The sequence below is a fragment of the Lithobates pipiens genome, unplaced genomic scaffold, assembly GCF_037356315.1.
Source record: "Lithobates pipiens isolate NorthernLeopardFrog02 unplaced genomic scaffold, aLitPip1_a1.2 Scaffold_18, whole genome shotgun sequence".
In the NCBI taxonomy this organism is placed as follows: Eukaryota; Metazoa; Chordata; class Amphibia; order Anura; family Ranidae; genus Lithobates; species Lithobates pipiens.
Window position 1 is genome coordinate 136539239 of NW_027507758.1, and position 72089 is coordinate 136611327.

A 72089-nucleotide genomic window follows, 5' to 3' on the forward strand; every position below is an offset into this window, starting at 1 on the left:
GTTTGGGATACCTGTGAAAGCTGAAGTTATCTGTGCATTGTGGTTTGTCTTTATGATAAGTACGTTACTGGTTGCATTTTGGCCTTCCTCCATTTAGGGTTGGAAATTAATTTGGCCTTGTACCATAAAAGGCCAGATATCGGTCTGGGCAGTTTATTTCCAGAGACCAGTTGCTTCTCATTCATAGATATGCATGTCTGTTTAGGGGGTAACACGTATCGTTTCACCTGTTAAGTCTTCTGTGTCCACGGGACTTGAATTTGGTTTTGTCTGTTTTGCAAAAGCGACCATTAACCACCTCGCGCCCGCCCTATAGCCGAATGACGGCCGTAGAGCAGGCGCGTTCGTCCGGGAGGACGTCCTACTGTTTACTTCCGCAATGCGCGCTGCCGCGGGCGCGCATCGCGGAAGTTCTGTGTTCGCGTGTCCCCCGGGGACAGGCAAACACAGATCGCTGTAAACGGCCAATCACAGCGGCCGTTTACAGCGTGATTGGCGTGTCCAATGGGAGATGATCTCATGTGTAAACATATGAGATCATCTCTCAGCACCGCTCTCCCTCCTCACACAGACAGTGTGAGAGGGGAGAGATGAATGGCTGCAGCGACAGCCGTTCTGCCTTGAGTTGAAAAAAAAAAAAAAAGTAAAAAAAAAAAAAGTGCCATCCTCCCCCAGCAGTGCCATCCGCCCCAGTGCCATCCACCCCAGTGCTACCTGCCCCCAGTGCCATCCACCCCAGTGCTACCTGCCCCCAGTGCCACCTGTTGTCAGTGCCATTTGTCCCCAGTGCCATCTGTCATCAGTGCCACGTGTCATCAGTGCCACATAGTGCCATCTGTCATCAGTGCCACGTATTAGTGCCATCTGTCATCAGTGCCACATATCAGTGCCATTTGTCATCAGTGCCACCTGTCAGTGTCACGTGACATCTGTCATCAATGCCACTTATCAGTGCCATCTGTCATCAGTGTCACGCGTCATCGGTGCCATGTATTAGTGCCATCTGTCATCGGTGGCACGTATTAGTGCCATCTGTCATCAGTACCACGTATTAGTGCCACGTGTCATCAGTGCCACGTATAAGTGCCACGTGTCATCAGTGCCACATATTAGTGCCATCTGTCATCAGTGCCACATATTAGTGCCATCTGTCATCAGTGCCACATATAAGTGTCATCATTGCCACGTATCAGTGCCATCTGTCATCAGTGTCACGTGTCATTGTCCTGTTGCTTCAAAAGCGTAATAAATAGTCAACAAGTTAGATGTGTAATTTATGTTCCTAGAACACATGATGGCGTCTACCTGCATGTTGGGCCTCTCTATGTGGCCAGGCTGTGAAAAAGTCCCACACATGTGGTATTGTAATACTCAGGAGGAGTAGCAGAATTTTTTGGGGGGTGTCATTTGTGGTATACACATGCCACGTGAGAGAAATAACCTATTACAATGACAATTTTGTGGAGTAAAAAAAAAAAGAAAAATCTTAATTTTGCAGAATTGTGGGAAAAAAATGACAACATCAAAAAGCTCACCATGCCTCTTACTAAATACCTTGGAATGTCTACTTTCCAAAAAGGGGTCATTTGGGGGGTATTTGTACTTTCCTGGCTTGTTCGGGTCACAAGAAGCGAGATAGGCCACCAGTACATCAGATGTGATCAATTTTGTGCGATTCGCACCACAGCTTGTAGACTCTCTAACTTTCACAAAGACCAAATAATATCCACTAATTTGGGTTATTTTTTACCAAAGATATGTAGCAGTATAAATTGTGGCCAAAATTTATAAAGAAAAATTAATAATTTGCATAATTCTGTCACAGAAACAAAGAAATATGCGTTTTTTTTCAAAATTTTCGGTCTTTTTTCATTTATAGCGCAAAAAATAAAAACCCCAGAGGTGATCAAATACCCCCAAAAGAAAGCTCTATTTGTGGGAAAAAAAGGACAAAAAATTCATTTGGGTACAGTGTTGCATGACTGAGTAATTGTCATTCAAAGTGTGAGAGCACCGAAAGCTGAAAATTGGTCTGGGCAGGAAGGGTGTTTAAGTGCCCAGTAAGCAAGTGGTTAATCACTTGTCAACCAGCCACCGTCATTATACTATGGCAGGTCGGCCAGCTCCCGCAAGCTTTCGTAGCTGTACCGACACGTGCGATCGCGGGCACGAGAGCCAGAACAGGGACGTTTGTGGGTAAACACACAAATCCATTTTCTGTGAGAGACAGATCATGTGTCCCTACTAGCTAGGAACAACTATCTGTCATCTCTAGTTACTCCCATCCCCCTACAGTTAAAACACACACGAGAGAACACTGTTAACCCATTCCCTGCAATTGACATTTACATAGTAATCAGTGCATTTTTATAGCAATGATCGCTGTATAAACGTCCCAAAAATGTGTCAAAAATGCCAGATCTGTCCGCCATAATGTCACAGTCCTGATAAAAATCACAGATCACCACCATTACTAGTAAAAAACAAGAAGAAAAGATAATAAATATGCCATAAATCTTTCCCATAGTTTGTAGACGCTATAACTTTTGTGCAAACCAATCAATATACGCTTATTGCGATTTTTATTACCAAAAATATGCAGAATAGTTGTGGTCCAGACTACCATATAACACCCATGAAACATAGGCACCTCATCCCCTATAAATTTGAAATGTAGAAAAAAGGAGAGAGAAAGGGGGATTTTTGCGGTGCTGTGGTACAAATTGAATACGTTGAAGGTAATAAAAAAGAATTTTATAATTTATTGAAGTACAATTAAAATATTGCATATACTGCAATAACACAAAAATATACATAGACAACTTTTTACATAAGAGGGGTCCTGGAAGCAAGAGATAAAGTATTGACAGCACTTTATCCCAACATGTTTCGCATTGGCTTCATCAGGGGATGTGCGAACTAAAGACAAGTTTAATTGAAAAAAGATAATAATTAATAACAATCAATATAAAAATTAAATACATGCAGTGAAATATATACTATTGGGGAACTTTCCATGTGAAGATTCTAAAAGGAGCGCTTACCATCTGCTACCTGAATCCCCAGAAGCACTGAAAGCCAGCCAATAAGTGAAGAAAAAATGTATGACCCTAAGCCCACAAATGGCCACTCGTCAAAGGAGGGCATAGATGGGGGTAAGCCAAAGCTAAGGGAATAAATAAAAAAGTATAAGAAAAAATGTAAGAAAAAAATAAGCCAGTTATAATACAAAAATAAAATTAGAAATATTTTTGCTATTTAATTAGGGCAATAGCCAAATAGAACAGTTTTGATAATATGTAGTCTCCTCAATAATTGAGGAAAAGGCAAATAGCCTCATTGATTATAGATGCATAGTTTAAGTCAGCAACAAAGTATCGGTTAATAGGACGCTAGGAGCAATATATAGCTAATTAGGGTATAATGAAGAAAAAACTTAAAGCGGTAGTAAACCCGCACATTTTTTTTTTTTTTTTTTAAACCTGCAAAGCAAAAGGCATAATGAGCTAGTATGCACCGCATACTAGCTCATTATGAAATACTTACCTTAGAACGAGGCCCCGACATCTGGCCCGATCCACGCCAAGGGAGCTGACATGCTCCCTCTGCGTTTCTTCCGGGTATCGCGGCTCCGGCGCTGTGAGTGGCCGGAGCCGCGATATCGTCACTCCCGCACATGCGCGCGGGAGATTTCAGTCCGGCCCCTCGGCTGCTGCCAGATTTTGACGGCGAGAAACCCCTTGTACGCATGCGCCGCTGCAGTCAGCGGTGCATACCGAGGGGAATATCTCCTAAACCGTACAGGTTTAGGAGATATTTTTTTTACCTACAGGTAAGCCTTATTATAGGCTTTCCTGTAGGTAAAAGTAAAAAATGTGGATATACAACCACTTTAATAGAAATTAATTATCAAAATTAGGAATGAGTGAAAGCTAAATAGATGAAAATTAATGTTGAAAAGAGGCAATGAATGAATGGCAGTATAGCCGCACTTACTGCCAGAAGTATAATTTGTATCCAAACAAACTGGGCACATCTGTTGATCAGAATATATGTAGCAAATGTGGTCAATTGGACTAGATCTCTCAGTGTGCAAGTCTAAGGATCAGTGTCACACTGGGACGCACGTTCACTTTTTCTCTGAAACCAGAAAGTATCACATTAAAATTAATTAATTAAAATCGTGGATTCATCTAAGAAGAGAAGGACTTAATAGAATGAGAAAGTGTCTAATGAAAATATGGCTTACCAGTGTACAGTGCCTTGCGAAAGTATTCGGCCCCCTTGAACTTTTCGACCTTTTGCCACATTTCAGGCTTCAAACATAAAGATATAACATTTTTATTTTTTGTGAAGAATCACCAACAAGTGGGACACAATTGTGAAGTGGTACAAAATCTATTGGATATTTTAAACTTTTTTAGCAAATAAAAAACTGAAAAGTGGTGCGTGCAAAATTATTCGGCCCCTTTACTTTCAGTGCAGCAAACTCACTCCAGAAGTTCAGCGAGGATCTCTGAATGATCCAATGTTGTCCTAAATGACTGATGGTGATAAATAGAATCCACCTGTGTGTAATCAAGTCTCTGTATAAATGCACCTGCTCTGTGATAGTCTCAGGGTTCTGTTGAAAGCGCAGAGAGCATCATGAAGACCAAGGTACACACCAGGCAGGTCTGTAATACTGTTGTGGAGAAGTTTAAAGCCGGATTTGGATACAAAAAGATTTTCCAAGCTTTAAACATCCCAAGGAGCACTGTGCAAGCAATCATTTTGAAATGGAAGGAGTATCAGACCACTGCAAATCTACCAAGACCTGGCCGTCCCTCTAAACTTTCAATTCAGACAAGGAGAAGACTGATGTGAGATGCAGCCAAGAGGCCCATGATCACTCTGGATGAACTGCAGAGAACTACAGCTGAGGTGGGAGAGTCTGTCCATATGACAACAATCAGTCGTACACTGCACAAATCTGGCCTTTATGGAAGAGTGGCAAGAAGAAAGCCATTTCTCAAAGATATCCATAAAAAGTCTTGTCTAAAGTTTGCCACAAGCCACCTGGGAGACACACCAAACATGTGGAAGAAGGTGCTCTGGTCAGATGAAACCAAAATCGAACTTTTTGCCCACAATGCAAAACGATATGTTTGGCGTAAAAGCAACACAGCTCATCACCCTCAACACACCATCCCCACTGTCAAACATGGTGGTGGCAGCATCATGGTTTGGGCCTGCTTTTCTTCAGCAGGGACAGGGAAGATGGTTAAAATTGAGGGGAAGATGGATGCAGCCAAATACAGGACCATTCTGGATGAAAACCTGTTGGAGTCTGCAAAAGACCTGAAACTGGGACGGAGATTTATCTTCCAACAAGACAATGATCCCAAACATACAGCAAAATCTACAAAGGAATGGTTCACAAATAAACGTATCCAGGTGTTAGAATGGCCAAGTCAAAGTCCAGACCTGAATCCAATCGAGAATCTGTGGAAAGAGCTGAAAACTGCTGTTCACAAACGCTCTCCATCCAACCTCACTGAGCTCGAGCTGTTTTGCAAGGAAGAATGGGCAAAAATTTCAGTCTCTCGATGTGCAAAACTGATAGAGACATACCCCAAGCCACTTGCAGCTGTAAAGTATTAACGCAAGGGGGCCGAATAATTTTGCACGCCCCACTTTTCATTTTTTTATTAGTTAAAAAAGTTTCAAAAATCCAATAGATTTTGTTCCACTTCACAATTGTGTCCCACTTGTTGGTGATTCTTCACAAAAAATAAAAATGTTATATCTTTATGTTTGAAGCCTGAAATGTGGCAAAAGGTTGAAAAGTTCAAGGGGGCCGAATACTTTCGCAAGGCACTGTATGTGCAGCAAGAGTATAAAGTCTAATGCCCTCCGTGCGCTGGTTAAGCTAGGAAGTGCCTGGCTTATGTGTCCTCCGTCCATCGAGCCAGCGTCTGACGTCATCGGCTCGATGCAGATGTGCTAGGAAGCTCTGCGCATGCTCGATGGTGGCGGGAATAGGAGTTCCTAGCTTAACCAGCGCACGGAGGGCATTAGAGTTTATACTCGGTTGCTGCACATTCTATTAAGTCCTTCTCTTAGATGAATCCGCAATATTAATTAATTCATTTTAATGTGATACTTTCTAGTTTCAGAGAAAAGGTGAATGTGCTTCCCAGTGGGAAAAGGGGGGGTAAAGGTGCGCTAAGGACCCTGGATTGCTCTAATGGAACAGTCCAAAAACCGATAGACAAACAATATGTAAACAAACTGTGTGTTATGGTGAAAGGGGCTGCCACTACCTTATATATTCTTCTAAAAGGTGAAAGACATAAATAGATACTAAGGTGGTAGTTGCGGCGCTCGCCTGTTGTTAATTGTATCTGCAGGAGACCCACCTGCTATTACTTGTGCCTAATTCTTTACAGGGGTATGTATCAAATAAAAATAAAAAGTATAACACAAATAAAATTTTGTGCATTAAGTGCTTTAGTGACAATATCTCTCCCAAAGATAAAAAAAAAATTTTATGGAAAAAAACAAATAAATAAATGAATGTGTATCCAGGAATCCACCAATACTGAAGCACACTGTCACTTTCTTTTAGCAGAACTTTCCAATTTGAGCTTTATTGTTCTTCTGCTGTGGGATTTTCTATACCAACTTCAAATGTGCAAAAAATCGCATGCTTCCATTTAGCGATTCTGAAGAAATCGCATGCTTCTATCTAGCGATTTTATAAGCAAAAAAGACTGGATTTATGTATTGTGGCATCTTTAGGAGCACGTGGCACTTTTTGCACAGCTGATATTATAATGGCACTTTTTTGTATGTTTTGCACAATCTTATATAAGCACTTTAACATTCCAATAAGAGGTTTGTAGTTTCTAAAAAAAATGTAAGTCAGGGTCTGTTATAGCATATTTTTGCATATTCCATATAGGTAGAGATTTACACATTAATTTATTTATTTGTTTTTTTCCATAAAATTTTTTTTTTATCTTTGGGAGAGATATTGTCACTAAAGCACTTAAAAAGTATAACACAAATAAAATTTTGTGCATTATTTGATACATACCCCTGTGAGGAATTAGGCACAAGTAATAGCAGGTGGGTCTCCTGCAGATACAATTAACAACAGGCGAGCGCCGTAACTACCACCTTAGTATCTATTTATGTGCGTCCCAGTGTGACACTGATCCTTAGACTTGCACACTGAGAGATCTAGTGCAATTGACCACATTTGCTACATATATTCTGATCAACAGATGTGCCCAGTTTGTTTGGATACAAATTATACTTCTGGCAGTAAGTGCGGCTATGCTGCCATTTATTCATTGCCTCTTTTCAACATTCATTTTCATCTATTTAGCTTTCACTCATTCCTAATTTTGATAATTAATTTTTATTAAGTTTATTCTTCATTGTACCCTACTTCGCTATATATTGCTCCTAGCGTCCTATTAACCGATACTTTGTTGCTGACTTAAACTATGCACCTATAATCAATGAGGCTATTTGCCTTTTCCTCAATTATTGAGGAGAATACATATTATTATCAAAACTGTTCTATTTGGCTATTGTGCTAATTAAATAGCAAAAATATTTCTAATTTTATTTTTGTATTATAACTGTCTTATTTTTTTCTTATACTTTTTCATTTATTCCCTTAGCTTTGGCTTACCCCCATCTATGCCCTCCTTTGACGAGTGGCCATTTGTGGGCTTAGGGTCATACATTTTTTCTTCACTTATTGGCTGGCTTTCAGTGCTTCTGGGGATTCAGGTAGCAGATGGTAAGCGCTCCTTTTAGAATCTTCACATGGAAAGTTCCCCAATAGTATATATTTCACTGCATGTATTTAATTTTTATATTGATTGTTATTAATTATTATCTTTTTTCAATTAAACTTGTCTTTAGTTCGCACATCCCCTGATGAAGCCAATGCGAAACATGTTGGGATAAAGTGCTGTCAATACTTTATCTCTTGCTTCCAGGACCCCTCTTATGTAAAAAGTTGTCTATGTATATTTTTGTGTTATTGCAGTATATGCAATATTTTAATTGTACTTCAATAAATTATAAAATTCTTTTTTATTACCTTCAACGTATTCAATTTGTACCACAGCACCGCAAAAATCCCCCTTTCTCTCTCCTTTTTTCTACATTTCAAATTTATAGGGGATGAGGTGCCTATGTTTCATGGGTGTTATATGGTAGTCTGGACCACAACTATTCTGCATATTTTTGGTAATAAAAATCGCAATAAGCGTATATTGATTGGTTTGCACAAAAGTTATAGCGTCTACAAACTATGGGAAAGATTTATGGCATATTTATTATCTTTTCTTCTTGTTTTTTACTAGTAATGGTGGTGATCTGTGATTTTTATCAGGACTGTGACATTATGGTGGACAGATCTGGCATTTTTGACACATTTTTGGGACGTTTATACAGCGATCATTGCTATAAAAATGCACTGATTACTATGTAAATGTCAATTGCAGGGAATGGGTTAACAGTGTTCTCTCGTGTGTGTTTTAACTGTAGGGGGATGGGAGTAACTAGAGATGACAGATAGTTGTTCCTAGCTAGTAGGGACACATGATCTGTCTCTCACAGAAAATGGATTTGTGTGTTTACCCACAAACGTCCCTGTTCTGGCTCTCGTGCCCGCGATCGCACGTGTCGGTACAGCTACGAAAGCTCGATTTTTATTAATTATCTTTTTTCAATTAAATTTGTCATTAGTTCGCACATCCCCTGATGAAGCCAATGCGAAACAAGTTGGGATAAAGTGCTGTCAATACTTAATCTCTTGCTTCCAGGACCCCTCTTATGTAAAAAGTTGTCTATGTATATTTTTGTGTTATTGCAGTATATGCAATATTTTAATTGTACTTCGCAACACTGAAGTTGTTAAAGCCAATTCATAAGATTCCATTAGTCCTATTGACTCAGAAAATGTTTTTTTTTGGTGGCAATCACTTCGGCAAGGAGAGTTTTGTGAACGGCAGCTTTTTCCTGTAGGGAGCAATTTTTAGTTCTCTACCATGATAAGGTTGTACTGCATCCTCATCCATCATTCTCGCCAAAGGTGGTTTTGAGTTTTCATTTGAAATAAGATATAGGGGGTTATTTACTAAAAGAAAATCCCTTTGCACAAGTGCACTTGGAAGTTCAGTCACTGTAGATCTGAGGGGGACATGCAAGGAAAATAAAAAACAGCATTTTAGCTTGCACATGATTGGATGATAAAATCAGCCGAGCTTCCACTCATTTCAGATCTACCCCTTAGATTTAGAAGGACTGCACATTCAAGTGCACTTGCAGTGCAAAGTGGATTTACCTTTCGTAAATAACCCCCATAGTGTTACTTTTGTTTTTTGCCAGTTCTCAGGCACTAGGAGAGAAAGCCCAGCACACATGCAGATGCGGTTTGGGCTGGCAAGACATGTTTGTAAATGTCTGTGGCAATCAGATTTTTTTTTTTGCAAACTCGGCAGCCTTCACAGGAGAATGTGAAGGCTGCAGAGGATGCTGCTTTTGGCTACAAAGCAGTTTCCTCGGGCCTGATGGTGGTTACGGTCTCTCCCACCCCTCATGTGCATTGCTTTGGGACATCTAAGGTAGTCATAATTTATAGCCTGCTCTGTGACCTGTGATGCACAATAGAGAAAATATGATTTTTGTACTTCTCTGTAAAATCTTTCTTGGAGTACATCACGGGACACAAAACACCCTACTCTCTTTTCTGGAGGTTCATTACTTGCTACAAAATTGAGGAACTTCCTAAGGCACTCCAGTCTGTTATTTTTGCCTGTGTCCATTCACCTATAGGTGGTGCATAAGCTAGGTAGTCATTATTTATCGCCTCCTCTGTGTCCTGTGATTTACTCCAAGAAAAAAGATTTTACAGGTAAGTACAAAAATCCAATGGCCATCTAAATGAATGAACGCTGAAGCAAACGCGCCTAACAGTTAGACACATTTACAGGAATTTAGATGCATCAAATATTTTTCTGCTTAAGCACTCTTATACTGAACACGCAAGTGGTGGGGTTTTTTAAGCCTCTACTCTGTCCTTTTCCAATATGTCTGTAAACGCCTAAGTGTGCATGGCCATATATGCTATCATTTAAGGACATTTAGGGGAAGAAAAATAAAAAGTCAAATGCCCTTAAAAGCAGCAGTTTTACACCCAGTGTGCATGAAGCCTATTTCTTGGAGGCTCATTACAACGGATGCCAGCCCGGCAGACTGCGGCAAAGTCCTAGACACCGTGTCAGTGCAAGGGAGTTCGACGATGGTGGAATCCCAGCCAGCCAATGTTTTTTTTTCTCTCTCCCTAAATTCCTTACATTCCTACATTTTTGTGTTGGATTGGAATTTGATTCCCCCAGAACTTGTAGACATCAATCAAGGAGAGTGGCTTGTCTTATCAAGATACAAGGTACGGTTAAGGCCTAGAATTCCTTTCCTTCCTAAGGTGGGTTCAGCATTTCCTCTTAGCCCGGACACAGTTCTTCCATCACTCTGCTCAGCTCTAGTACATCAGAAGACTTCCCTCCATTGTCTGGATGCAGTTCCTACTATGTAAGTCTACCTTGCAGCCACTGCTTCCATTAGGAATGTCATCCTAGCAAAAAGGAACTAGCTTTTCACTCCATTTCTCAGTGACTCAGGATATTGTTCAAGCCTAGTCTTAAGGATTGGGTTCCATCCTTTCCAGTTAATGCACACTGTACTAGATAAGTGAATGCTTGAGCTTTTCAGCATCTAGCAACATTCCTATATTTGCAAAACTGCCTAGTTTTCTGTTCGCACGTTCCCTAAAGGCTTGTACACACTATAAGAAAATCTGGCGAACATTTTCATCCAAAAATGTTAGTATGATTTTTGTATAGTGTGTACACATCTTTCAAAAGTCGATTCCAAAATTTCATTCATTGGTCCTGATTTGCTGTCAAACTAGGAAAATCAGACGATTGTTTGCCCAAAATTCTTATAGTGTACCATACCTTAGTTTTACCAAATGATTGCTCAGGCCCCAACTTAGGATATGGTACATTCACAGCAGCAATTTAGGCTGATGGAGCAGCAGGAATCGTCTGATTCTTGCTGCTGTTCCGAGCGGCTAGGTGCGGACACTGTCTCCATTCACTATAAAGACAGGTCACCAGTAGCAGCAGGCATTTGTGGCTGTCTGCACAACCAGCGATTACCTGCAGTAATCGATGCTGGATGCACACAAAGTGCATCCAGCAGCAATCACTGCAGGTAATTGCTGGTTTTACAGGGAGCAGCAAAAAGCTGCGGCTGCTGGCAACCTGTCATTATAGTGAATGGGGCTGGTAGCTGCACCTAGCCACTCAGATCCACAACAGGAATCAGAAGATTCCTGCGGCTACAGTTCACACCGGCCTAAATAGCTGGTGTGAATGTAGCCTTATGCTGCATACACACGATCTGAATTCTCGTCGGAAAAAGCTCTGATGGTTTTCCCGACGGAATTCAGCTCAAGCTGTCTTGCCTACACACGGTCACATCAAATTCCGATCATTTATAATCCGGTGACGTACAACATGTACGACGTGACTAGAAAAAGGAAGTTCAATAGCCAGTAGCCAATCGCTTCTGTCTCGTAGTTAAATCTGAGCATGTATGACTTTTGGCGTGTCATTGCATAGACACAATCGGAATTACAGATAGAAAGTTTTTCAGTCGGGGAAAATTGAGAACATGCTATCAACTTTTGGCTGGCGGAAATTCGGACAGCTAAATTCCGATGGAGCATACACACGGTCGCATTTTCCGATGAAAAGCTCATCAGTCTTTTTCTGTGTACGCGGCTTTATGCTGGCCACTGTGTAGCTGAAAGCATCCTCTTTTCTTACTTTTGTGTTTTTGTTTTTTTATGCTATTGCCCTCAAGATTCGGAGTAATCTCAGAAGCCTGAAAATAAAAATGCACCAGCTTAACTTGAAGAACAGTGGTACAACATGCTCCATCATAATTTCAACTAATGCTCTCCAATCAGCTATGCTCACACTCTCCAAGGAAGCAAAAGCATTTCCCTGTCTTACAACCATGTAATAATCATATTTCAGTAAAAAATAAAAAATATATATTATCTTCCACAAAACTAATTGTGATGTAGAAATGTGTTTGATTTTTATTACCTGCCTTAAACATAGAAAATAACCTAAAGAATGAAAGCGTTAATAAGTAACAACTCTTCTAATAACACTTTATTCCCAGTACAAAACATTGGGTGTCTACAGATACCAGCCTGTAAACTGTAATATTTGATTTGTAAAATACAATATAAATTACCAAATTATATTTATTCATTAGGAAAAATATATACACATCTCCTTTAAAATAGTCTATATTACCTTTTTTTTTTTTCTTAGAAAGCAAGAAAAATTACAAATGGTTTCTAGCCAGTATAAGCAAATAAACCAGCAATCCCATAATAGATCTGGCAACCAATACAATATTGTATATTTTAGAAGATGTTGCCTTGGAGTCTTAAAGCACATTACCATCCACAGGAGTAGTAGTAAGAAACCCCATTGTAAAATAACTGGTTGATCCCTTCTGGTTGCCAAGTTCAGTACCGTTAATGTGCCAGTACAGGAAAACATGCCAACTGCTATAAAATGTGTATATCCTAAAACTTATCCTTTATTACTTATGGAAAAATTCCAGTTTTAATTACAAAAACAAATCTCAGTTTTGTTGAACTATATAGAAATATAATAGCACTTAAAAGAGAATCTCTAGGACGATCTTAAGAATCCCTATGAGAATAGTCTGTAGCACAGATTCTTCTTCATGAGATGCATCGAATTGGGGTTGTCGCTGCTTTTTGTGACTTGTCTCCATCTGTTCTGGGTCGTAGGATGCTTCAGAAAAAGGGTCTTCTTCTATTGTTGGGTCATAGTATACTTTAATTTCAAATTCACTCTCTATATAAAAAGGATGGCCATAGATTCCAATCCCCACAGGGCGCTTGAAGTGGTCTGGCACAACTATAACATCCAGGCCACAGGTCATAGATTGTAGGTCATACTCATCAAAACTGGGGTTGAGGGTTGCATCAGAGACATATATATCGGCATCACCTCTCAAGCTCTGCATCTCCAGTATAATCCTTCCTTCATGGTTAAGTCTCAGATAGCTGTAATTTCCTGCTCCTACTTGTCCCTGAACAACATGCAGGAGCATCCATTCTTCTGGAATTTCTTCAATACTGAAGCACTCTATGATGAATAAAGAGAGCAAGGCAAAAAGTGTCAAAATGCTCTTTTTCTGGTAGGACACCATCTCTCTAACCAATTGAATGTGAACATCCTATGGGAGAAAAAGATTAAATATTACAATTAACACAGCATTATAATATGTAGCAACAGTAAAGGTACTATGTAACTTTGAAGTGGTTCTAAAAGGCTCAAGTTTTTTTTTTTTTTTTTTTACCTTAACGCATTCTATGCATTAAAGTTGTATTAAAGGCTTGGTTTAAAAAACAAAACAAAAAAACACAACAACCTTGATCCTCCTCTTCTCAGGTCCCCTGCTGGTGCTCCTAGCCCCACCTTCCTGACGAGTGCCCCCACAGCAAGCAGCTTGCCATGGGGGCAACCAAGCAGGCTTGCTCCTGAGCCTCTGCTCAGCCCAACCCCCCCTCTCTCTCTCCTCACTGGCTGTGATTTCCAATGTTTCAGCAAAGGAAGAGGGAGAGTACCCAGAGAATCAAGGCTCCGTTAAGTAGTTTTGGGAGGGGGACTGCTGCACACAGATTTTTTTTATCCAGCCCCCTTATACTTACCGACCTTAAACTGAGCCCCATCTCAATCCAGCTTTGTGTATGAGAGCAACATCTTTTCTCCCTGCCTTTGTTGACACACAGCAGTGGGAGCCACTGGCTCATGCTGCTGTCACTCACAGCTAGTGAGCCTATGAGGAGAGAGCAGGGAGAAGGGGCCAGGCCGCATTTTGTGTGTGAATGGACATACATGCAGAGTGGCTAGGGAGGCTTGTTATTGGGGGGGCAGCCAGGACTGTCGGCAGGAGACCTAAAAAGAAGAGGATTGTGGGGCTGCTCTGTGCAATGGTTTGCAAACCATTAACAACACTTTAAGAACCCTGGAAGTAAGGCTATATGGGTACAGGCATTATTTTGAGTGAATCCAGATACAAAGCTCCCAATCAGGGGCGTATTTACCATGAGGCAAACAAGGCGTTTGCCTTGGGCGGCGTTTCCCCCAACCCCTCACCATCTATGCAAGTGATCAGAAAGAAAGCTGGAGCTGTGTCACAGAAGAGCAGGGAAGAAAACTGTGGAGCGCGCGCGCACACACACACACACACACACACACACACACACACACTTCACTGACACATACGGTGCACAGGGCTGAGACAAGGGGGTAGATGGGAGTTGCACTTGCCCTGCGTGCAGTCTCTTGAGGTCTGAGGGGAGGACGCCCAATTGCGAGCTGCAGTTACAACTGGGAAACTCAAAATTAGCCAGTGCCCCGACTCTGCTGCTAGAGGCATAGATATTAGCAACACTAGATTTAGTAATTTACAGAGCTGCCCCTCCCCCCCCCCCCCCCCCACTATGGCGCCCTACACAAATACCAGCGTCTCTGTAGCCACGGGCGTGCTGATCGGCAACAGCACGGGATGCAAGCAGAGAGCGATCAGTAAAAATATGCCTGCCCAGCAGACAGCATTTACCCCACCCACTGTCGCTGCCTGTCAGCGATGGTGGTTAGTTGCTAGAACTGCCGACATTCAAGCAACCAATAACATTTTCCTTGCCCACGGGCCCTGAGTTTCAGAGGAGGAGAACACAACTTCTTCCAGACCTGCCCTGTCCTAGTACCTCAGTTTTCATCTGTCAGTTCTGTAAAAAGTATAACGAATCATCATGTAAGTGCAATCTGTGCAGACCGTGATTTAATGTGGAGCCCTGTGCTGTAAGGGGGCACCCTGATGTAACGGGACTTTGGGGACCCTAATTGGGGGGTTGCTTTGGGTACCCTGAAGGTGGGGAAAATGGGACCCCTAATAAAAAGAGTGACTGACAAAAGGAGGGAACTGTGATGTAAGGCATGACTTATGTAAGATGGGGGGGGGGGTGCTCTGATGTGAGGATTATGAGGACCCCAATGTATGGAGACCCTGAGGGGGACTAGTGCAGAGGAATGACACTACTCATGCATTGGTAATGTCTGTACATCTGGACTCTATACAAGTTCTAACACTTTCCGCCTCTCTCTCCCCCCACCTCTTTCCATTCGTACATGTCTCTCCTTTTTCCATGTCCCCCATCTCTCTCCTTCGTAGCTCCTCTTCTAGTGTGTGTAAGCACTGTGGCAGACTACAGAGGGGTTTGGGGGGGAGCACTGTGGCAGGCTAGCGGGCGGGGGGGGGGGGGATCATGTTGCAAGGAGCATTGTGGCAGGCCACAGACCCCAGATAGCCAAACTCTGTGTGTAAATTGTCACGGAGAGCACAGCTCAGAAGTGAGCTGGCACAAGTGCCCCCATAGCAAGTGGCTTGCTATGGTGGATACTTGGCAGGGGAAGAGGACCCTGGAGCTCTGGCAGGGGACCCAAGAAGAGGAGGATCAGGGCTGCTCTGTGCAAAACTATTGCACACAGTAGGTAAGTGTGACATGTTTGTTATTAAAAATAAATATGGGTTTACAATCCCTTTAATTGATATACTGGTTTTAATGTAGTACATATGAGACGATATGCAATTAGTTTATACTCTGACGCATTTTTAGTTTCTTTTTTTTAAATATATTTAATATGCTGAAAGTTTAACGGCTGGAGGAAATGGTTTATCATTATGCCACCAAACACCTTTGGTTATGGTATTTCTTTTCTGCCTTTATTAAACCTGTCAACCTGATAGTTACACTACATAAAAATGCAACATGCTCTGTTTTTCCGTCTACCACATATATACTATACTGCATATATACAGAGGGAGCTAATCAGCAGGACCGCCGGCCACCTGCGATTGCTCCCCACAGAGATAAAACAGCGGTCTGCCGATCTAAACAAGGCAGACTGTCGTGCTGTCAGGCATGGGCACTGATCTTGTGTTCTTCATAAACTGTACAGGACCAGGACCCTTTCTGTGGGTGCTAGACCCTAAACACCCCTTCTGGAGGTATGCCCACCGTAAAAGGCTTTTCCTGCAAATCTACACGGGTTCCTGGCTTTCAATAATCACAGTTCACAGTGCCTAGCACACTATACAGCTTTATAGGCAGAGGATTTGGAAGTTGCTCACTTTATTGCGATAACCCCTGCCATTTTGTCTCAAATGTTTCATGGCATAAGCAACTTACATTTGACAGTTTAACTCCCAACAAAGCTTAGGATCAGGAAAATTAGATAAATGATATCAGGTCTCTCGTATGACACATTCTAAACTGCCTTTCCTATCTTCCTCTCAAATCAACACTTTCTGCATTATGCTGTGGGAGACAAACCCTTTTAGTTTGTAGTACTACAATTCATCTTGAGCATTCACAAAAGGAGCTTTTCTTGCTTCTTGCTCTTCTGCGAACCCATGGCAATGTTACAAGTTACCTGGACGACTGCCTACTAAAAGGCTCTTAAAACCACAACTTTGTCTGCTGATGTCCAAAAAAATAATAATAATTCAAAACTTTGACTTGATAAACAGCTTTTCAAAGTCTGCTCTCCAGCCCTCATACCATCTCGAGTACTTAAATTTAATCTTTGACACAGCGTTCACCCAAGGATGCTCTGGTCAAAATGCCACCCCTCAGTTCTGGGGCAGATCATTACCTTAAATACAGGTGGAACACGTAACATGTTCCAAAAGGTGAATGTATCCTTTAACGTTCCATCAGATGGTTACAAGGTTTAATCCAGTTAGGGAAGGAAAGATGATGCTGCCAAATGGTACCATTTTTTTTTTGTTGTATTCAAGAGGGAGGTTTTTCTCCAGGAATACAATGCAAATTGTACCAAGAAAAGAAATGATGCTCTAATGTCAATGGGTTGGAGATCCCCGATACGTTACTTGGACAATTTTGACTGATGGTAAAGTAAAAATCTTAAATCAGCTGTATGCAGTGGGTGGAAAATCCCATACCAGTTTTCTCAGCCATCCACATCCCTCAAGAAGAGGACTGTATGTTGTCAAGGCCTCTGCACCCAGAGATTTTTCTAAAGCTCTGTCAAAAGGTGGGGAACTAATTAACCACTTAAGCCCCGGACCAATTTGCAGCCAAAAGGACCAAGCCCCTTTTTGCGATTCGGCACTGCGTCGCTTTATCTGACAATTGCGCGGCCTCGCGACGTGGCTCCCAAACAAAATTGGTGTCCTTTTTTTCCCCACAAATAGAGCTTTCTTTTGGTGGTATTTGATCACCTCTGTGGTTTTCATTTTTTGCGCTATAAAACAAAAATAGAGCGACAATTTCGAAAAAAATGCAATATTGCTATAATAAATATCACCAAAAAATATACAAAAAAAAATTTTTTTTCCCTCAGTTTAGGCCGATACGTATTCTTCTACATTTTTACAATTAGCGATTGATTGGTTTGCGCAAAAGCTATAGCGTTTACAAAATAGGGGATAGTTTTATAGCATTTTTATTATTATTTTTTTTACAAATAATGGTGGCGAGCAGCGATTTTTATTGTGACTGCGACATTATGGCAGACACAGCGGACATTTTTGACACATTTTTGGGGCCACTGTCATTTATACAGCAATCAGTGCTATTTAAATGCACTGACTCCTGTGTAAGTGACACTGGCAGTGAAGGAGTTAACCACTAGGGGGCAGCGTAGGTGTTATGTATGACGTTGTGTTTTTTTTATTGTAGGGGGCGTGGCCTGGCATGTGACGTCACTGATAGTCTTTCCCTATAAAAAGGGAACAGACGATCTGTGACAGCCACAGTAGGAAGCACGGGGAGAGGTTTGTTTACACAGACCTCTCCTCATTCTTCAGCTCTGTGACCCGATCACGGGACACCAGCGGCGATTGGGTCCGTTGGTCCTGTGGCCACGGAGCTCAGGACTGGGTCGTGACTGCGCCGCCGCACTCCCGACCCACGGCTGGGCACTTAAAAAGCAACATACAGGTACGTGCTTGTGCCCAGCCGTGGCATTCTGCCGACGTATATGTGCAGGAGGAGGTCCTTAAATGGATAACAGCTAAGACTTATGATCCTCTAGACCTCACAATAAAATTCTCTAGTGATTCCTTGGACTCAATTCATACTGGTTTATGCTTTCCCTCTGATGAAGATACTCTCCCAACTGCTACACAGGATGAAGGAGGAAAGGGTTCTGGCGATACTCATGCCAAATTGTCTCAGAAGAACATGGTACCATAGACTCAAACTTCTGGCAGATGAGTAAGGCGTCTGGTGTGACAACAAAGCCGAGTCCCAGGTTATATTCTGTCTCACATTTTGGCCTTCTTCATTCTGGTCTTCACCAGCATCTGGCCCCGATTACCCTTGCAATCCCTAATTGGGACTTTTCTTCAGGGAGTTGCGCGAGAGATAGAGATATATATATCTCTCCATCTATACACACACGTACACTAAAAAGTTTGCATACCCTGGCAGAAATTGTGAAATGTTGGCATCAATATTGAAAATGTGACTGATCATGCCAAAGAAATGTATTTTGGAGGATAGCAATCACATGAAACCATTTATCATTTTTTTTTTGGATCCTTTTTAAATCATAACAGAAATCACCCAAATGGCCCCGATAAAAAGTTTGCATACCCTGGAATGTTTGGCCTTGGTACAGACACAGAAGGTTTTGCACACAGGTTAAAATGGCAATTAAAAAGGTTAATTTCCCACATTTGTGGCTTTTTAAATCACAATTAGTGTCTGTGTATAATGAACGAGTTTGTTAGCTCTCATAAGGATGTCCTATGCAGGCTAGACACTGTGCCAATGAAGAGGTAGAAAAGAACAGTCAAAAGACCTGCGTAACAAGGCAATGAAACTTTACAAAGATAGAAAAGGATATAAAAAGGATATCCAAAGCCTTGTATATGTCAGTCAGTACTGTTTAATCACTTAAAAGCAGAGTTCCACCCAAAAGTGGAACTTCTGCTGGTTGTACTCCTTCCCCTCTCCAGTGCCACATTTGGCACCTTTTCGGGGAGAAGGGGGAAGACAGGATACCTGTCTTTCACAGGTATCCTGTCTCCACTTACGGGAGCCTCAGCTGTGGATATTTGCGTCAGCCCTGGGGCTCCCTCCTCCTTCCCTGGTCACCAGGCCAGTAGGAGAGAGGGGCGGAGCCTCGCACATGTGCAGTAGGGTTCCTGGCACGAAGCTGTAAGGCTACACTGCTGAGTTCTTAGTCGCAATGGAGGAGGCCCCCCGTCCACCGCTTACCGGAGCCGTCGGTAGCGGCGGAGGTGATCAGGTCTGCTCCCTGACTTGGTATGGAGACGTGTGAGGGGAAGATGGCCCCCACCCGTCTCCATACCATTGCATGGCAGAAGCGACGTCAAAACGTCACTTCCGCTCATAGCTCTTAAAGGGATATTTAATTTAGTTTTAGTGTAAATATAAGATCTAAGGTCTTTTTGACCTCAGATCACATATGTAAGAGGTCCTGTCATGCTTTTTTTTCCTATTACAAGGGATCTTTACATTCCTTGTAATAGGAATAAAAGCGACAATTTTTTTTTTTTTAAAAACAGTGTAAAAATAAAAAAATAAAAGGTTTAAGAATTTTTTTTTTTTTTTAAACGCTCCCCGGCCCGCCGAGCTTGCCCGCAGAAGCGAACGCACACATGAGCAGAACCTGCATATGAAAACTGTTCAAACTACACATGTGAGGCATCGCTGCGATCGGTAGAGTGAGAACAATAATTTTAGCCCTAGACCTCCTCCAACTCAAAACATGCAACCTGTAGAATTTTTTTTAAACCTTGCCTACGGAGATTTTTTTTGTCAGTGGGTGCCAGGCGTTTTTCACATTAATGCATAGGATGCATTAAGGTGAAAAAACAAGAGGGTTTACAACCCCTTTAAGTGGTCAAGGAGCACAATTCAACGATACTGGAACCCAAAAATAAATAAAAAATATATAATATGAATGGTTGAGCTGCTAGAAGGGAGCCTTTACTGCGCCAAAGCCAACAAGGCATGTCAAGGTGTTGAGCAGATTGTAACCAGGCTTTTTTGTGGAACTTACATTAAAGGCTTCTTTCTGGCAACTTGACCATGCAGCTCTTTTTTGTTCCAGTATCTTCGTATTGTGCTCCTTGAAAACAACCACACCATCTTTTTCCAATGCAGACTGCATTTCTCCTGAAGTTATCTGTGGGTTTTTCTTTGTATTCCAAACAGTTTCTGCGGCAGTTGTGGCCGAAATCTTTCTTGATCTACCTGACCTTGGTTGGTATCAAGAGATCTCCACATTTTTCATTTCTTAAGTGATTGAACAGTACTGACTGGCGTATTCAATGCTTTTGATAGCTTTTTTTAATATGCTTTTCCAAGAATTATCAAAAAAAATTCAGTCACTGTATGAAAATGCCACTGGCACTGTTAACATCAGGGGAGAGCAAAGGGTTCTTCTAGGGACCGATTTCTAACCGTGGGGGAATGGATGCATTAGAGGAAACAGAGATCTGTGTTTCTGCTTAGCAGAAAGACGAGATCTCCATTTTCCTTCCTGGCAGAAAGGCAATCTACCTTGGTTACATAGGCAGATCGATGTTCTGCCTCTCCTCGGAACGATTGGCAGGAGTGAGGCTCTGGTGGAACATGCACCCCAGATCTTGTGCACAAAATCTTATACTAGTTACGTTATTTTGTGCAGCCGGGCCGTCCTGCCGCAATATATGTGCAGTGGGCAGTCTGGAAGCGATTATTATCTGCTCTGAGTCTTACAGTCTGAAGTAGTCATTGCTGGTTTTGGGAAAACATGGACTTGAATCTGAAGAAAGTCCAAGGGTCCCCCCAAGCACAAACCTCAAAGACTAGTATTCCCGTAAAAGCAAGGGCCCATAGTCAGCAGCCAAGAGGCTAGCCTGCAGTCACCCCCCCCAAAAGCCCCTGTCCTGGTTGGGTCAGTCACATTCCTTCCTCATCAATAGACCAAAAAGGTCCCAGACCTCTACGTGGTCTGGACCTGCGTTAGTCGGGCAGATTGAACCCACATATGTGGTCACAAGATTTCCCCTCTTGGCCTATGGGAAAGGATGTCATCAGTAGGCGTGGGTCAGAGGTCATCAACCCCATGTTCGGCTGCCAGCACTTCAGCTGGGTGGTCTTTACCATTCCGGGCTTGGTCTGCTGCTGGGGAGTGGTCGACTGCCCCCGCTCCCTGGAGCTGTGGAGACACTATAGGTGCTAGGCAGAGGCCAGCAGTATTCTGCCCTGTTGCCAGCGCTTCAGCTGGAAGTAGGAGCTTCACTACATCACCTTGTCTCTGGGAGAGGGGCCCACTGCCGGCTCCCTGGAACACTATAGTTGATGCCTTTGCTGAGCAGAGGTTGGTAGCACTCTGCTCTGATAACAGCGCTTCTGCTGGGGACCCCACATCATCCACTCTGGCTTTTGGGGAGGGAGGCCAGGTTCTTTCACTCCCTGACTGTGGAGCCGACATTGGGGAAATGAGCCAGCTGCTCCATCTCCTAGACTACCGCTGAGGAGCACAGACGACTTGCTTCGCTCCCGGTTCCCTACACTGGACAGCCACCTCCTCTCCCTTTTCCTCCTGCATCCTGATCTGCTGCTGGGGAGTGACCGCTAACTTCACAGATGCTGCTGGCATGAAATCCCATGTCCCTGGTGTGAGAAAGGCCAGCTGCCTCCCATCTCAGGAAAGCTGAAGCTGCTGTTGGTGCTGGTCAGAGCTCATTGATGTTCAGCCTTGATGCCAGCTCTTCTGCTGGGAAGTAAACTGAAAATGCCAAGGGAGGTGAAAACTTTTGCAAGGCACTGTATATGGTTCCTCCAGTTCCCACAGTCTGTGTGTATTGGGGAAATATGGACTTGAATTTGAAGCAAGACCACACCAAGGTTCCCCCCAAGCACAAACCTCCCAAAAACTAGTATTCCCTTAAAAACAAGGGCCCATAGTAGGTATCAAGAAGCTAGCCTGCAGTCCCCTCCTAAATCCCCTGTCCTGGTTGGGTCTGTCACAGAAATTGCCCTACATTGCCTGCATGTGGTCAGGGTCTACCTGGCAGCCATAGTCAGTTTTTTACACCGAGTCTAGATTTGTTCTGCTTGTGGGCCTCCTGCTTCCTGCTCCATCATTGCCAGGCGAGTTAAGAAAAATAATCTTCAGGACCTATGCCCTTAGGGACTCATTTCCTACTTTTCCTATCACAGCTCATTCAACCAGAGCTGTTGGTACCTATTGGGCTGATCAGCATCAAGCATCTGCTTCTCAGATTTATAAGGCTACCACCTGGTCCTCTATTCACACATTTTCCAAGTTCTACCAGGTGGAATGTGAATTTCAGCACAAAAGGTGCTTCAAGGCCAATAGGCAATGGAAGCTGCCTGCCCCTTCTGGGATCCTATTGATAAAGCAAAAAAGGAGTCTGATCCTTGTATCTAGACAAACCTCGACTGCCCAGACAACACCCAAAGGAATGCAGTCATCTCTCATCCGCCAAATGAGGCTGAGAGAATAAAAAAAAAAAAAAAAAAAAGAAAGAAGAAGAAGGACGGCAAAATAACATCCGGATTTAAAATGAAAGGCTTGACACCACTTTTGGCAAAAGGGATAGAAGGGATGGAACAGGGCATAACACGACCCTGTCATGGTGAAGAATCAAGTATGGTTCCATGCACGAAAGGGCTGCCAACTGACACGCTTCTAGCCGGGTGATGGCCATCAGTAAGGCTAGCTTGCATGACAGCTAGTCTAATGGAATTTCCTTGATAGGCTCACATTTTTTTTTTCTGTAACACAGACAGCACAAAGTTCAAGTCCCAAAGACACATAGGTTACCTAATGTGGAGAAGCAAGCGAGTTGCCCCTTGCATAAAGGTTCGGACCAGTGAATAGGAGGCTAAAAGCCTTTTGAAGAATACCAATAGGGCTGAAACTTGACCTCTGATTGTACTCAAAGCCAATTTGATTTCCACAGCTGACTGTAGAAAAGAGAATTCTTCCAGGCCTGAACCCCCCGCAACTCTAGCTTGTAACCGTGGGATACAATTGTGGTTACCTACTCATCCCGAATTATTCTCCAAATGTCCGCAAAGTGCAGAAGCCACCCCCCCCCCCCCCCACAGGAGTGGGGGCATCCCCTCAAAAGGAGGGCTTGGTGCTGGGCTTGGAACCAGGGCTTTTATTGGCCCTGCAGCTTGCCCCTGGCCCTAGCACCCCGTTGGTGGCAGAACTGCCTTGATGCTGAGACATTTGAGGAAGCAGTCCCTGAAGTTTTAACCACTTAAGGACCGCCGTATTGCCATTGTACGTCATCGCAATGGCACAGGCAGGCACAAGCACGTACATGTACGTGCCTGCCTTCCAGCGGGTGGGGGGTCCCATCGGACCCCCTCCCGCTGGATACGGTGGTCCGGTTCGCTGCAGGAGCGATCCGTGATGAGGGGATGGCCGTTGGTTTCTGGCCACCCCCTCTTGATCGCTCCTGGCCAATGAGAAGCTTCCTCCCACTGTGTATTGTATACACAGGAAGGAGGAAGTGATGTCATTCTCCTCGGGGCGGTCTTTTTGACCGGACTACGAGAAGACAGAAAGTAAGTGTGCACCAACACTACACTGACATGTAGGTACACACTGGCACACAACCCCCCCCCCCCCCCCGATCGCCCCCCCTCCAGTCACAGTGTCACTGATTGCAGTGATCATTTATTTACTGATCACTGCATTCAGTGTCAGTTGTAAAAGTAAAAAAACTGTCAGGGCAGTTAGTGTTAGGTCCAGGGTAGCCCCCTATCACCCCCCAATAAAGATTTAACCCCCTGATTGCCCCTAGAGTTAACCCTTTCACCCACTTTTGCCAGTGTCACTAAGCGATCATTTTTCTGATCGCTGCATTAGTGTCACTGATGTCGCTAGGTAGCTAGTTATTTTTTTAGGTTCACCGCCAGGTTTTTATAGCGCTAGGTACCCCGATATACTACCCAATAATGGCTTTAACCCCCTGATTGCCCCTAGTTAACCCTTTCACCAGCGATCACAGTATAAGTGTCACTGGTGACGATGGTTAGCCAGTTAGTTTAGGTTCCCCGTCAGGTTTTTATATAGCGCCAGGGACCCCCATATACTACCTAATAAAAATTTGAACCCCCTGATTGCCCCTAGTTAACCCTTTTACCAGTGATCACCGTATAAGTGTTACAGGTGACTCTGGTTAGTTTGCTTTTTATAGCATCAGGGCACCCACCATTTATTACCCAATAAAGGTTTAACCCCCTGATCACCAGGCGGGTGATATCAATTCGGTTTTAGGGTCAGGGTCTGCGTCGCCCCAGGCAGCGCTAGGTTAGTGCCAGTACCGCTAACACCCACACGCAAAGCATAAACCTCCCGTAGTGGTATAGAATCTGAACAGATCAATATCTGATCTGATCAGATCTATACTAGCATCCCCAGCAGTTTAGGGTTCCAAAAAAACGCATTGTTAGCGGGATCAGCCCAGATACCTGCTAGCACCTGCGTTTTGCCCCTCTGCCCAGCCCACCCAAGTGCAGTATCGATCACTGTCACTTACAAAACACTAAACACATAACTGCAGCGATCGCAGAGTCAGGCCTGATCCCTGCGATCGCTTACAGTTTTTTTGGTAGCATTTTATATTTAAATCCGGAAGGCAGTGCTTGGTTTTCGGGGTCCCGTACATGGCTAGGCTCCCAAAAAGTCCCCCACATGTGGTATCCCCGTACTCGGGAGAAGCAGCAGAATTTATTTTGGGGTGTAATTTGACTTATGCCCATAGCATGTGTGAGCAATATATCATTTAGTGACAACTTTGTGCAAAAAAATAAATGAATAAATAAATAAAAAAAAATGTAAAATTCCTGCAACTTGTGGCAAAATATAAAATATTTCATGGACTCAACATGCCTCTCAGTAAATAGCTTGGGGTGTCTACTTTCCAAAATGGGGTCATTTTGGGGGGGGGGGGGGTTTTGTGTTATTTTGGCATTTTATGGCCTTCGAAACTGTGATAGGTAGTGAGGAGTGAAATCAAAAATTTGCACCCTTAGAAATCCTGAAGGCAGTGATTGGTTTTCGGGGTACCGTACGCGGCTAGACTCCCAAAAAGTCCCACATATGTGGTATCTCCGTACTCAGGAGAAGCAGCAGAATATATTTTGGGGTTCAATTCCACATATAACTATGGCATGTGTGAGCAATATATCATTTAGTGACAACTTTTTGTAAACTTTTTTTTTTTTTTTTTTTGTGTCATTATTCAATCTTTTGGGACAAAAAAATAAATAAAAAATATTCAATGGGCTCAACATGCCTCTCCACAACTTCCTTGGGGTGTCTAGTTTCCAAAATGGGGTCATTTGGGGGGGGGGGGGTTTGTACTGCCCTGCCATTTTAGCACCTCAAGAAATTAGATAGGCAGTCGTAAATTAAAAGCTGTGTAAATTCCAGAAAATGTACTCTAGTTTGTAGATGCTATAACTATTGCGCAAACCAATAAATATACGCTTATTGACTTTTTTTTTTTTTACTAAAGACATGTGGCTGAATAAATTTTGCCCTAAATGTTTGACTAAAATTGAGTTTATTCGATTTTTCTTATAACAAAAAGTAGAAAATATTTTTTCTCAAAACTTTCGGTCTTTTTCCATTTATATCGCAAAAAAAAAAAAAAAAAAAAAAAAAAACGCAGAGGCAATCAAATACCATCAAAAGAAAGCTCTATTTGTGGGAAGAAAAGGACGCAAATTTAGTTTGGGTACAACATTGCATGACCGCGCAATTACCAGTTAAAGCAGTGCAGTGCGAAATTGTAAAAAGACCTCTGGTCCTTAGGGTGTTTATTGGTCCGGGGCTGAAGTGGTTAAACAAGGTACAACTGGATATATTTGTCCAAATGATCACCAAATAAACATTCCCCATGAAAGATAACTTCTTACAAGAAAGCTTGGCTGACCAGTTCTTAAGCCACAAAAGTCTGCGCATATGTAAAGACAAGAGAGACAAAAACGGGAATCCCGCTGCATTGAATCCTTTAAGGCGCCAACAGCAAAAAACATCGCTCAAGGAATATCTGCCTTATTTTCAGGCAGATCCTCCTCCTGGTTAGGCCTGTCAGGCTGTCTGATCTGATCCTTTACGGAGTGGCAGATACCAATTGCTGCAACAGCTGGCTGAATAGCTGAACTGGCCAAAGAAAAGGAAGCTTTTAAAAATGACTCCAATTTTTTGTCAACAGGGTCTTTCAAGCCCTGTGCGTTATCTACTGGTCAAGTTCAGTTCTTGTTTAGGGAAGACACTGCTGCATCTACGGCTGGCATGCTTGACTTCTTAAACTTTTCATCCATGGGATATAAAAGGAAAAACCTTTTAGAAGGAACAAAAATGCTGTCAGGATGGTCCCAATCAGCATACACAGCCTGTTCCAACAGAGGGTGTAAAGGGAAAACCTGTGTGACCTGAAGAGGCCTCAGGGATCCCAGAGAGGACCAGGGTGGCTCAGTAACCTCTGCAAGAGGTAACTTAAAAGCAGAACAAACCATTTCAGTAAGAGTCAAGATCAAAAGCCTCTGATTGAGAGACAGACACTGTCTGGATATCTTCTTGTCCAGATTGCCCGGGAAGCAGACTCATCCGCCAGGCCATCCCCAGAATCCTGATCTTTTAGCTCTTCCTCATCCTCAACCCATACCTGCTCCAGACTAGGAGTCTCCAGGGGAGGGGGATCTGTCACGCTTCTTGGCACCCTGCAGGATGGAGGCAATCATGCCAGTAAGCTTGTGCTGTAACCCAGCTAGGGCAGAGGACAGTCCATCCTTGGTGATAAAGAGTGAATCAGCAGCGTTGACTGTAGGCACAATACCAGATAGGCGCAGCAGCTCAGATAGCCCAGAAGCCTCTGGTCCTTCAGGGGGATACAACTAGGTTCATCAGGAACTACTGATGACATAGGTGTGCCCTTCCTTGTAGTGTTAGTCCTGCTCCTCTTTTTTTTTTCTTAACATTTACTAGCCACAAAAAGCGAGAGTACCTGGGTATAATACTGAAACACCTCAAAAAGGGAGACCCTTTAATAGGGCTCACCAAGCCCCTATGCAACAATCCTGCTAAGCACCTTCAGCCTGCCAAGCAACACCTGGTGACCCATGTGACCTGGGTAAAGAGAAATGGACCGCTCCAAATGCCTGCTCTGTGTCCCACAGCTGCCTTCTGGAATCTCTGCAGGCTTGGCATACACAGCTTAAATAAGCTGGCTGTGCGCCAAAACGTTCTGTGCACGCACATGCACGGTCCTGGTGAACAGGCGCGGCTGTATTCACATATTAGACAAATCTTCAGGCACCCAGATAAGAGCTAGGGTGCATGTGCAGTGGAGCCGCTTCCGCCATGGCCGCCAAATAAACTGCTGCTGCCATCATATAGGTAAAAAACAGCCAGACACAAGCAAAAAAAAAAAAAAATAAAAAAAAAAAAAAATAAAAAACACTTTGCAAACACCCACAGCTAGCCCAAAACTCCCCCGTATGGCCACCGCACACAGGTGTCCAGCCTCTAGCCATCTTGACATTGTAACAATCACTGGGACACCCCACAATAATAACTTACCCGTCCGGGCGCAGGGCAGCTTAGAAACTAAGGCCGCGTACACACGGGCGGACTGTCTGTCCAACTTAGTCCGCTGAAACACATTTCAGCGGACAGTCCGCTCGTGTGTGGGCTTCAGCGGACTTTCAGCGGACAGTCTGGCGGACTAAGTATTTCGGAATTTCCGTAATATTGTCCGTCCAACTTTGGTTTCAGCGGACAGTCCGCTCGTGAGTAGGCAAGTTGGACGGACTAAGTATGGCGCATGCTCAGAAAGGATTTACACGGCCGAAGGTTGCATTGCAGTGTATTGGACGTCGTATTTCTAGTCCTGTCGTACGTGCTGTACACGTCATCGCGCAAGCTTTCAACGTACTGTCTGTTCATCGTGTGTGGTCAAGTCCGTTCATTCAAAAGTAGGACGGACTGTCTGTCGGATTGTCTGACGGACTTAGTTGGCCAGACAGTCCGTCCGTGTGTACGCGGCTTAAGAGCCCAATCTTCACCCCTCACGGCGAGTTCCTGTCACTCTTTTCATGTTTAGGGTCCACTCCCTTGGACCTGTACAGCACCCTGCAGAAATGCCTTAGCACTGTAGTGTTCAGGATTCCACTTCGCAAATTACAGGCAAAACCTCGCAGGATCTGGAGTCTTCTTTGCGAGGCTCGGGTACCATTTATCTCAGCATATAGAGCCTGTGTCAAATGGATCCAATCGGTCAATCCCTTGATTCATTTAAGAACAGTTTGTGGGACTAGAGACCTGGAGCTCAGACAGCTTAAACAACCATGCCATCCACCTTGCAGACACTGGTAAAAAAACTGAAGTATTTCTGGTATGGGAGGGGTTATTTAGGGGATCACTTCCTGTCTGAAGATCTTTGGTCTACTAGTGTCCATTCACCTGGAGATGACGTATAATCCAGTAGGTAATGAATATTAGCCTAAAGCCTCGTACACACGATTGCCTAAAATCCGACCGTTAGTATGCTCCATCAGACAATTGTTGGCCAACTTTCAGCCAACAAATATGTTGGATTTCAGGCTAGGAAATTTTCAGCGGACAACCGTCTGTTGTCAGATTTTCCTATCATGTGTACACAAGTCCATCACAAAAAAGTCCAAAAGTACAAACACGCATGCTCAGAATCAATGCTCACAAAACAAGACATTAGCAGAAGGTGCCCACAGGGGGGCGCTCAAGAGCTGAAATTCCACGTAGTATGTCGCCACGTTCATGTTTGTGTAATGTTTTATGCAAGACAAGTTCCTCGCACACACCCTTCGGACAAAAGTCTGATTCTTTGCGGAAAATCCGATCATGTGTACGAGGCTTTAGTCTGTGTCCCATGATGATGTATGAAAAAGAAAGTAGGGTTAATAATATAACTTAGATTACAAAATTGCCAGTTTTACTCAAATTAGTTGATGCAAAAAAAAAAAGAAAAAGAAAAATACACAACAAAAACTACTAAATCTATTATTTTGTATTACCTTCATGATTTGTAAGGACAGCACAGAGTCGACATAACATTTATCTTTTTCCATTCTTCAAAGAAACAACCTCTTTTAGAGACTGGATGTTGGATGGAGAGCAATGCTCCATTTGTCCCGATAAGTGTTCGATTGATTGGGTTCAGCTCAGGAGATATACTTGGCAACTGATTAACTTGCACCGTTCTTCAGAAATGCAACCGTGGCCTTAGATGCGTTTTGGATCATTATGTTGGAAAAGTGCATAACGACCAAGGGCGCGGAGTGATGGTAGCATCCTCTCTTTCAGTTTATAATACCATCAATGAAATGCAGCTCCCTGGACACCGGCAGCACTCATGCAGCCCCACAGGAGGACACTGCTACCACCATGTACATTTGGTTGTACTCCTCACCTTTGTGACGCCATAAAGAAGTTTTGAAGCAATTCTTTCCAAAAACATTTATCTTGGTCTCATCACTCCAGAGTACAGTAGAGTCCCAGTAGTCTTATTTTTCAGCATGGGCCCTGGCAAATTCTAGACAGGCTTTTTTTCCTCTGCAGCGTACGCCGTATTGTGTCATGTCATGTTACCCTAACTGCAGTGAACTTGCATGGCGATTTTCTTCAACCCTTCTCATCAGAAGACACTCTTGTTGAAGTATTAACTTCCATGGATGGCCCTGTGAGATTATTGCAGTTTCACCTTGTTGACCACTTCAAGAACAAACCTATTTCTGACACTTGTGTACAAGAAAAAAAAATAAAAAAAAATAAAAAATTTATTTTTTGCTACAAAATTACTTAGAGCCCCCAACTATTATATATAATTTTTTTTAGCAAAGACCCTAGAGAATAACATGCCGGTCGTTGCAATATTTTATGCCACACAGCATTTGCGCAGCAGTCTTTCAAACACATTGTTTGTGGAAAAAAAACAAAAAAAAACAAAAAACAAAAAAAAAACACTTTTTTTAATCAAAGAATAAGAAAACAGTAACGATAGCCCCATTTGTTTGCATGTTGTGAAAGCTGATGCTACGTAGAGTAAATAGATACCAAACATGTTACCCTTTAAAACTGCATGCACTGGTGGAATGGCGACAAACTATGGTACTTAAAAATCTCCAAAGGCAACGTTTAAAATGTTTTAACAGTTACCAGTTTAGAGTTACAGAGGTGGTTTTGCTAGAATTATTGCTCTCGCACTAATGATCGCGGCGATACCTCACATGTGCGATTTGAACACAGTTTACATTTGCAGGTGCGACTTGCGTATGCGTTTTCTTTGGTGTGCGAGCACTTTAAATGCATTTAGTTGTTTTAGTTATTTTTTATTATTTTTAAACTGTTCCTTTAACCACTTCAGCCCCGGAAAGGATTTACCCACATCCTGAGCAGACCAATTTTTGCGATACGGTACTGGATCACTTTAACTGACAATTGCGTGGCTGTGCAATGTTGTACCCCAAACAAAATTTATGTCTCCTCGCCCCCACAAAATTCTTTTGATGGTATTTGATCACCTCTGCAGTTTTTATTATTTGTGCTATAAAACAAAAAATAAATAAAAAGCATATATTGATTGGTTTGTGCAAAAGTTATAGCGTCTACAAGATAGATTTATGGATTTTTTTTTTAAACTAGTAATAGCAGCGATCTGCGATTTTTATCGTGAGTGAAACATTATGGCAGACACATTTTTGGGACAATTATACAGCGATCAGTGCTATGAAAGTGCACGGATTACTGTATGTCACTGGCAGAAAAGGGGTTAACTGTCACTAGGGGGCAATCAAGGGGTTAACTGTATTCCCCGACTGTGTGTTCTAACTGTAGGGGGAGGGGACTGAATATAGATGACAGATCGTGGTTCCAGCCAATAGTTTAAACACACACACACACACACACACACACACACACACGTCCCTGTTGACCGATGGTCATCGTGCCCCCCCCCCAATGCAGCCGGCGCACTCATTCCTGCTATCCCACTTAATGGAGCCAACGTATAGCTACGACGGCTAGCGGGATCGTGCCGACCTGCAGCAGTATAATGACGGTGGCTGGTCGGCAAGTGGTTAACGCCCTTTTAGAGTCAACTGTCTGCTGGACACCCGTTTAATGAATAAATTAGACTCACCTGTAGTTGAATTCTTGTTAATTAGGATTTTGTGGTCTAAAATTTAGCTTTGTTCCCAAGACTTTCATTGGGTTGTATTAATTTTTGCAACATGGTCTTGAATGAATTTGTTAGGAAAAATACTTTGGGTCTGTGAATTAAATCTTGGTTGCAATCAATGGCATGCATTTGTAGGAGTATTTTGTAGCACAGTGTCCCATAGAAAATGTTTATTCTGAAAGAAAAGTAAAGTTTTTCTGAAAAATCTGTTTCGTGTACTCATTTATGTTGAGCACTGTATTGTAAAGATGTCAGAGCAGAATCTGATGACAGGGTCTCTTTAGTCTTATACAGGTGCATCTAAAATATAACAGAATATTAATGTTAAATTGCAGTCGTTCAATTAAAGTGAAAACTCATTATATACAGAGTGATATATTTCAAGCATTTTTTTTTCATTTTGATGATTACGGCTTACAGCTAGTTAAAACCCCAAATTCTGTATCTCAAAAAATGAGAATATTGTGAAAAAGTTCAATATTGTAGACTCATGGTGTCACACTCTAATCAGCCAATTACCTCAGAACATCTGTAAGAGGTTTTCTGAGCCTTAAATGATCTCTCAGGGCCAGTTTACACTGGTACGACATACGCTCCGACTAGGAGCACATGTTGCAGGATGTGTATAAATCAATGGTTCCCTGGTCTGACTTGTGTTGGTCTAACTTTGAAAAAGGTTCCTTTGGTCTGATTTCAGCACACTGATTTGAATGTAAGTCGCATCCAAGTCGGATCATCACCTTAACTGATGCGACTTGTGCCGAGGCTCTTGAAGGGGAACCCCATGCCAAAAAGCGTGCGATTCCCCCCCCCCCCCTCCAAAATCTGAGCATGCAGCCCGGCAGGTCAGGGACAGTGGTAGACGAGTGAGTGGATTTTAAGGGGAACTCCCATGCCAAAATGAAAAGGGCCGGGGGTTCCCCCCGCCCCAAATACAGACCCCGGAGCATGCAGCCCACTGTCACAACTGCGGGAGCTAGCATCGGGATAAGACACTAGCAGCGGAGGGAGAAAAACTGGAGGGAGAGGACACATTGGAGCTACGACAGGGGATATTCTTCATTTTCAATAAAATGGGCTGGCAAAAACCTGTGCACTGTATTTTTGACACCTTTTTGGGTGAATGAGTAGGGGTACAATGTACTCCTACTCATTCACATTGGTGGGGGGGGGGGGGGGGAATTAGGATCTGGAGGCCCCCTTGCTAAAGTAGGCTTCCATGTTCCGATAAGCTCCCCACCCGCAGACCCCACAACCATCACCCAGGGTTGTCGGGAAGAGGCCCTTGTCCCCATAAATATGGGGACAAGGTGCTTTGGGATGGGGGGGTGCAGAGCTCCTTCTGCCCCAAAGCATCCACCCTCCACCCCTTGTTGAGGGTATGTGGCCTGGCATGGTCCTGGAGGGCTCGCTACCGCCCCCCTTTCCTGACCTTCATGCTAAAATAAGCATCTGGTATGTATTTGGGGGGACCCAGGTAGTTCCCCCCCCCCATTTTGATGTGGAGTTCTTTCCCTCCAGATTTATACCAGACTGGTATGGTCGGATCAAAGTCAGATCCCATTCATTGAAGTCGCATGGAAGTTGGACATGAAATTGTATGGCAAAAATCGGATCTAAAGCTGTCCGACTTCCTTGTCGGCGGAGTGTGCAACCGGCCTGGATGACTTGACAATTGTCCACAAGGAGGGTAAGTCACAAAAGGTCATTGCTAAAGAATCCGGCGGTTCACAGAGTGCTGTATCCAAGCATATTAATGGAAAATTGAGTGGAAGGAAAAAAAGTGTGGTAGAAAAGGTGCGTAAGCAAACAGGGATAACTGCAGCCTTGAGAGGATTGTGAAGCAAAGGTCATTCAAGAATTTGGGGGAAATTTATGAGCAGTGGACTACGGCTGGTGTCAGTGCTTCAAGAGCCACCACACACAGACATATCCAGGACATGGGCTACAACTGTCGCATTCCGTGTCAAGCCACTCCTGAACCAGAGAAAAAAGGACTGGACTGTTGCTCAGTGGTCCAAAGACCTATTTTCGTATTGCAGTACAATTTTACATTTAATTTGGAAATCAAGATCCCAGAGTCTGGTGGAAGAATGAAGAGGCACAGAATCCAAGTTGCATGAGGTCCAGTGTAGAGTTTTCACAATCAGTGATGTTTTGGTGACCCATGTCATCTGCTGGTGTTGGTCTACTGTGTTTTATCGAGTCCAAAGTCAGCACAGCTCTCTACCAGGAAATTCTAGAGCACTTCATGCTTCCCTCTGCTGACCAGCTTTACGGAGATGCCGATTTCATTTTCCAGCAGGACTTGGCACCTGCCCACACTGCCAAAAGTACCAATACTTCATTTAATGATCATGGTATCACTGTGCTTGATTGGCCAGCATTCACCTGACCTAAAACACCATCAAGAATCTGTAGGGTATTGTTAAGAAGATGAGAGACACCAGACAATGCTGAAGGCCCCTAGCAAAGCAACTTGGACTTCTATAACACCTCAACAGTGCCACAGGCTGATCACCTCCATGCCAATTGGCATTGATCCAGTAAATCATGCAAAAGGAGCCCCGGAAAAGTATTGAGTGCACACTATACTATACATGGACAAACTTTACAGTAAGCCAACATTTCTATATTAACCTGTTCCCGACAAGCCGCCACAGTTGTACCGCATGGCCGTCATGTTACGTCGGGCACACGCACCCCCTTGGCGGCTGCGACAATCAAATTAGATTCGGAACTGATCAATCCTCAGGCCAATGAAATCTGGCCTGGACCTGATGATCGGTCCTGGCAAATGAGATCCTTCCCCTGTCTGTGTAACTGTAACCACTGACCGGGGAAGTGATGTCATCTCTCCATGTGTCTGTCTTTTCCCTTCCAGACCGAGGAGAAAGAGAGCATCTCAGAGTGCACCAACAACACTACACTGACACCAGGTCACGTAGGCAATCATTTCTCACCCCCCCCCAGTTAACCCCTTCACTTTTTTTAGTGCTGTACTGGTGTCAGTGACAAAAATCAGCGTTAGGGTAATTAGTATTAGGCCCAGAGAGGTCTAGGGACCCCCCCCCCCAAAAAAAAAGTTTAACCCCTTGATTACCCCGTCACCAGTGATCCCTGTAGAAGTGTCATGGGTGACGCAGGTTAGCTAGTTTATTTTTATAGCTTCAGGGCACCTGCCGTATTTTACCTAAAGGTTTAACCCCCTGATCCCCCACTGGGTGATCAAAGTTAGGTTTTAGCGTTAGATAGGGTCTGTGTCACCCCAGGCAACGTCAGATTAGTGCCAGTAGCGCTAACACCCACACACGCACCATACACCTCCCTTAGTGGTATAATGTCTGAATGGATCAATATCTGATCAGAACTATATTAGTGTCCCCAGCAGTTTAGGGTTCTCAAAAACGCAGTGTTAGCAGGATCAGCCCAGATACCTGCTAGCACCTGCGTTTAGCCCCTCCATCTAGCCCAGCATCAAATCGATTACTGTCAATCACAAAAACACAACACACAACTGCAGCGTTTGCAGAGTCAGGCCTGATCCCCGCGATCGCTAACAGTTTCTTTGATAGCGCTTGAATCAGTCGCTGACAGTCAGGTGCTTTTTTCTTGTGAGTCTCAAATCAAAAAAGGTACACTAGTGAAGAGGCCTACACGTTTCTGAACATGACAGATAGTGAAGAGGAAGTCACTCATCTGTCAAATTCAGGCTCAGAATACGAACGATGTAGACAGCAGCGGCACCCTGACAGATAGCTCTGACGATGGAGTTGTGGTCCCTGCCAAGGTCAGGCGTACCAGACCACGTTCTGCTGTCTTTGAGGTGCAAGAACCGCAGGTGATGTGGCGAGTCCCATAAGTGCAGTTCAAGCTGGCGAGGTGGCTAGCACGAGTAGTGTCCAACTGCCGCCAAGAAGAAGACAAACACAGGCCCATCGAGCCCTTCCTGCTGCATTCACCAATCCTAATTGGGAGCTCACCACTTTTGCAGCACCCATACTTCCCCCATTCACTGGTCAACTTGGAACTCGGGTGGAAACAGTTGATTTTACGTCACTTGATTTTTTTTTTTTTTTTTTTTTTATTCGCTGTTTTTTCACCGAAGATCTTTATAGATCTATTGTGGACCAAAGCAATTTATATGCTGGTCTATTCATCGCCGCTAATCCCCAGCTGACCCTTGCCAGAGATTGGAAACCAATTATGGTTTCCGAATTTAAGACCTTCCTGGGCCTAAATAAAAAGAGTTGCGGTCATATTGGTCCAATGACCCAATTCACCATATGCCCGTGTTCTCGGCCTCCATGACCAGGATAGGATACGAGCCTGAGGATACGAGCAGATCTTGCTGTTCATGCACTTCAACGATAATGAACTCTGTCGTCCTCTGGGTGACCCTGAATTTGATCGGCTCTACAAAATTCGGCCCCTCGTAAACCACTTCAACCAATGCTTTGCAGCCTTGTTTATTCCCCATCAAGTTGTCTGCGTTGAGTCCCCGATTAAATTTTCTGCCCGCTTGTCATTCAAATAGTATCTTCCCAGCAAATGTGCCAGATATGGGGTCAAGATGTATAAGCTCTGACAGGGCCAGGCTATACATATAGTTTTATAATTTACAAGGGAAGAGATAGTTACGTAGAGCTGGAGAACTGCCCAGACTACATAGGGAGCGCCGGTAAGATTGTTTGGGACTTGGTGTCACCCTTACTGGGAAAGGGGTACCGCTTGTATGTGGACATTTTTTAATCACTTGTTTGATCACCAAATTGGTGCATGTGGCACTATGCGATCTAATTGTCACAGCTTTGCCCAGCGGCTTGTAGGTTCCCGTCTTAGGCTGGGGGAGAGAGCCTGCTTGAGATATAATAAATTTGCTCACTGTGAAGTGGAGGGATAAGAATGTTTTCGTTCTGTCCTCCCTTCAAGCAGACACGACGGTCCAAATTCCTACGGCGACTGATGTGGCCCACGAATATAACCTTAATATGGGAGGGGTGGACGTCAACGACCAGTTGTTGGCGCCTTACCCAACTGCCCATAAGGCCAGATGCTGGTACAAAAAAAAAAAAAAAAAAAAAAAAAAGTGTCTGTATACTTATTTCAATTGGCTCTGCTGAATGCTCTTGTGCTATACAAAGCTTCAGGACCAACTGGATCCTTCCTTAAAGTCTAGGAAGAGATCACAGCCCTTCTGTTTCCAGGCGGTGCAGTGGCCCACCTTCCCAATCCAAATGCAGCAAGGCGGCTGCATGAGAGGCATCTTCCGCAAGTCCACTCTGGTACCCCTACCCAAAGAAGATGTCATGTCTGTAGAAAGCATGGATATAGGCACGACACCCTCTTTTAATTGTCCCCAAGTATTAGCGTAGGGTACAGCACTACACAGTCCTAGGCACACATACACAGGGTCTCAAAAGATGTGATGGCCATCACATTTTGAGACCCTAATCTGCAAAGTTCAGTTTACAGTTTTTTTTTTTTTTAGTTTTTTTTTGTTTTGTTTTTTCACTTTTATAAAAACAACACACAGAAAATAAAAAAGCCAGAAATGGTTGTGGTTTTATTTTCCTTCTCTCTATTGTTCTCTCTCATGTTCACTCACTATTGTTCAATATCTATCGTTCGCTCTCGGTTTTATTTTTACTACGTTTTATTGCATTTGCTTTGGAGGTATGGTATATTATACTGTAATGTTTGTTTTATTGTTAACCATCATTTGCAGCATGGGTTTATTTATCTCGACAGCAACAGCGCTTGCTCCCACGATACGTAAAGCCGTGACTCCAGTGCTGTCGGATGTGGATTTCTCCACCACAGTTAAAAATAAATAAATAAATAAATAAATAAATAAAAACACCACCCAACACCTGTCACTAACTATTGCTATCGTAGGGGATATTTACATTCCCTGAGATAACAATAAAAATAAAGTGAAAGGAACAGTTTAACAATATAATAAAGCTAAAATTAAAAAAGCACCCCTGTCCCAACATGCTCACGCGCAAAGGCCAACGCAAGCGTCGATCTAGTGTCATATCGAAACAGCAATTGCACCATGCATGTGATGATGCATCAACACGAAGGTCAGATCAAGGGCAGCAATTAGCAGTAGACCTCCTCTGTAAATCTAAAATGGTAAGCTGTAAAGGCTTTTAAAAATATATGTAGCTTGTCGCCTCTGCACGTTTGTGCACAATTTTAAAGCATGTCGTGTTTTGGATCCATGTACTCGGCATATGATCATATTTTTTATTTTCTCAAACATTTGGGCAATATAGTGTGTGGTTTAGTGCATTAAAATAAAAAAAAAATAAAAAAAAGTGTGTGTGTGTGTGTGTGTGTATGTATATGTTTGGGGGTTCGAAGTAATTTTCTTGCGCAAAAAAAAAAAAAAAAAAAAAAAAAAAAAAAAAAAAAAAGATAAAAAAAAAACTTACCGGTAACCTTTTCCAGGAATCTTTTCAGGACCACACCATAGAGATACTGACCCCTCCCCTCTTAGGAAATTCCGCCATTCAATATTTTAATCTCATCGTCCCGCCGGCCCCTCAGTTCTTCAAGAGTACCTCCGGCCAACTGGGGAGACACAAGAATAAGTCATACAAATCTTTATCTTACCCAACGCTCTTATGCGATGATTTCTCATAGATAGCCAACAATTTGGGTGGGTACCGGTGCTGACCTGAAAGATTCCTGCAAAAAGGATGTTATCGGCAAGTAACTCAGTTTTTTCCCATTCATCTTTCAGGACAGCACCATAGAGAGGATAAGCGAGCACCTTACCTTAAGGGTGGGACTACTCCCTGTAGCACTTTACGCCCAAAAGCCTGGCCTTTGGCTGACAGCAGGTCCAACCTGTAGTGCTTCACAAACGTGGCAAAACTGGACCACGTTGCAGCCCTACAAATCTGCTCCGGAGAAGCACCAGCCCACTCTGCTTGAGAAGTCGCCACTGCCCTGGTGGAATGTGATTTGTTCCTCTCCAGGGAGTTCCAACTCCCCCCCATTAGAGAAGCCTGACTGATGGCCAACCTTAACCATCTGGCTAACGTATGTTTAGAGGCCCTGTTTTGTACCAAGTACTGAAGGACGCACCTTCTAACGTCCAATTTGTGAAAAATATGTTCCCTCACAGGATTCGAACAGAAGGTAGGTAACAATTTCCTGACCTCTGAAAACTAGAGGCCATCTTCGGCGAAAAAGCCGGATCAGTTTTAAAAATCAAAATCTGTGAAAACCTGAAAAAAATAAAAAAGAAGGTGCCCTAATAGAAAAGGCTTAGAGTTCGCTCACTCTCCTTGCTGTGGTGATCACCACCAAAAACAGTTTTGAGGGTGATAAACTTCAACATACAGGGTGCCAAAGGTTCAAAAGGATCCCCTGTAAGGGCCTGTAAAACTAAAGAAAGTTCCCACACTGGGAAAGAGGAAATTGATTCTGGCTGGCCTCTGCCTGCCTAAGGCTCTAAAAAACCTAGCTATCCAAGGATCTATTGCTAGCAGCTTCTTCAGGAAAATGCTCAGGGCAGACACCTGTCCTTTTAAAGGCGCTAAGGGCTAATCCTTCGTCCGCTCCTGCCTGCAGAAATTCCAATACCGCTACAGAACTGCGTACATCGAAGGAGCATTCTGTGTACCAACTATTGAAGCGCTTCCACACCTTTAGGTAGATAGCTTGCGTCTCCCTTTTTCTGCAATTTAGGAGGGTCGCCACTAGTCGATCCGAGAAACCCTTGACCTTTAACAATTCCTCCTCAGTAGCCAAGCTGCGAGAATCCATCGCTCCACCTGGGGGTAACAGATCAGACCCTGAGAAAAGGAGATCCTCCTGAATAGACAGAATCAAGGGAGATTCCACCGCTAGACCCATCAAGATGGAGAACCACGGCCTCCTGGGCCAGTGTGGTGCTATCAGAATGAGGGTTTTGTCTTCCGACTGAAATTTTCTCAGAACTGCTGGAATCAGTACAGGGGGGGGATGCATAACACCTTGAGAAAAGCCAGCTCTGAGCTAGTGCATCCACCCCAGCTGCTCCATCCCATCTGTTTAAGGAAGAGAACAGACACTCTTTGGGGTTTACCCTCGAAGCAAATGGGTCCACACAAGGTACCCCCCACTTCTGAGCGATCATCTCAAAGATTTCCTGGTTCAAAACCCAGGTCGCCCTCCCTCAGCATCTTTCTGCTGAGGAAATACGCTACTTGGTTTTGTTCCCCCTTCAAATGTATTGTCGAAAGGAAGAGAATGCCTGCTTCGGCCCACCTGAGGATGGATTCCACCAGAACCCACAAGGATCTGCTCCTGGTACCCCCTTGCCTGTTGGTGTAGGCCACCGATGAGGAGTTGTCCGAACGGACCCGCACATGCTCTCCCAGGAGTTCCCTCTGAAAAGCTCTAATAGGCCAAGTCTATTGTTCTCAGATCCCTCCAGTTCAGGGACTTCTCTGCATCTTCTCTCCTCCAAGTACCTTGCATCATCCTGAAATCCAGGTGTGCTCCCCAATCCGTGTCGCTTGCATCGGTCGTGACAGTCCTGGACACTGGAAGGACCCACTCCAGGCCCTGTGAGAGATTGAACAACTTTTTCCCCACCACCAGAGGGACCTCTTGACCTGGCTCAGCACAGATATTAGGGAGTCCAGGGACCCTGGACTGTGATCCCAGACCTTCAAGATAAACAGTTGTAGAGGGCGAAAATGCAGCCCTACCCACTGAACTGCTGGGAGCGTGGAAGTCAGTAATCCCAAAGTTGACATTGCTTTTCTTACTGAGACCTGACGGCTGCCCTGGAGCAACAGCATTGCTTTGTCCACCTTCTGGATCTTCCCTACTGGAAGGAACACTTTTTGCTTTGTTGAATCCAACACATAACCCAGAATGGCTCCATCCCAAAAGGTCACCTAACTGGATTTTTCCAGGTGCAAGAGCCACCCCAAGTTTTCTAGGATGTCTCTTGCTACCTGAAGATCCTGGGACAACTGCTCTGGGGAAGAGGCAAACAGAAGTAGATAGTCTAAGCATGCGACTACCGAGATGCTTCTGAGCTGCAAGAAAGCCTGGACCTTCACCATAACAATAGTCCAAAGGGGAGTGGCTTTGAACTGTAAATGAAACGTTCCTTCCTTGGTTTTTACTGTCAGTCTGAGAAACCTTTGATAACTTTCTGCGATTGGAATGTGCAGATAAGTGTCTTTCAAGTCTATTGACGCCCTGAAGCAATTTGGAGGAAGAAGCGCCTTCACTGAATAGACAGAGTCCATCCGGAATCTCCTGTAAGTGATCGAGACATTCAGAGGCTTAAGGTTCATAAGCCTGAACTTTCCCGAAGGTTGGCGGACCACAAAAAATGTGGGAATAAAAGCCTCTGCCTGTCTCCTCGGTCGGAACTCTTATGCCGCGTACACACGAGCGGACTTTTCAACATCCAAAGTCCGACGGACTGATTCCGTCAGACTATTCGATCGTGTGTGGGCTGCAACGGACTTTTGATTCGCAAAAGTCTGACAGACTTTAGAAATGGAACATGCTTCAAATTTTAAGTAGCACGGGGAAGGAAGACAAAATTGTTTCTTTTGGCGTCCCTGCTTCTATGTGTGCTTTAAATTTGAGTACGTCAACTGTGACCGCCATGGCAGGTTTAAGATTTCCCTGTGACAAATCCCAGGACTGCTTCAAAAGAGAGTCTATCCTTCTGTCCATGGGATCTGAAAGAACCCCCATATCCTCAAAGGCCAAGTCCTTATGCCTGGAAACCTGTGAAAAGCCAGCATCTAGTCTAGGAGATTTGTTCCAGACTAGAGTCTCTCCTTCAAAGAGAAACCTCAGTTTCAAAGCTCTTGAAAAGAGAGAATGGAAAGATCCTGAGAGGAAACCTTTATTTATGGTTTCGACCAAGATATCATGGACCATGAAATCCCACCTTTTCTGTTCCCCTAGACCTTTGTACATCTGGTTATGGAGTGATAAAACCTTCTTTTCCTCCTGTATCTCCAAACTGGTGTGGATAGCTCCCAAGAGATCCTCCACTTCGTCAAGGGAAAGTTCATAGCTAGAGGTTCTTATGGATTCCCCATCCACCTCCTCTGCATCCGACTTCCCTTGGGAATCTGAAGCAGCGCTGTTTGGCTCCTCCTCATTTTCCTCTCTGGGGCCCCCTGGTCTCTCTCCACTAACAGAAGGAGTATCCACTGGGCTAGGTGCGACACTCTGCTGCACTGGTGAAGGATTGCTCTGGGCTTGCGGCAACTGGAAGCTAGAAAAAAATAAATAAAAAAAAAGTGCTTTAAATGACTGAAAAATGCTAGCAAGCCCCTTGACAGATGCAGACAGATCCATACCCCGTTTTGCTGCCTGCTCCCTGACTAATCCCTCAATGCACATTGATCCAGGATTCCCCCATGCTGAGAGGGAGAGGGAGAATCCTATCAGTGCCTTTACAGAGGACCACCAGGAGTGCCTCTGCAGGACCAACCAGCACCAGGGTTCCAGATAGACTCCCCCGTGAAGATATCGGGATTAGGTAAGGGAACACCACCCAGGGTTCACTTACCTTAGTATGGCTGGTGCTATTGTCTCCCGGAGCCGTTCGCAAGACCTCTGCCTCTGACATGTTCGCTGAGGATAACAAACATTAGTGCCCCCCCCGACAGCTGACTCTACAGCAAACACGGCCGCAGCATCCGAACTATCGGTCCGTTTTCTGTCCCGTGTCTGGAACCGGAAGACCCAGGATCATCGGAAGTGCCCGACGTCGCCAGTCATCCGGCCTGGCCATAGAGCTTCACATGTTGGCTGCCTGAACAGGCAGGAAAGATCCTGAGCACTTCCCACAGCACCCCCCTGGGTGAAAGAACGCGGATCTCCTCAGCTGTCCTCCTTTCCCAAGAGAAGCTGAGGTGCGCCAAACCACAGTTTTAAACAGGTAACAGCAGCTCCCCAGCCTTTACCTGACTGAAAGTGTGTGAGAGAGATAGAGAGACCTGACTTTCCCCCACCCCAGAAAGATTTTGGCTTCAGCCTCTCTGGCTGTCCAGCCACAGCTCCCTAGCAGTGTCTCCCCACTGAAGGAAACACCTGAACTGAAGGGCCTGCAGGACGGTGAGATTTAAATATTGAATTGGAAGGCGTGTTTCCTAAGAGGGGAGGAGCCAGTGTCTCTCTATGGTGCTGTCCTGAAAGATGAATCGGTAAATATTTTTTTATTGTAAAAAAAAAAAAAAAAAAAAAAAAAAAAAGTGTCAGAAAGGGCTGTGTCTTCAAGTGGTTAGAAGAATGGGTGATGTGTGACATAAGCGTTTAAATGTTGTGCATAAAATGCCAGGATAGTTCAAACCCCCCCCCCACCCGACCCCTTTTTGAAAAGTAGACACTCCAAGCTATTTGCTGATATCCCATAGACTCAACGTGCCTATTTTATATTTTAAACAAGTTTCGGGAAAATTACACTTTTTTGCACAAAGTTGTCACTAAATGATATATTGTTCAAACATGGCATTGTTATATATGTGTAATTACACCCCAAAATACATTCTGCTGCATCTCCCAAGTACAGGGATACCACACGTGTGGGACTTTTTGGGAGCCTAGCTGCACAGGACCCCGAAACCAATCACTGCCTTCAGGATTTCTAAGGGTGTAAATTTTTGATTTCACTCCTCACTACCTATCACAGTTTCAAAGGCCATAAAATGCCAAGATAGCACAACCTCCTCCCCAAATGACCCAATTTTGGAAATTACACTCCCCAAGCTATTTGATGGGAGGCATGTTGAGTCCATGGAATATTTTATATTTTGCTTTTCACTAAATTATCTATTGCTAAAACAGCCATGGGCATATGTGAATTTACACCCCTGAGTACAGGGATACCACATGTGAGATTTTTTGGGAGCCTAGCCATGTACAGGACCCCACCCAAAAACCAGTCACCACCTAGCACACCCCCCCCCCCCAAATGACCCCATTTTGGAAAGTAGACACCCCTAGGTATTTGCTAAGAGGCACTGTGAGTATTTTGCAGATCTCATTTATTTTTGAAAATGAAGAAAGAAAAGAAAAAAACATTTTTTTTTTCAATTTTCAAAACGTTGACAATAAGCGAGATCTGCAAAATACTCAACATGCCTCCCAACAAACAGCTTGGGTGTCCACTTTCCAAAATAAGGTCATGGGGGGGGGGGGGGGGGGGGGGGGTGTGCCATATGAGCATTTCATAGCCTCCAAAACTGATAGGTAGTGAGGAGTGAAAAAAAATTTACACCCTTAGAAATCCTCAAGGCGGTGCTTTGTTTTCGGGGTCCTGTACACGGCCAGGCTCCCAAAAAGTCTCACACATGAGGTATCCCCATACTCAAGAGAAGCAGCAGAATGTATTTTGTAATTCCACATATAACCATGGCATGTGTGAGCAATATATAATTTAGTGACAACTTTGTGTAATTTTTCCTTTTGTCATTTTTCAATCAGTGACAAAACAAAACCAAAAAAAAAAACAAACATAAAAATAAAATAAAAATTCAATGGGCTCAACATGCCTCTCAGCAATCTGTTTGGGGTGTCTACTTTCCAAAATGGGGAGTTGTACTACCCTATTTTAGCACCTCAAGAAATGAGAAAGCTAGTCATAAAGTAAAAACTGCGTAAATTCCAGAAAATGTACCCTAGTTTGTAAATGCTATAAAAAAAAAAAAAAACTTTTTTGTACAAACAAATATACACTTATTGACATTTTTTTTACCAGAGACATGTGGCTGAATACATTTTGGCCTAAATGTATGACTAAAATCGAATTTATTACATTTTTTTGGACAATATTTTTTCCCCCAAATTTTCAGATAGATTATATATAATCAAAAAATACAAAATTGCAGAGGCAATCAAACACCATCAAAAGAAAGCTCTACCTGTGGGGAAAAAAAAAAAAAAAGATGAAAATTTCATTTTGGGTATAGCATTGCATGACCGTGCACTTACCAGTTAAAGCAGTGCCAAATTGTAAAAAGTGCTCCGGTCATTGAGCAGCCAAATCCTCCGAGGACTGAAGTGGTTAAAAATATATATTTTTTTTATTGGTTTGGTTTTTGGGTTTTCACCAGCTGCAAGCCATATTCATCAAAATTAAAAAGAAATAAACACTTGAAATATATAAGGCCCCTTTCACACGGGACGGATCCATGATGATCCGCCCCACGAACATCTGCTTGCTCAGCGGGGATCGCTCCGTTGATGCAGGGACCGCCCCGTCAGATCTCCGCTCTCCTCCATGAGTGATTGTATGAACACGGACCGTCTGTCCGTGTTCATCTGATCCGCTCTGCAGACAGATAGAAAAATAGGATTTTCCTCCATCTGCAGTATCGGACCATAGTGGAGATGGAAGATATCGGGTGTCAGCGGATGTTCATCCGCTGACACCCACTATCCCATAGGGATGCATGCATGTATGTCCTTATTATTTCATCCAAAAACGGATGGATGAAATACGGACATGCGGTCCACATGTGTGAAAGGGGCCTAACTGTGTGTAATGAATCTATATAATATACGAGTTCCACTTTTTGAACTGAATTACTGAAATAAAATTAACTTTTTGAGATGCACTGGTGCATTGTAGAGATGTCAGAATAGAAATGTGACAACGAGGTCTCTTTAGTCTTAAAGCTGTCAGGGTAGTATGTAGTGACAGGGACTCTTCAGGCTTATAGATGTCAGGGTCTCTTCATTCTAATTGGTGACTGTGTAGAATGTGGTGACGGGGACTCTTCAGTCCTACAAATGTTGGGGTGGAACGTGCTGGCGGGCTAGAGCGTAGCGACAGGGTCTTATTGGCGACGGGACAGAACATGGCGACGGGCCCTTTTCAGTCCTACCGATGTTGGCGTAGAACATTTTGATGGGACATTCTTCAGTCCTATAAATGTTGGGGCAAAATATGGTAGGAAGTGGTGACGAGGCCTCTTCAGTCCTATAGATGTTGGGGTAAAACCTGGTGATGGGGTCTCTTCAGTCTTATTGGTGACAGGGTAGAATATGGTGTCGGTGCCTCTCCAGTCCTATAGGTGCCAGGGTAGAATGTGATGCCAGGGTAGAAAGTGGTGCCAGGGTCCCTTCAGTCCTATAGATGTCAGGGTAGAAAGTGGTGCCAGAGTCCTATAGATGTCAGGGTAGAAAGTGTTGCCAGAGTCCTATAGATGTCAGGGTAGAAAGTGGTGCCAGAGTCTCTCTATTCTTATAGATGTCAAGGTAGAAAGTGGTGCCAGGAGTCTCTCTATTCTTATAGATGTCAAGGTAGAATGTGATGATAGGGTCTCTTTAGTCGTGCAGCTTTTATAGGAGTGAGGTTATGGAGGGTATGAGGAGGGGGGGTCTCAGCTATAAGCTTTAGTGTCAGTCAGCCGGTATAGTTAAGTGGTGACACGCAGGCGACAGGACAGAACGTGGCGATGGGATCTTTTCAGTCCTATAGATGTTGGGGTAGAACGTGGCGATAGAACGTAGTGACAGGGTCTCTTCAGTCTAATGCCCCGTACACACGATCGGAAATTCCGCCAGCAAAAGTCTGATGTGAGCTTTTGGTCAGAAATTTTGACTGTGTGTATGCTCCATCGGACTTTTGCTGGCGGAATTTCCACCAGCAAAAGATTGAGAGCAGGTTCTCTATTTTTCTGATGGAAAAGGTTCCGATCGGAAATTCTGATCGTCTGTAGCAATTCCAACACGCAAAATTCCTACGCATGCTCGGAAATAATTCGACGCACGCTCGGAAGCATTGAACTTAATTTTCTCGGCTCATCGTAGTTTTGTACATCACCGCGTTCTTGATGGTCGAAAGTTCAGAAAACTTGTGTGTGACTGTGTGTATGTATGCCAAGCTTGACAGGAATTCCGCCAGAAAAACTGTCCAAGATTTTTCCCATGGAAATTCCGCTCCTGTGTATGGGGCATTATAGTTGTCAGAGTAGAATGTGGTGACAGGGTCTCTTCAGTTTTATTGGCGTCGGAACCTCGTCAGTCCTTAGGTGCCAGGGTAGAACATGGTGCAAGGGCCTCTTCAGTCCTATAGATGTCAGGGTAGATCGTGGTGACGGGGTCACGTCAGTCCTACAGATGTTGGGGTAGAACGTGGCGTCAGGGTCTCTTCAGTATGATTAGTGACAGAACAGAACATGGCGGCGGGACCTCTTCAGGCCTATAGATGATGGGGTAAAACATGGTAGAACATACTGGTGGGGTAGAATGTAGCGACAGGATCTCTTCAGTTAGTTGTCAGGGTAGAATGTGGTGATAGGGTCTCTTCGGTCTTATTGGCGATGGAGCCTCTTTAGTCCTACAGATGTTGGGGTAGAACGTGGTGACAGGGTCGCTTCAGTTTTATTAGTGACAGAACAGAACGTGACGGCGGGACCTCTTTAGGCCTATAGACATTGGGGTAGAATGTGGCAACAGGGCAGAACGTGACGATGGAGCCTCTTCAATCCTATAAATGTTGGGGTAGAATGTGGCAACAGGGCCTCTTCAGTCCTATAGATGAGGTAAAACATGGTAGAACATACTGGTGGGGTAGAATGTAGCGACAGGATCTCTTCAGTTAGTTGTCAGGGTAGAATGTGGCGACAGGGTCTCTTCAGTCTTATTAGTGATGGAACAGAACATGGGGGCGGGACCTCTTTAGGCCTATAGATGTTGGGGTAGAATGTGGCGACAGGGCCTCTTCGGTCCTATAGATGTTGGGGTAAAAAGTGGTAGAACGTGCTCTTCAGTTAGTTGTCAGGTTAGAATTAAGTCTTATTGGCGACGGGGCCTCTTCAGTCCTATAGATGTTGCGGTAAAACATGGTGACGGCGTAGAACATGCTGGTGGGGTCTCTTCAGTTTTATAGTTGTCTGGGTAGAATGTGGCGACAGGGTCTCTTCAGTCTTACTGGCGACAGGGTATAACATGGCGACAGGGTATAACATGGCGACAGGGCCTCTTCAGTCCTACAGATGTTAGGGAAGAGCATGGTGACAGGGCCTCTTTAGTCTTATTAGTGACAGGACAGTATGTGGTGACAGGGTCTCTTTAGTCGTGCAGCTGTTATAGGAGTGAGGATATGAGGAGGGGGGGAGTCTCAGTTACCAGCTGTAGTGTCTGTCAGTCAGCCATGTTGTTGGTAAAGTTAAGTTGTGATACGCAGGCTGGTAAAAGGGAGAGGAGGGGGTTGGGGAGTAGAAGGCACACACAATAAGAGGCCGAGCACTCACCAGAGAGGAGCACTCCAGCCCCCTACACGGGGATTACACCGCAAGCTCCACCAACCGTCCCGCCTGTCGGACAGCCCAGCACAGGAAGTAATAAGAAGGACAAGACTTCTAGCAGGAAGTAAAGGCAGTGACAGAAATACCAAAAGGAGTCTGGTTGCAGACTGGAGCTCCACGTTTGACAGGAAACATGTGACCTCCACTCACACTACACCTTTTTTTTTTTAAATGAACTTTAATGTCACAAACATTTAAGAGACACAACGCGTGGAAGTGGAGGACACGTTTCCTGTCAATTTGAGTCTGCATTTCCCCAAAGGTATCTGACTGCATACTGGAGCTCCACTCTCCACAGGAAACGTGGCCTCCACAGTTAGTTAGTTAGTTCGTTTTTTTTGTTAATAAACTTTAACCTTTTCGCTGCCAGAGCTGTTTTTGTAATTTTTGCAGACATGTTTAAAAAAAATCATTTTCCGCCTGAAGATTACCTAAACCCCCCCCCCCCCCCCCCCAAACATTACATATTTTCTAAAAGCAGACACCCTAGAGCAGGGGTCTCAAACTGGCTGCCCTCCAGCTATTGCGAAACTACAAGTTCCATCATGCCTCTGCCAGTGGAAGTCATGCTTGTAACTGTCAGCCTTGCAATGCCTCATGGGACTTGTAGTTTTGCAACAGCTGGAGGGCTGGCAATTTGAGACCACTGCCCTAGAGAATAAAATAGTGGTAGTTCCAATTTTTTATGTCGTCACAAATGTTTAGGAAATGCAACATTTCAGTAGAAAACACTAAAGTAAATTTAAAGGGAAAACAATTGCAATGTGATTACCCACATTTTTGGTAAAACATAAAAGATGAGGATGCACCGAGTACATAGATATCCAACATGACAAACCTTCAATTTGCGTGTGACCATGAAATGATGACAAACTTCTGTACCCTATAATTTCTATAAGAGATGCTCCAAAAGCCCCCTATCAGTTTAGTGTTACGGAAGCGGTCTGGTGCTAGAAATATCGCTCTCACTCCGGCGTGTGCGGCGATATGCAACTTGTATCGCAATCAATCTTTTCAAGCATAGGTGCCCCTGACATGTGTGTTTACCTTCATACATGTGTATATGTGGGGGTGGTGGGCATCTCAGGGGATTTTATGTGCTTGGGTGTAACTTTCGTTTTTTGCTTAATTTTTTTTTCCATCACATAGGGGACAAAAATTAATTATTTGGTAATAGGTTCTCTTTAGCAAACTTCAGCCCCAGACCATTTGGCTGGCAAAAGACCAGAGTGTTTTTGCAATTCAGCACTGCGTTGCTTTAACTGACAATTGCTTGGCTGTGCAACGTGGCTCCCAAACAGTGACGTCCTTTTTTTCCCCCACAAATAGAGCTTTCTTTTGGAGGTATTAGATCACCCCTGTGGTTTTTTATTTTTTGCGCTATTAACAAAAAATTTAGAAAAAAAACACATTTTTTTTCCTACTTTTTGCTATAATAAATATCCCCCAAAAATATATAAAAAACATATTTTTTCCTCAGTTTAGGCCAATATGTATTCTTCTAAATATTTTTGGTAAAAAAAAGTCACAATAAGCGCTTATTGATTGGTTTGCGCAAAAGTTATAGCATCTACAAAATTGGGGATAGTTTATGACTTTTTTATTAATAATTTTTTTTACTAGTAATGGCGAGCGATCAGCGATTTTTATCTTGACGACATTATGGCAGACTAATCGGACACTTTTGGCTCTATTTTGTGACCATTCACATTTATACAGTGATCAGTGTGATTAAAAATGCATTGATTACTGTGTAAATGTGACCTAGACGGGTTAAGTGTGTCCTAGATTCTAACTGTGGGGGGAGGGGCTATATGTGACACGACACTGATCACCGCTCCCGATTACAGGGAGCCCTGATCAATGTCCTGTCACTAGGCAGAATGGGAAATGCTTGTTTACATCAGCATTTCCCTGTTCTTCCTCTCCGTGAGAAGATCTCAGGTATCCTCGTGGACATTGAGTCCGCGGGACCCACAATAACACTCACAGAGGGCGTGGCGACAATCGCCCGCAAGCCGCTTCTTAAAGGGCAACGTACAGGTACATTAATCTGCCTGTATGTGCCCTTCTGTTGATGTATATTGGCGTGAGCCAGTCGGCAAGCGGTTAATGAGACAAGCAGGGTCTAAAAAACATGCATGTCTCCTCTGGGCTCCACTGAAGCCAGACACCCACTGTGGGGGTCTGTCAGTGGAGGGAGGGGTGGTATTTGGCAGATTTAAGATTTGTCATGGGGGGGAGTGGTATTTGAGGGGTTTGGAGGTCTGTGAGTGAGGGGTGGTTTTGGGGGGGGTTTGGAGGTCTGTGAGTGGGGGGAGGGGGTTGTATTTGAGGGGTTGGGGGTCTGTTAGTGGAGGGAGAAGGTGTATTTGAGGGGTTGGGGGCTGTCAGTGGAGAAAGGGGGTGGTATTTTAGGGGATGGGGATCTGTTAGTGGAAAGAGGGGTGGTATTTTTTGGGTTGGGGATCTGTCAGTGGGGGGAAGGGGTGGAATTTTGGGGGTCTCTGAATGGGGGAGGGTTGTTTTTTGGGGGTTTGGAGGTCTGTGAGTGTGGGGCGTGGGTGGTATTTGAGGGTTTGGGGAGTCTGTAAGTGGAAGAAGTGGTGGTATTTGGGGGATTGGGGGCTGTCAATGGAGGGAGGGGTGCCAATGAAAGACCCTCATCCTTCCAACTACCAATCCCTGCCCCCACTGATGGACCCCCATCCTCTCCACTACTGTGCCCCGCTCCCCACTGACATATCCAAACTACCCCCTGCTCCCCACTGATACATCCCCCCAACTACTGACCTCTCCCCCACCCCCAACAGACCCCACCTCCCATGGATAGACCATCCCAACCCCCTATATACCACCCCCTCCCTCCACTGACAGACCCCCAAATACCACCCTCCCTCCACTGACAGACCCCCAAATACCACCCTCCCTCTACTGACAGACCCCCAAATACCACCCCCCAACTGACAGACCTTTAAACCCCACAAATACCACCCCTCCCTCCAATAGACCCCCAAATACCACCCTCCCTCCACTGACAGCCCCCCAAATGCCACCCCTCCTTTCACTGACAGACCCCCAACCCCCTCAAATACCACCCCTCCCCCCACTGACAGACCCTAAGCTCCCCCAAATACCCCCCTCCCTCCACTGACACCCCCCAGCCCCCTGAAATACCAGCCCCCCACTGATAGACCCCCATCGGAGGTGGCTGGCTTCAGTGGAGCCCAGAGGAGGCATGCAGAGTCTTTTAGACCTTGGATGTCTCATTAAGGCCGGGTTCACACCGCTGCGATGCGGGAACGCCGCGAATCCGCGGCGTTTTCCCGCATTGCATTACTCCCGCCGGCAGTTCACACTGCCCTATGCGGACGGCTGGGAGTGTCAATGATATGTTAATGACACCCCCAGATCCGTCCGCATATCGCAGTGCGATCTGCCGACTCGCACAGGAATCGGATCGCATGGTGTGAACCCCCATGCGATCCGATTCTGTTGGGGACCAAAAAAAGGGTCCCGTGCGAGTTTGCTGCGGGAGCGATGCGAATTCAGCCATACTATCTGTATGGCTGTACTCGCATCGCTACGGAGATTGGATGTGATTTGCGGTGCGAATCACATCCGGATCTCCCCCCGCAGCAGTGTGAACCCAGCCTAAAGAGAACTTCAACAAATAATCATCAGATAGGGGACTTTTTGTCCCCCATGTGATGAAAATAAAAAGTTAAAAAGGGGTTCCGCCCCCCGCAAAAAAAATTAAAAGTCAGCAGCTACAAACACTGTAGCTGCTGATTTTTGCTATGAGGGAATTTACCTGCCCAGGCATCCAGCATTGTCTTCACCCAAGCCTATTCTTTAATCGGCTCTCGGGTGCTGGTGTCGCCATCTTGGCTAAGGGAAACTGGCAGTGAGGCCGTGCAGCTTTTCAGCCGGTTTCCTACTGTGAATCGTGCTGCGCTCTGTGAGTGAGCCGGGTGCGGGTGGAAGAAGGAGGGGATCATACTTCAAGTTTAGTTCGCCGTGGCGAACTTAGCCAGAAGTGGGAGTGCGTACCTGTCAAAACCAGCTAACTGCTCCCCTTCCCCCCCAAACTTTCGAACGGACCTCAAATTCGTACGAACATTAGAACCCCATTGAAGTCTATGGGACTCGAATGTTCGAAATAAAAAGTGCTAATTTTAATGGATAATATGCAAGATACTGTCCTAAAAAGGGTTTGGGGACCTGGCTCCTGACCCAGGGGACATGGGTCAATGCCTAAAATGTTTTTAAAAATGGCTGTTTTGGCGGGAGCACTAATTTTAATGACGATTGAAGTGAAAAAAAAAAAGTGAAATATTCCTTAAAATATTGTGCCTGGGGGGGTGTCTATAGTATGCCTGTGAAGTGCCATGTGTTTCCCGTGTTTAGAACAGTCCCTGCACAAAATGACATTTAACGGAAAAAAAAGTCATTTAAAACTGCTTGCGTTTTTAATGTAATATGTAGTTCCGGCAATATGGATGAAAATCATTGAGAAAAATGGCATGGGTAGCCCCCCCCTGCCCATTACCAGCCCCTTTGGGTCTTGTACGGATATTAAGGGGAACCCCGTACCCATATTAAAAAAAGGAAAGACGTGGGGCCCCCAGGCCCTATATACTCAGAACAGCAGTATACAGGCGGTGCAAACAAGACAGGGACTGTGTAGGTTTGTTGTGTTAAGTAGAATCTGTTTGTAATTTTGAACTGGTACATTTTTAAAGTGTAGCTCCAGTCAAAAAATCTATTTTTAAGCTTTTTGGAAAACATAGGGAAGGGTTATCACCCCTGTATAATTTGTTTTGCCGTCCGTCTTTTTTCATCTCGCTTCCTGTTGTCTCCTTCCGTTTGCAAGTAGGAGACGTTTGTAAGTTGGAATTTTTGAAAGTAGGGACCTGCCCTATATGCTCTGCAGAAATGGCGGAACAAGGTGTTGGTGTTGCCACAACATTGTAAGCCCTCAAAGTGACTCTTGGTGGGCGCTGGAGCGTCCTGCTGTGAACGATTATATCAAGAATTGTAATTACATGCCATTGTTAAACAGTGGTAGAAAAATTGGGCCTTTGGTGGTTGTGGTGCTGGTGCCACAACACTATAAGTCCTCACAGTTACTCTCGGTGGGCATAGGAACGGGCCCTGCTGTGAAATATTATATCAAGAATTGTAATTACATGCCCCTGTTAAACAGGGGCTGAAAAATTGGGCCTTAGGCACTGGTGCTGGTGCCAGGATACTGCAACCTCTCCCATATACTCTAGTTGTAGTGCAGGAATGAGCCTGGCTGCAAAGCATTGCATCAAAAATTTTAATTAAATGCCCCTGTTAAACAGGGGCTGAAAAATTGGGCTGGTGGCACTGGTGCTACGACACTGCAACCTCTCCCATATACTCTAGTTGTAGTGCAGGAATGAGCCCTGCTGCAAAGCATTGCATCAAAAATTGTAATTAAACGCCCCTGTTAAACAGGGGCTGAAAAATTGGGCTGCTGGTGCTGGTGCCACGACACTGCAACCTCTCCCATATACTCTAGTTGTGGTGCAGGAATGAGCCCTGTTTCAAAGCATTGCATCAAAAATTGTAATTAAGCGCCCCTGTTAAACAGGGGCTGAAAAATTGGGCTGGTGGCATCACCCAAAAATGTTCTTCCAACATATCAGCGGAGGAGGAAGAGGATAGACAATCAACATAACAGGACAGTCACTCAGCATCAGCATAGACAGTCTTGAAGGGATGTGATATTTTAAAAAAAAAATATTCGGTTACATCAGCTTCAGGTGCTTGGTAGCAGTGAGTGATCCAAGACTGATTCATCTTTATGTAGGTCAGTCGATCAACCGAGTCGGTGGACAGGCGCACCCTGTGATCGGTAACAAAGCCACCAGCAGCACTGAAGGTGCGTTTCCGAAAGAACGCTGGATGCAGGACAGGCCAGTAGCTCAATTGCATACTGTGCAAGCTCTGGCCAGTGATCCATCCTCAAGACCCAGTAAGCCAGAGGATTTTCGGTGGGAAAGGTGTCCAAGTCTGACCTTGCCCCTAGGTATTCCTGCACCATGTAAATCAGACGCTGGCGATGCTTGCTGGAATCGATCATACCTTGGGGCTGCGGACTAAAAAATTGTCTGAACGCATCGGTCAGACGGCCACCTTCTGCACCGCTCCTTCTGACCGATGCCTCAGCAACACGTTGTCCAGGACCAGGAGTTTGTAACCTCCCAGTCTCTGGGAACACATTGCACAGACCTTTCTGCAAGGCCTCCCGGAGATGTCTCATCCTCTGCTCCCTCTGCGATGGCAAGTTAAGGTCGGCAACCTTACCCTTGTACCGTGGATCAAGGAGAGTGACCAGCCAGTAATGGTCCCTCTCCTTGATCCGAAGAATACAAGGATCCTTCCGCAGGCTTTGCAGGATCAGGGAGGCCATGCAGCGTAGGTTAGCTGAGGCATTCGGTCCGGAGTCCTCTGGGTCACTAAGGACAACATGATCCGCAGCTACCTCCTCCCAGCCACGTACAAGTCCACGGGTTTCTGCTGCTGATGCTGAGTGCCAGCCTCCACCTCCATGCTGACACAATCATCCTCCTCCTCCTCTTCCTGTGTGATGGGTGGGACAGCAGGAACACTGTCTGGATAAAGGGGGCCTTGAGAGGCAAGGAAGTCCTCCTCTTCCTGCCTCTGTTCTGCCTCAAGTGCCCTGTCCATTATTCCATGCAGCGTATTCTTCAACAGGTGGACAAGAGGTACAGTGTCACTGATGCATGCACTGTCACTGCTCACCATCCTTGTGGCCTCCTCAAACGGTGACAGGGCAGTGCATGCATCCCTGATCATGCCCCACGGGCGTGGTGAGAAAAAAACTAGCTCCCCTGACCCTGTCCTGGTGCTGTAGTCGCACAGGTACTCATTAATGGCCCTCTGCTGCATGTGCAGCCACTGCAGCATGGCCAACGTTGAGTTCCACCTGGTGGGCATGTCACATATAAGGCGGTTCTTGGGCACGTTCAACTCCTTTTGGAGCTCAGCCAGCCGAGCACAGGCATTAAATGATCGGCGGAAATGCACACAGACTTTCCTGGCCTGCTTCAGGACATCCTGTAAGCCCGGGTACCTGCCCAAGAACCGCTGCACCACCAGGTTAAGGACGTGAGCCACACAGGTCACAAGGGTCAGTTGTCCCTGTCGGAGCGCGGAGAGGAGGTTGGTGCCATTGTCCCAAACCACCATTCCTGGCTTAAGCTGGTGTTGCGTCAACCACCTCTCGGCCTGCCCCTGCAGAGCTGACAAAATATCTGCCCCAGTGTGGCTCCTGTCCCCCAAACAAACCAGCGCAAGCACGGCATGGCATTTGCCTGTGTACTTGCATAGCCCCTGGAATGCCTACGGAGCACCTCTGGTTCTGAGGACAGAGCACTGGAAGAGGCCATGGAGGAAGAAGAAAAGGAGGGGGTGGAGGAGAGAGGTGTGTCACAACCAGTAGTAGTATTTTGGAGGCGTGGTGGCAGAACAGCCTCCAACACTACCCAGAAGAGTGACCCAATGGGCCGTGAAAGACAGGTAACGTCCCTGTCCATGCTTGCTGGACCATGAGTCAGCGGTAATATGCACCTTACCGCTGACTGCCCTGTCCAGCGAGGCAAGGACATTGCCTTCCACATGCCGGTAGAGAGCCTGAATCGCCTTCCGTGAGAAAAAGTGGCGTTTGGGGACCTGCCACTGAGGAGCCGCACATAGTACAAACTCACGGAAGGGGGCCGAGTCTACCAACTGAAAAGGCAGCAGTTGAAGTGCTAGCAATTTAGCCAAGCTAGCATCCAACTGCTGGGCATGTGGATCGCTGGGAGTGAACTTCTTTCGACGGTCCAGCAGCTAGGGCAGGGAAATTTGCCTGCTATAATCGGACGTGGGTGTACTGCTAGCAGAGTGCCCGGAAGCACTTGGCTGTGACACACCTAATTCTACACCTTCATTCCTCTCAGAGCAGGTTTCAGAGAGGAAACCTGAAGGTCTAGTGGGGTTGGAGAGCCCAGCTGATGAGGAGCAAGGAGAGGTCCGCTTTGTTCTTTGGTGTGGGTCTTTGAGGTACGCTTGCCAATGAGCTGCATGGCAGGTCAACATATGTCTAGTCAAGCATGTGGTGCCCAAGCGGCTGATGTTTTGGCCACGCGAGATACGCTTGAGACATATGTTGCAAATAGCAGCGGTGCGATCTGATGCACTTGTCTCAAAAAAGGCCCACACCAAAGAACTTTTAGAATAAAGCGTAGAGGCAGCGCTCTGCACAGGCGGAGCTCTGCGGTGTGATTCAGTCGGTGTGCTGCCCCTAAGCTGGCCCCCAGAGGGCATCCTTGCCTCGTTGGACATGTGCCTCCTCCTCCTCCTCCTCCTCCTCCTCTCTCCTACCAGGCACCCACGTGGAGTCAGTGCCCTCATCATCCCCTCCCTCTTTATCGCTGGAGCAAACCTGGCAGTATGCTGCAGCTTGTGGAACATGACTGCCAGATTGCGGTCCTTCTTGAGCATCCCCTCTCTCTGCGCTCTCGCTACTGCCTTCCTCTAGCTGAGTATCATCATCAGAGCCTACAAAACACTGGGCATCCTCCTGGAGCATGTACCCAACACTGTGCTCAAAGAGTTCAGGGGACTCCTCAGGAGGACGTGGTGGGTCTAGGGAAGGAGTCACTGATGATGACATTGAGACGAGGGAAGACGATGCGTTGGCAGCTGCTTTGCTAGTACCCTGAGTCTGGGTGAGAGAGGATGAGGAAGATGAAGAGGGCTTGGTCATCCACTCTACCAAGTCTTTGGCATGATGCGGCTCAACACATCCAGCTGCCGAAAATAAGGACAAGCGTGTCCCATGGCCACGTGCTGATGATGACGATGCACCGCGTCCACGACCAGCACTGTTATCTCTAGACACAGAGCCTTCTTGCCCCTTTTATCGGCTCATGCCTGTCTGCCTCTCCTTGTTGGCCTTCCAGACATGGTAATGGCCTGAAGGGAGATGGGAAAACTAGCAATTGGGTAGTGTATATTGTGCTGGAGGCACACAACACCCACTAACTCCTGCAGATACCTTTATTATAGAACAGGAATTAAAGGGTAGATACTGGTGTATACTGTGCTGTGCTGGAGGCACACAACACCAACTAACTCCTGCAGATGGCTGATGGCTCAATTAGAGAAGAGCTATATAGGTGGATAATGGTGTATACTGCGGTCAGGGCACACAGAAAACACCCACAATCTCCTACAGCTGACTGAAAGCTCTATTACAGAAGAGCAATATAGCTAGCTATATAGGTGGATATAATGGTGTATACTGCGGTCAGGGCACACAGACAACACGCACAATCTCCTACAACTGACTGAAAGCTCTATTACAGAAGAGCAATATAGCTAGCTATATAGGTGGATATAATGGTGTATACTGCGGTCAGGGCACGCAGACAACACCCACAAACTCCTGCAGATTGCTAAAAGCTCAATTACAGAAGAGCAAGAACGCTAAATCGGCCGATAACGAATGGTGTATACTGTGTTGAAGGTACACAAAGAACACCCACTAACTCCTACAGACGCCAACACACTACACAAGGCCGCCGCGCTGGCGGCCTTATATAGTGTGGGGCGTGTACTACACAGCCTGAGCTATGATTGGCCAGAGGCATCCTGCCTGTGGCCAATCATGGCTCTCCTCGCTGCCGGCACTGTGATTGGCCAAGCATGCGGGGTCACAGTGCATGCTTGGCCAATCATGAGCCAGCAATGCCGTCGCAGTGCATTGTGGGCCGTGAGCGCCACACGAATTTGGCGCGCACGGCCCATAAGTTCGGTATTCGACTCGAACATCAAGCTCATCCCTAGACAGCAGCGAGTAGTCTCAATTGCATCGTCGTATGGGTTGTTTTCCAAGCCAGGCCATGGCTTCTTTAGGACAGGAGCAGAAGTGGGCTTTACACTCATAGATGATTGTCAGTTTTGCAGGGAAGAGCATTGTGTAGGGGAGGCCTTCAGTGCTGAGTTGATCTTTCACCACCGCAAAGGATATGCGCTGGTGTTGGACTGCTGCTGAGAAATCAGGGTATATGGAGATATTGTTGCTGTTAAACGTGAGTGGCCCTTTTTCTCTGTCAAGACGCAGGATAACAACTTTATTCTGAAAGAGGATTGAGGATTTTTGCAAGCAGGGACCTTGGAGGGGCCCCTGAGGGAGGGGGGCACCCGGGGGGGTGCGGTGTGCACATTTAATCTCAAAGGCATGGAAGAACACCTCTGTCCCCAAAACATCCTGGAGGAATCGTTCAGGGTGCGACCCTTCAGAGCGTGTCAGGAACCCCACAAAACGTAGATTGTTCCTTCGAGAACAGTTCTCGAAATCATCCAACTTGGCCGTGAGGGTCACCAGCTCATCTGTAGCCATGCTTACTGTCGCAGCTAAGGGGTGCACTGTGTCCTTAAGGAGCTGATACGTTCTTCCATCCCCCCTGTTCTTTCTCGCAGGTTTTGTACATCCTGCCTCAGCAGGGAAAAATCAATATGGATGCTTTCCATTTGAATAGTCAGGGAGGCCTTACAGTCTTTTTTTATCCAGCATGATTTCTGCCAGTGTAGGCTCATCTAGAGAGGGGCCTGGCGAATTTCAGTCCACTGAGCATGTAGAGGGGTCTAGGGGTGTTAGGTGGTCAGCCTGGGTACAGAAGGCTGTAGGCAGAGAGTCACTCACCCCTTGTGCAAAAGGCATAGCTGGGGTAGGAGAGGGCTGCAGCGTGGCTTCATGCATGGCTAAGGGATCGGCGCCATGTTGCCTCCTGAACCGAGCCAGATGTTCCGCTGCAGACAGGGGTGCAGGTGGCCGGTATTTATTCACCTTCATTCCTGGAACAGATGCCTGCCATCTTTAGGAAGGGTTCAGTGCCACGTGGGAGAATTTTCAACTCAAGATGCCTGCAGGATAAGAAGATAGAGCCGGAGCTTTGGATCTAAGCCGCCACTCTGATGAACTTCAAGCCACAGCCCTGTGAAGGGAACTCTTAAAGCAGAGGTCCACCCTAAAGTGGAGCTTCCGCTCATTGGAACCCTCCCCCCCTCCGGCGCCACAATTGGCACCTTTCAGGGGGGAGGGGGTGCAGATACCTGTACAGTACAGGTATCTGCACCCACTTCCGGCATAGATATCTGCAGAATATATGCCCCTTTCCGCAGATATCTACACCCCTTTTCGAAGGTCCCCCATTGTCTGCTGGGAGACACACGGATCCCAGAGACAGCGGGGACCATCCTTATTGCGCAGCGCGACTCGCGCATGCGCAGTAGGGAACCGGGAAATGAAGCCGCAAGGCTCCACTTCCTGATTCCCATAGCCAAGATGGCGGCGGCAGCACCCGAGAGACGATAGAGAGATCGGCTTCGGGTGCCGACATCGTGGGCGCGCTGGGCGGCTAAGTGTCATTATTTTAAAAGTCAGCAGCTGCAGTATTTGTAGCTGCTGGCTTTTAAAAAAAAAAAACGGCGGACTCCCGCTTTAAAGCGTCAGCATACCAAGACATTATAAAAAATTTCATGCTCCCAACCTTGTGGGGACAGTTTGGGGATGGCCCCTTCCTGTTCCAGCATAACTGCGCACCAGTGCACAAAGCAAGGTCCATAAAGACATGGACTTATCAAGGGTGGTGAAAAATTTACTTCAAGTGCAAAAATTCACATTCTAATAGTAACTAAAACATATAGAATTAAGTGTAACAATCTAAAAAATAAAAACATTTCAAAGTGCTATAATGGTGTGAACCTCCAAACTAAAACATTGTTGCACTTGAAGTTAATTTGTATTGCAATTATCTGTAGAGGGGTTTCCACCATCCTTGCTAAGTTTAAAAAAAAGTATGTCTTATGCCGCGTACACACGATCAAACAATCGGGTGGAAAAGTCCGGGAAACTCAAGTCCGCCGGACAATCCCCCTGTGTGTAGCCTCCGTCAGACTTTTTTGACCCGAAAGTACGGCGGACTTAGAAAGTAGTTTTGCACTCCAATCTTCCCGCCGGACTCGCATTTAGGCGGATAATCCGGCCGTGTGTGTGCCAGTCCGCCGTACTTTCGAAATGAACGGACTTTTCCCACCCGGAGAAAAGTCTGCTCATTTCGAGCGGGTCTCCAGGTAGGCGGGCCCGCGAAGGAGACGTCGCTGGCCCCGCTACCTGGTATGAACTTAAAGGGGAACCCCAACGACGAAAAAAATCGGCGTGGGGGTCCCCCTCAGGTCCACATCAGACCCTTGTCCGAGCACGCTACCCGGCCGGCCAGGAAAGGGGGGGACGAGCGAGCACCCCCCCCTAGCCGTACCAGGCCGCGTGCCCTCAACATGGGGAGTGCCTTGGGGAAGGGGGGGCTGCGCGGCCCCCCCACCCCAAAGCACCTTGTCCCCATGTTGATGAGGACAAGGGCCTCTTCCCGACAACCCTGGCTGTTGGTTGTCGGGGTCTGCGGGCGGGGGGCTTATCGGAATCTGGGAGCCCCCTTTAATAAGGGGGCCCCCGGATACCGGCCCCCCACCCTATGTGAATGAGTATGGGGTACAATGTACCCCTACCCATTCACCTGTAAAATAAAGTACAAAAAAAACACAACACACAAGATAAAATAGTTTATTGCACAGCTCCGGGGGTCTTCCGTCTTCGGGGGTCTTCTCGCCAGACTCCTCCGCTATCTTCTAGCTCTTTTACTAGCGGAGGAGCCCAGCTTACTTCCTCACCGCGGCCTCTTCTTCCGACTTCGGGGGTCTTGTCCCCCTCTTCGGTTCTTCTGCCAGGCCACCGCGCCTTCTTATAGCTCTTTTACAGGCGGTGGCCCGGTCTTCTGTCGTCGCCGCCGCCTTCTGTTCTTCTCTTCTTCTCTTCTTCGCTTCAGATGTTGACTCGTCGCTCCCTCCGCTCACAATGACGGGGACCGGACGCACGGCGACTTATATAGGGACATCGCCGGATGATGTCCCCGCCCATTATGGTGTCACAGTCCCAGAGGATGCTGGGACTCTGACATCATAATAGGCGGGGACATCATCCAGTGATGTCCCTATATAAGTCGCCGCGCATTGCGTCGGAGCCATTGTGAGCGAAGGATGCGACGTGTCAACATCTGAAGAGAAGAACAGAAGACCAGAAGGCGGCGGCGGCGACAGAAGACCGGGCCACCGCCTGTAAAAGAGCTATAAGAAGGCGCGGTGGCCCGGCAGAAGAACCGAAGAGGGGGACAAGACCCCCGAAGTCCGAAGAAGAGGCTGACGGCGAGGAAGAAAGCCGGGCTCCTCCGCTAGCAAAAGAGCTAGCAGAAGATAGCGGAGGAGTCCGGCGAGAAGACCCCCGAAGATGGAAGACCCCCGGAGCTGTGCAATAAACTATTTTCACCCTGTGTTGTGTTTTTTTTTTGTTCTTTTTTCACAGGTGAATGGGTAGGGGTACATTGTACCCCATACTCATTCACATAGGGTGGGGGGCCGGTATCCGGGGGCCCCCTTATTAAAGGGGGCTCCCGAATTCCGATAAGCCCCCCGCCCGAAGACCCCGACAACCAAAGGCCAGGGTTGTCGGGAAGAGGCCCTTGTCCTCATCAACATGGGGACAAGGTGCTTTGGGGTGGGGGGGCCGCGCGCCCCCCCTTCCCCAAGGTACCCCCCATGTTAAGGGCACGCGACCTGGTACAGCTCAGGAGGGGGGGCGCTCGCTCGTCCCCCCCTTTCCTGGCCGGCCGGGTAGCGTGCTCGGACAAGGGTCTGATGTGGACCTGGAATGCACTGATTGGCAGCACTGATGGGAACTAATTGGCAGCACTGATAGACAGCACTCATGGGCACTGATAGAAAATTCTGGGTGGCAATAATTGGCAGCACTGATTGGTACTGATAGGCAGCACTGATGGGCCCTGATAGGTGGCACTGATTGGCGGCAGTACTGGCAGCATTTAGTGGCACTAGTTGGTAGCACTGAGGGGCAGCACTGATGGGCACTGATAGGTGGCACTTATGGGCACTGATTGGCAGCACAGAGGGGCAGTGATTGTCACTGATAGATGGCACTGCTAGGCAACACTGATAGGCAGCCCTGATGGGCACTGATAGGCGGAACTTATTGTAAGCACTGATTGGCATTGATAGGCAGAAGTTTAAAGCAGGGTTAGGTTATAAAAAAATATCCCAAGCTTTGAACATCTCACATAGCATTGTTCAATCCATCATCGGAAAATGGAAAGAGTATGTGGCACAACTACAAACCTACCAAGACATGGCCATCCACCTTAAAGCTACTTTCACACTGAGGCATTTTACAGGCGTTTTTGCGTTAAAAATAGCGACTGAAAAAACGCCTGTAAACTGCCTCTTCTGCAGCCTCAGTGTGAAAGCCCGAGTGCTTTCACACTGGAGCAGAGCACTTGCAGGATGGGAAAAGTCCTACAAGCAAGTAGGAAAGTAGTTTGTGAAAATAAAATATCCATCTATTCTGGGTAACGAAATAAAGAGGAAGTCAACGCTGGACAAACTTTTGTAATTTTCGAAGCCTTTTGGCCCCCATGGCACACAACAAGTCTGTGGAAAAGAGAAATGTAAGCTTGAGGAGTCCATATAATAGGGAGCACAATCTGGTCCAGGAATCTCAGAGATCAGGACCAGCAGCAAATGACATATCTGTCCCCAGTTTGTGGTACTACAACAGCCTGCATCTTCTGTCAGACCACACTGAACCCAGATCATCAATTTCTTTTCTTCCTTGGAGGCTGGTGGTGGACTTGTGGCAGGAGGAGGATGGGGGAGTTCACAAATGTGGCTGTTCTCAGTCAGCTGGTCCCTCAACCCCTTCTGAAGGGCTTCAGAAAAAAATCCCTCACAGAGGAGGTGTTGGCCCTTCTCCAATTCCAGCAACCTGGTGGCTAGATAGCAGCCATAAGCCTTGGGGGGCTCCTGAGGAAATGGCTAACTTCCCTTATGAGGCCCAGTGCTGCCTCCTCCATCATTGTCCCCTTCCTGGGCCTTTTGGTGGTAAGACAGAGGGGAGGCACCTGGGATTGTGTGAGGCTCCTACTGGGCCCAGCCACCTTCTGGCTGCCACTGGGCACAGCCTTCTCCTGGCTGCCACTGGGCACGGCCTCCTCTTGGCTGCCACTGGCCCCAGCCTCCTCCTGGCTGACGCTTGGCAAGGCCTCCTCCTGGCTGGCGCTTTCCAGACCTTCCTCTTGGCTGAGCTCATCCCGTGTATAAAAAAGCGACATAGTTGTAGTTTTTGCTTCATCAATCACACACAATTTGCAGCTCATGACTTGCAAATTGAATGTTAATAAATAGAAAAGACTATCATTCTGACCCCAGCATTTTTCAAGCTGGTTCCAAACATTTTTGACCACTACTGTCTAATGATATGTATACATAATTTTTTGGGATAAAATAATTTATTTGTAATCAATTATAACATCTAGTTAACATCATTAATATTAGGACAATAAATATGTCAAAAAATAATATACCTGGCTTCAGCTGGGCGCATCCACTTCTTCCAGGATGGAAGGCCCAGGTTGTTCCTCATCAGCCTCTGCTGGGGTTGAGGGAAGGCTGCAGGGAAGGGTCGAAAGAGATTCCCTCATAGAGAACTATTATCAGGCGTCCACTTAGGGAGAATCATCGACTGGAACAGACATGTACAATTCAAGCTGTGGACACAAATAGAGCGCGATCAGGTACATGTCCCATTGAAGGGGGCAATGTGGTGTCTTGACCGAATCCCTCTGGATATGAGGAAATACCCCACCATTGGCATTAAGCTAGGCGTGGGTCTGTGGGTGGTGAACACTGCCTCCTTGACATCAAGGACGTCTCCACTGCTTCCAATTCTCGGTAACTCTGTGTTTCCTCCTGGACTGAGCCGCTCGGACTATGGGGAGCTTCTGGCGGTGGGTAGAGACTGTGCTTTACATTTTGTAGATGTAGACCGATGGACATCGATCCAAACCCTGATGAGCGATACTGGCAATGTCCTTTTGGAAAGCTATACGGCCGCACCACTTGTTGCACTCCGTACCAGATCCCATACAGTTTACCCGTGACCTGACAACTCTTGAAAAGTACTGTAACGATGAGGGAGTGCTAACCCAAGTACTCTCGAAAACATACTCCCTACTCAACACTCTGGCAACACAACCCGATCTGGTGTTTCTGCGTACTTGGGGACAGGACCTAAAACAGACCTTTACTGACTTTCAGATACAAAATATTCTTCAATTCTCTCTAAAATCGTCCATCTGCACGAGAATCCAAGAAACAAACTATAAGATTCTAACCAGATTGTACTATACGCCTCAGTTCCTACACAAAGTTTTTCCTACCACGTCAGATAGATGCTGGAGGTGTCTAGGAGATAAAGGAACGCTTATCCATGTCTTATGGTCATGCCCACTTTTATTACACTTCTGGACATCCATAGAGAGGATCACGCAAAAGTTCACTGATCACATAATTCATAGGGATCCAGCTTTCTTTCTGCTTCACGCTTCCACAATCCCAGCGAGATCTTACAAGAAATCCATTGTGAGACACTTACTTAATGCCGCAAAGTCTTGCATTCCAGCTACCTGGAAACCACGTCTCCATCCGTTGGGATGTGGTTGCGTAAGGTGGAGGAAATCAAATCAAGATTTGGTGCTAACGGCACAAAACAAACAGGAGAAACACTTCGAGACCTGGAGGATGTGGAATTTATATATATACTCCGATGAAGGGCAATAACTGTTGAACTCTTAATAAGCTCCCCGATCTCGGCCCACAGCGAACTGACGGTGGCACTATATCCGTCACCCCCGTGCTGAACATACTCCCCCCCCTTTTTTTTTTCCTTCCCCCCATCACTCTCTATCCCTTTTTTCTCTTTACTCTTATTTTTTTTTTTTCTCTCTGTTCTCTTTATCTTTCTACCTTTTGGTTTTCCTCAACTGTTGGTTTTATACTCGGTTATTGGGTGAACGTGGGGTAATGGGAGATGCGGTCATTCTGACTAATGAAAGGCTCTCCACTTGAGGAGAGATGGACTGCTTAGGATGATATTCCAGATACTAGCGCACTGAAACAGAAATGTTTATGGTCTAATTCTAGGAGCACTCTAGTACTGTACCTGTCTGTTGCGATATTCTGGATGTTTTATATTGCGGATGGAATGTAACTCTCACTATGAATCCCACGTGTTTGTGATAGGGTCTATGTTGACCACAGTTGTTCTAGGATTTTCTGTATTTTATTGTGAAAATAGAAATACCAATAAAATTTATATTTGAAAAAAGAAAGAGATTCCCTGGCTTCAGTTTGGTCATCCAGAAACCACAGTTTGTTGAAGTACCACAGCCTGGGGACATAAACATTCTCTGCTGATGCTCCTGATCGGAGTGATTTCTGGATTTTATTATGCTCCTTCTTGTACATGTTCCTCAAGATCCCAATTTTATTTTCTAAAAACGTCATGTTTGCTTCGGGGACCCGGGTCTTCACAAATTCCAGAAGTTTCTCCAGCGATGACCTCCTAGCTTGTTTATTATAATATAAGCTGTGTTTCACCTCCCACAAATTCCTCATCTCCCTGTGTCTATGAAACTGCCCATGAATTCTGGGTCCTTAAACTGATTCATCTTTGCTGTAAGACAATACACAAGACAAAAACACTAATGTCAGCCTAAACTCACATTATCTTATCCCAATATAGGCCTCAATCTTGAAGTAGTATAGACCACTGTGATGGGCCAAGTTGAAATTTTACCTTCGTTTAGCACGCTCGCCACTTCCATTCGTTCATCCTACACACACAGGTCATACATACGTCACATGCTTGTTAGTTTTGTATACACTGCTCATGCGTGAAACTCCACCCGCGTTGGCCGCCCCTGACGTTCTTTTTCACTAATATTCCCCGCCCCTTCTCTCTTCAGTGTGCAGTAGGAGCAACATGGCGGAGACACAGGTGGTTGGAAATTATTCCACTAGCGAAGAGGAAAGCCTGAAGCCCCAAACGTCCCGATCCAGGAGAAGGAGATTTAAGGCCTCCAACATGGCCTTTGAAGAAATGGTAGAGATGGTGGACATCTTGCGAAGGAAGGATTATGATGGGAAACATGGGCTGTACACCCAGCCGAATTTGCGCAAGGACAAAATCATGACAACAGCTGTGAAGACTCTGGAGCAGAATTCTGGGGTACAACGCTCCAAAGACCAATTAAGGAAATGCTGGTCCGACCTTAAACTAAGGGAGCCAGATCAGTATAGAAGAATAAAGAAAGTGCTTCAAAAAAGTAAGTATTTGTCGTGTGTTTCTATTATGATTATTAACTTGCATGCTGCTCCATGTGCTTTTCTTTACTGTTGTACAGTTTAAATGGCTACTTTCATGTTCGTGGGCACAGTAATCGTTCGTAGGAAACATCGTTCATAGGAAACATCATTTGTTTGCAAATAAATACAATGTTTTTAGCTGACACAGGGTTTTAATTACATTTTGTTCATGCTAATTTGTGTTATTAAAAGAAGTTTAGGACATTGTTGTCTAGATGTCTTTGAAACTAGAATGAATTGCAAACTTGATTCAGTGGAATGTAAGGAGAGGACACACAGCAGCTGTTTACACATCTGGACTCAGGAGCACTAGTGTGTGAAACCAGAGCGCGTTTTTTAGGGTAACCCGCACAGGTGCTCCAGTGGATACTTGGGGTGTCTCCATCTGTGAAACTTGGCCAAAAAAAGGTAAGTATTCCAGCTTAGTTAAAAGGGAATTAATCATGTCTTCAACTTGGATCTCTGCCCAGACAATTGTACATCACTTCCAAGCAATGTTTCATATTCCTATTTCTGGATTCAAATATTTGTGTGCTAAGTATACCTTTTGCTTCATTCTCATGGGGGAGAAAAGACTTGGAGGACACCAGGGACCCTCCACATCGCCAACAAGATTGGCAAATCATCCCAAGCCCCCCCAAGGATCTGAAGGAAGGAAAGGTGGAGGAAGTGGGTGAGATGGGCACCCCAACAGGTGAGTGTCTGACACCCAGCTTCAGGTAATCTATGTATGCCTGCATATTTCTAAATACATGTTTTTTTAACCAATTTTTAGGTGATGTGCTGGTTGAAGAGGAAGTGGAACCTTTCACTAGGGCCAGCGCCCAAAAGCTCATCCAGTAAATCATGCAGTGGAATGGGGAAACTGGCAATATTTGAAATAGGCTGAATATTATGGAACAGCAAATGAAGAACATGATAGATGTGTTGGGGAGAATCTAAATTTTTCTCTAATCACATCCAGTTTTTCTTTTTTTTTCCGACTCTCCCAAAAAGTTTTTGATTATACATTTTAAAAGCCAAATTTTGAAGATGCACACAGTGTGTCAACATGTGCTATCTGCCATCAGGGGATCTCAATGTACGCGTTTTGTTGGTGCAACCCCTTCCTCATAACTCTAGTAGGTGAGAGGAAGGGGTTGCACCCCCAAAACACATCCATTGATCCCCCATGATGGGAGATAGCACATGTTGACATTACCCATTTGGACTCCCAATTTGTGTGCATCTTCAAAATTTGGCTTTTACAGGGGTGACATAACCCCATTTGATGAAGGCAATATCAAGACATTTTTTACACTATAATGTCTGATATTGCCTTCAGTTTTTATACGTTGAACTTTGTAAGTTCCAGAGTTGTGTATGTTATAAAACATGCCTGTTTGTAAAAAAAAAAAAAAAAATAGTCAAACTATTGTTTTGAAAAACAACAATGTGTGGCTTTCAATGCTCAATACCAGTTTGGTAAGTAATTTTGTTTTTACAGTGACAATGGGGCTTATTTACTAAAGGAAAATCCACTACAAGTGCACTGGGAGAACCTAGGAGATAGCCAAAAAAAAAAAGCAATAAAGAAATTTGTAGATTTTATCTGATCATTTTTTTATTAATAAAAATTAGACATTGTCTGGCATTGCAATGGCCCCCCTACCCGTAAAATAATTAACATATTTCTCCCGAACTTCAGGGGCGCTTTGGGGTGCCAAGCCAGTACGGCCAGTATCCAGGCCCATCAGTGAATTGTCTGTAATAAGTCCGGCCTCAGGCCCAACTGAGGCTATATAATTCAGTGATTTTTTTCTTAAATAATTGTGCAGTATGCAGCAGCATAGGATGATATTGTTGATTTTGTAGTCCGCCATATGGATTGCTGTCAGAAACAGGCGGAACCGGCTGGCCATTATCCCGAAGGTATTCTCAACAACTCTTCTTGCTCTGGCCAGCCAGTAGTTAAAAACCCTCCTCTCCAGGGTGAGGGTCCTTTGGGGGAATGGCCTCATCAGGTGAAGACTTCATCTGCAATAAAGACGAAGGGGAGTCCTTCCACGTTATCCGCATCAGGTGGCAATGCTAGGCCACCAGGCTGGAGACGCTGGTAAAACTCAGTCTGGGCAAAGACTCCTCCATCCGGCCATTCTTCCCCACGTCCACATAGGAACTCATAGTGTATATTCCAATCATAGTAATTAGGGATTGATGAAATAAATACAATACATTAGCAAACATTAAATACATATAATTTGATGTTAAAGGAGAAAACTTACCTTAATATAGTCCTTCTACAGGACCTGAATGATGGCAGAACAGGTCTCTGGAATAATGATCCTGGGGGGGATGCCTGTTGAGAACTTGAGGTCCTGCAGACTTCTCCCAGTCGCCAAGTACCGCAAAGTGGCAACTAGCCTCTGCTCCGGAGTGATGGCTTGCCTCATGCAGGTATCCTGCCTGCTGATAAGGGGTCAGCAAAGCCAACAGATGGTGAAAAATGGGGTCCGTCATCCTGAGATAATTCCTGAAATCATCAGGATTATTTTCCTGGATCTCACGAAGCAAAGGCATGTGCGAGAATTGGTCACGCTGGAGTAACCAATTCTTGGTCCATGATCTCCTCCTCGCCCTGTCCATGGACTGAGCTCGGGTCAAAGTATGAACCCCAACACCAAGCCCCCACACAGCACGAACTCTACAAGGAGCACGTACCCGCACCATGGTTTCAAAACGGACGGCTGGTCAGAACAAACTTTACAGAACGCACTGAAGAACAGTAAGGCCTCTGAAGAGTGAGCTGAAAATCAGCTGAAAGCTGAAAATCAGAATGCAATGAAAAACAGATACGAACTGACTACACAAACTGAAAACCAGATACAAACACACAGGCAAACAAAAAGCACAAACTGAACAGCAGTAAAACGATCAGAAAAAGCTGGAGTCTGAAGAATGTGAATCCTCTCTAACCAAACTTCTACTAACACGAGATCAGCAGAAGGAGCCCAAAGGGTGGCGCACTGGGTCTTGAACTTCCTTTTTATAGTCCTGTCGTACGTGCTGTACGTCACCGCGTTCTTAACGATCGGACTTTGGTGTGATTGTGTGTACACAGGACAGTTTCAGCGGAACTCCATCGGAAAAATCTACGGAGTTTATTCCGACAGGAAAACCAGTCGCGGGTACGCTGCATAACATCATAATCTAGTAATTGTTGCACTGCTCTGTTAAAGATGTAATTTAATTGAAGTGCTAGCTTAACCCCTTCCCGCCGAGCGTACGCAGATCTGCGCACTCGGCTTCCGGGGGTTATACCGGGATGATGCCCGCACCTGCAGGCATCCTCCCGGTATCGTTTTTTCCAGTGGACGATTGGCTATCCAGCCATAACAACTGAAGCGGCTTCAAGATCTGTCACCTCCGGCTGCTGTGGAGGAACTGGAACGAAGCCGTAATCGGCTTTGTTCCAGTATCATAATAGTAAACACGTAAAGCGACGTCATGACGTCACTTCCCGTTTACTCGGCTGCCAATGGCGCCGGTTTTAAAAAATATACGGTATTCAGAATCGCCATTTTCGGTGTAAAGGAGGAATGGGGGGTCTTCTAGACCCCCCATCCCTCCATAAAGAGTACCTGTCACCACCTATTACTGTCACAAGGGATGTTTACATTCCTTGTGACAGCAATAAAAGTGATCTTTTTTTTTTTTTAAACAATTTAGTCATTTTAATATAAATAAAATAAATTAAAAAAAATATAAATTTTTAAAGCGCCCGCCATCCCCGCGAGTTTGCAAAGCAAAGAAAACGCATACGGAAGTCCGCATATGTAAACGGTGTTCAAATCACACATGTGAGGTATCGCGGCGATCGTCAGAGCGAGAGCAATAATTCTAGCACTAGACCTCCTCTGTAACGCTAACCTGGTAACTGTAAAAAAAAATTAAAGCGTCGCCTATTGAGATTTTTAGGTACCGTACTTTGTCGTCAATCCACGAGTGCGTGCAATTATAAAGTGTGACATGTTTGGTATCTATTTACTTGGCGTAACATTATCTTTCACATTATGCAAAAAAATTGGGCTAATTTTACTGTTTGTTTTTTTTTTAAGTAATTTTCTAGCAAAAAATATGGATTTTAACTTGTAAACACCAAATGCCAAAAATAGGCTTAGTCATGAAAGGGTTAACATGCAATAAAACCTTGTGACCCGCCTTCAGCGGCGAGATTGACACGTCGCTGGCCCTGTTACCTGTTATGGACTTAAAGGGGAAGCCCTACGCCGTGGGGCCCCCCCTAGGTCCCCCCCAGGTCCATATCAGACCCTTATCCGAGCACGCTACCCAGCCGGTCAGGAAAGGGGGTGGGGACGAGCGAGCGCCCCCCCCCCCCCAGAGCCGTACCAGGCCGCGTGCCCGGCAAGAAGAACCAAAGAGGGCGGTGGCGGCGACGATGAAGAAAGCCGGGCTCCTTCGCTAGTAAAAGAGCTAGCAGAAGATAGTGGAGGAGTCCGGCAAGAAGACCCCCCAAGACGGAAGAAGATGTGCAATAAATTATTTTTAACCCTTGTGTGCTGTGTTTTATTTACATTTATTTTTACAGGTGAATGGGTAGGGGTACATTGTACCCCATACTCATTCACATAGGGTGGGGGGCCGGGTTTCGGGGGCCCCCTTATTTTTCAGCGTAGGGCTTCCCATTTAAGTCCATAACAGGTGACGGGGCCAGCGACGTGTCAATCTCGCCGCCGAAGGAACCTTTTTTGAAATGGACGTTTTGCCTTGCCTATATAGAAGGCACCACAGATGCATTCCATAAGGTAGACTATTCCAATTGTGGTACAATCTACATAATTCTTAGCTACAAAAGTATTTCCATTTGGGAGTATGCACCTAGTGCACTCTTTAATAAAAGACATTCAAAACAAAGTCTGTATTTAAATGTCCGTGGCTGTCTGTGTTCTAAATTTCTTTCTCTGTTGAAAGTGACTTTTTACTAGTTTATCAAGGTAGTACCTACATTTTTGAAGAACATCCCAGACTTGTGAGTGGTGATGGGTATATCTCATAAAAAATGTAACAATATCAGGGTCCTTTTTAAAGTTTTTTTTTTTTTTCCATATAGCAATTCAGTCCACGATCCACCTATTGCTTTCTGGTAGGCTTTTTTTTAACCATTTCCATACCGTAGTATGTCATATGATGTCCTGGGCTTTCATTGGGGATATCTGAATGATGCCTGCATTTACAGGCATTCGGATATTTTTTGCAGCCGGCGATTCCCTGTACCATAAGAACAGTCATTGCGGCTGTTGATCGTTCTTACAGGCAGCGCCGCCCTCGGGTGCTTCTTCCAGCTCACCCGAATGGCGAGCCAGGGAACAAATCCACCAGTGCCAGAAGGTAGCCATAGAGAAAACCGAGGGACAAGTGGTCCTCAGCAGTCTCTATGACTCTCAGGGCCCCGGGGTGCGACGTTATGATTTCACATCCGGGCCAATGCCAGAGACTCAGCTGGAAAGCCTGAGATTGTTTGTTTGTTTATTTTTTTGACATCAGGCTTTCCAGCCTGGAGGAGATCTATCCATAAAGAGGACTTGTCACACACTATTCCTAGATGTTTAAATCTCTTAATAGGTATAAAACTTATAAAAAAAAATTTTTTTGTTTGTAAGAGAAAGTGTAAAAATAAAATAAACAATAAAAAAAAGCGGCCCCCCCCCCCCCATTCACATGCTCACATGCAGAAGGAAACGCATACGTAGGTCGCGTCCACATATGTAAATGAAGTTCAAACCACACATGTGAGGTATCACCGCAAATGTTAGAGCGACAGCAATAATTCTAGCCAAAGACCTCCTCTGTAAAGTCTCGTGCACGCGATCGGATTTTCCGATGAGAATTGTATGTTAACAGACTGTTGGCCTAAAATCTGACCGTTTGTACGCTCCATCGGACAATTGTTGTCGGATTTTTCCATGGACAAAT

At 45.3% G+C, this 72089-nt stretch overlaps 1 protein-coding gene across 4 annotated transcripts; it reads right to left on the reverse strand.

Annotated features, from left to right (window-relative positions):
- Positions 1–12228: 12228 nt before the first annotated feature.
- On the reverse strand, positions 12229–47851 carry CUNH6orf120 (chromosome unknown C6orf120 homolog). 4 transcript variants are annotated; one of them, XM_077486168.1, is made up of 3 exons: positions 47691–47824; positions 29282–30004; positions 12229–13271 (listed from the first exon to the last, which is right to left on the reverse strand). In XM_077486168.1, exons 2-3 carry the CDS (start codon positions 29319–29321, stop codon positions 12775–12777), a joined length of 537 nt encoding a protein of 178 aa, XP_077342294.1. In that variant the 5' UTR covers positions 29322–30004; positions 47691–47824; the 3' UTR covers positions 12229–12774. The 4 variants fall into 4 exon arrangements, with proteins under 4 accessions (XP_077342294.1, XP_077342291.1, XP_077342292.1 ...); XM_077486165.1 differs by having other exon boundaries at positions 12229–13362; positions 47691–47823; XM_077486166.1 differs by lacking the exon at positions 29282–30004 and having other exon boundaries at positions 12229–13362; positions 47691–47851.
- Positions 47852–72089: the final 24238 nt, after the last annotated feature.

Excerpts from the sequence above, each read along its gene's own strand:
- CUNH6orf120 (XM_077486165.1), bottom strand. The coding sequence starts at position 29,335 with ATGGAAAAAGATAAATGTTATGTCGACTCTGTGCTGTCCTTACAAATC. Across the intron at positions 13,363-29,281 it reads TGTCCTTACAAATCATGAAG|GATGTTCACATTCAATTGGT; the intron begins GTAATACAAAAT and ends TTTCTCCCATAG.